Source organism: Nelusetta ayraudi, unplaced genomic scaffold, assembly GCF_046127955.1.
Source record: "Nelusetta ayraudi isolate G7.1 ecotype Tasmania unplaced genomic scaffold, CSIRO-AGI_Nayr_v1 ptg000190l, whole genome shotgun sequence".
NCBI lineage: Eukaryota > Metazoa > Chordata > Actinopteri > Tetraodontiformes > Monacanthidae > Nelusetta > Nelusetta ayraudi.
In genome coordinates, this window is record NW_027466239.1 from 318,318 (window position 1) to 385,000 (window position 66,683).

The 66,683-nt window shown below is 45.2% G+C and overlaps 5 protein-coding genes across 6 annotated transcripts; 1 reads left to right on the forward strand and 4 right to left on the reverse strand.

Moving 5' to 3' along the window:
* Window positions 1-277: 277 nt before the first annotated feature.
* LOC142881277 (ADAMTS-like protein 2) lies at window positions 278-20,392 on the reverse strand. Its single transcript, XM_076015432.1, has 21 exons — window positions 19,755-20,392; window positions 15,318-15,407; window positions 14,506-14,609; window positions 11,857-11,932; window positions 11,599-11,701; window positions 10,636-10,781; window positions 10,405-10,528; window positions 9,622-9,702; window positions 8,719-8,894; window positions 8,472-8,606; window positions 8,215-8,377; window positions 7,372-7,440; window positions 6,877-7,243; window positions 6,108-6,208; window positions 5,726-5,852; window positions 5,430-5,643; window positions 4,562-4,717; window positions 4,219-4,389; window positions 3,418-3,594; window positions 2,990-3,143; window positions 278-2,809 (listed from the first exon to the last, which is right to left on the reverse strand). Exons 1-21 carry the CDS (start codon window positions 19,863-19,865, stop codon window positions 2,661-2,663), a joined length of 2,994 nt encoding a protein of 997 aa, XP_075871547.1. The 5' UTR covers window positions 19,866-20,392; the 3' UTR covers window positions 278-2,660.
* Window positions 20,393-21,524: 1,132 nt separating this feature from the next.
* rnf2 (ring finger protein 2) lies at window positions 21,525-31,941 on the forward strand. 2 transcript variants are annotated; one of them, XM_076015434.1, is made up of 9 exons: window positions 21,525-21,609; window positions 23,806-23,902; window positions 24,817-24,977; window positions 25,835-25,917; window positions 26,709-26,841; window positions 27,384-27,483; window positions 28,080-28,252; window positions 29,309-29,498; window positions 30,439-31,941. In XM_076015434.1, the coding sequence occupies exons 2-9, from the start codon at window positions 23,816-23,818 to the stop codon at window positions 30,538-30,540; spliced, it is 1,029 nt and encodes a 342-aa protein (XP_075871549.1). In that variant the 5' UTR covers window positions 21,525-21,609; window positions 23,806-23,815; the 3' UTR covers window positions 30,541-31,941. The 2 variants fall into 2 exon arrangements, with proteins under 2 accessions (XP_075871549.1, XP_075871548.1); XM_076015433.1 differs by lacking the exon at window positions 21,525-21,609 and adding an exon at window positions 22,504-22,526.
* Window positions 31,942-32,424: 483 nt separating this feature from the next.
* On the reverse strand, window positions 32,425-35,687 carry LOC142881304 (actin-related protein 2/3 complex subunit 5-like). Its single transcript, XM_076015499.1, has 4 exons — window positions 35,427-35,687; window positions 34,533-34,605; window positions 33,671-33,847; window positions 32,425-33,031 (listed from the first exon to the last, which is right to left on the reverse strand). The coding sequence occupies exons 1-4, from the start codon at window positions 35,564-35,566 to the stop codon at window positions 32,969-32,971; spliced, it is 453 nt and encodes a 150-aa protein (XP_075871614.1). The 5' UTR covers window positions 35,567-35,687; the 3' UTR covers window positions 32,425-32,968.
* Window positions 35,688-38,765: 3,078 nt separating this feature from the next.
* On the reverse strand, window positions 38,766-44,835 carry LOC142881307 (uncharacterized). Its single transcript, XM_076015501.1, has 7 exons — window positions 44,678-44,835; window positions 42,766-42,910; window positions 42,570-42,665; window positions 41,945-42,089; window positions 41,556-41,701; window positions 40,154-40,293; window positions 38,766-39,068 (listed from the first exon to the last, which is right to left on the reverse strand). Exons 1-7 carry the CDS (start codon window positions 44,775-44,777, stop codon window positions 38,920-38,922), a joined length of 921 nt encoding a protein of 306 aa, XP_075871616.1. The 5' UTR covers window positions 44,778-44,835; the 3' UTR covers window positions 38,766-38,919.
* Window positions 44,836-49,083: 4,248 nt separating this feature from the next.
* cunh5orf22 (chromosome unknown C5orf22 homolog) lies at window positions 49,084-60,479 on the reverse strand. Its single transcript, XM_076015435.1, has 10 exons — window positions 60,386-60,479; window positions 60,094-60,239; window positions 59,104-59,253; window positions 57,204-57,325; window positions 53,781-54,073; window positions 51,714-51,776; window positions 50,849-50,970; window positions 50,381-50,447; window positions 49,648-49,787; window positions 49,084-49,452 (listed from the first exon to the last, which is right to left on the reverse strand). The coding sequence occupies exons 1-10, from the start codon at window positions 60,452-60,454 to the stop codon at window positions 49,278-49,280; spliced, it is 1,347 nt and encodes a 448-aa protein (XP_075871550.1). The 5' UTR covers window positions 60,455-60,479; the 3' UTR covers window positions 49,084-49,277.
* Window positions 60,480-66,683: the final 6,204 nt, after the last annotated feature.

Sequence of the window (66,683 nt, forward strand, 5' to 3'; positions counted from 1 at the left end):
GCAGCAGCAGCAGCAGAATCAACTCAGACACGGGTGCTTTGCAAAAACAGCTGATCTTTTATTTCCAAATGTGTGATACAGTGAGCCAAAAAAAAAAAAAAAAAAAATCTAAAACAACCCAAGGAAAGACACAGAAACAGCAGCTCTGAAGGCGGCTAACAAAGTGTAAAACAACAGTGTGACGACAGTCTGGCGTCCGCAGGGTATCAGGATCAGCACCATGCAGCAGGTGGAGGGGCGTGGCAGTCCTGCCACCTACTCACACTATTGAAGGGAAGCAGCGCAAACACGCAGGGAGCCACGGGTTGAGCCTCAGCATGTGGTCCAGGTCAGCTCTTCTACTGTCCTCCACGTTGCAAGCGTGTCAAGTGACGCGGCGACGACCGAACTTATGTGGATCTTGCTTAAGTTAGCGTGACGGGGAGGCCACCCAGTGGATTTGCTGACGCATGATAAAATTCCTGGATACAGAGGGAAATATTCATATTGCATGCGCTAAATATTTCCAATCCTGAAACGTTTCACTTTGGAACAAGCTCGACTGGCTCCAACTGGACTTGGCTCAGAAAACCACTGCGGGTCAGGTGTGAAATGACGAGTCAGCAGATGAATGAAGCCGATGGATTTTTCTTTGTAAAAAAAAAAAAAGGTTCGAGTGACGTGTCGGGTGTGCTGTTATGTACGTGGATTTTCACGACAAGAACGTTTTCAAGCCAAGTGTAGTTGAAACGATCATCTCAGCTTTGCAACACCGACTGGTTGAAACCAATTGGGGTACACACGTTTTTCATGGAGATTTTTACTTTAAAGAATCTGATTGCGAAAAAATGAAACTAAGTCAAGGAGTCCCAGTCTGAAGCCAAATGTTGACAATTACTGTTGGCACATGTGAGAACCTTGCATGAGGTCATTAGCATCTCCAGAGGGAGCAGCGTAATGAGGCTGCAGGTGATGTCAGTGGAGTCGGTGCCAGCTGCGGTCTGAGCACCACAACCTTTGACAGTGAGAGTAATACGTCACTGTGTGTGTGTGTGTGTGTGTGTGTGTGTGTGGGGGGGGGGTTCCAGACCCTCACACAAACACCTCAGAGGAAACTGGCAGCAGTTGCATTGTGGGTAACACAGGTGCCAAGTCACGTTTTTGTTGTGATTCTAGCTTTGCCAAAGCCAACTGACCTACTGTTGCTATTATTACTATGACTGGGTTATACATTTATTTGCCTCATCCATATCCATCATGGTATCTTAAGGCCATTCTTGGTCAGGGAGCTTTTGTTTTGCTGCACCAAAGTTCAGCTTGGCGTCGTCGTAGCATAATAGAGACACGGAGGCGTGAATCTGCTCGCCACACTGACACAGAAGTGGAGGGTTTGGGTTTCTTTTTGTCTTTGTTGGATGAGAGGTGCGTGACATCATGGGAGTTGGCCGCTGCTCTCTCACGTTAGTCACTTTAGGGCAGTGGGCTGCACTGCGTCTGCAGGGCAAATTCCTGTTGCATGGGAGGAAGAAGGAGCAGCGGTTGCACATGGACGTGGAAGCAGGAGTACGACTTGGCTGCAAACACTGTGCGGATGGAGCGGCTGCACCTCCACCAGTGGTCACTGCAGGGTCAAGTTGTCTCGGAGGCTTGAATTAATCTTGAGGTAACTCTTGAGTTAATCTGGAGTTAACTCTTGAATTAATCTTGAGTTAATGTTGAGTTAATCTGGAGTTAACTCTTGAATTAATCTCAAATTAACTCTTGAGTTAATCTCAAGTTAACTCTTGAATTAATTTTGAGTTAATTCTGAGTTAATGTTGAGTTAATCTCGAGTTAGCTCTTGAATTAATATCAAATTAAAGTCGAGTTAATCTCAAATTAACTCTTGAATTAATCCCGCGTTACCTCTGGAATTAATCTTGAGTTAACTCGAATTAAGTCTCGAGTTGCCGCTGTCAGAGACACAAAAGCTGTTTTCTTCTATCTTTAATGAGGGACTTTGCCCTGGGATGAGAGGGAATAAAGATAATTATTTAAACAGTTTTCTTTTCCAGGAAACGGACGGGGAGACAGAGTGAGCAGAGGGAGGATGTCGGCTCTCTTCTTGACTCCTCTTGCTGAGGTAAGCAGCCAAACTGATACTGAGCAGGTCTGCCTTCACATTGCTGGGTGGGAGGTGGTCACACGCTGGGGTCTCGCTCCACTGTGTCCCTCTCAGTGTCCGGAACGGTGTGTTTTCACTGCGTTCAGTCAAATTCAATGAAACCACTTCCAGATGTGGGACAATGGACGACTCGCTTTTCGTTTTTTTTTGTTGTTTTTTTTTTTACTGTTGAGTCTCTGAGCCGAGTGCTGAACCTTCAGTGGCGACAACCTGGGCCACGCTAGACAGGAAACAGCACCTCTGGCTGCGATTGAATGGATATTTTTCTTCATCAGAGAGTAAAGTCATTGACCACAGGTTGAACTCTGAGGGTAATGAGTGAGTGAAAAAGTTACACGGTAAAAAAAAAACCCAAACAAAATACATATATATCAATGTCAGAAGACCTTCCATCTCCAGCAGCAGGCTTCTGTTTAGCACCAACATGAGCGAAGGGCGACACTCGGTACCAGTGGTTCATGTCCGGGGGGGTGGGGTGGTGGTGGTTGGAGGGGGGGGGGGGGGTTCAGTATGGACTTCAGGGTCTTGGGGCCTTGCAGGACTGGCAGCAGGCCTTTCTGTAGTACCAGTGGGAGCACAGCTTCACCTTCAGGACCAGGGCGCAGTTCGCCGTGGGCTTGTCTCGACAGGAGTCCTCCAGCGAGACGGACGCCGCCGCGAGGGGCGCTGCCGGGCAAACACAGGCGACGCATAAACAAATTAAGCTCAAACAATTAGCATTCGACTTGCACGGCCCTGCCCGGCGAGCGCTGTCTCGCAGTGCCGCGTCTCCGGGGGGGGAGCGCGACCGCCAGTGCTCGCCGGGCAGGGCATGAGAAAGTGTTGCATCACGGATTGTTTGCGTACCCGGGGCCTCCGTCGCACAGCTTTGGATCTCGCAGCTCTGTCGGGCTTCAGGTTTGGAGGCAGAGTCGCAGCTGTGGCCCCTGGTTACAAGCTCCTCCCCCTGGTAGCACTTCACCTCTCGGACCTGGACGCCGCTCCCGCAGGTCTTGCTGCACTGGATGTCGCAGAGACCAGAGGCCTTGATTAATTGTTACAGACGGATTGCGGGGGGGCTTCCCCACCAGCACCGACTCACATCTACTTGGTTTTGAAGCTTTTCTGTTTAAAAGATCCGAAGATCATAAGCCGGAATTCTCGTAAAATCTCGAATTCCGGCTTATGATCTTCACACCATTCAATGGAAACGCCTGCACATCGCAATTGCACTTTATCGAAAAATAAAGCGATAAGTGCACCCTTTGTGACGTCACTGCGGGCTAGCGACCCACCTGAGACCAGGACGTGGTGAACCACTTGGAGCACGGCCTCTGAAAGCAGGACGAGCTCGTCTCGGGCTTGTTGCTCTGCTCGCAGCTGCTGTCTGGAAACTCCTTGAACACGCCGCCGTCCAGCCCGGCACACACCACCTGGCGCTGGCGCAAGCCCCGCCCACACGTGGCATTGCACTGGTTCACACACACACACGCAGAATTGGTGCATCACACGGACACCAAAAACAAAAGACAAATGAAAACCGTCTGGGACTGACTAGAAAAACCCCTGTCAGTGAGATTACAGTGAATGCAGTGAAATACTCTAGGCCAACAGCAGGGGTCACCAACCTCTTTGAACCCAAGAGCTACTTAATGGCCACTGTTTGAAAGAGAATCCGGGCCACAAGAAGAGAAAAACAATATTACAGGAAGGAGATTTTAATTTGAGTTCAAAATTTCGTGAATAAATTCAAAATTTCATGAAAAAGGCGACGTAAAAAAAAAAAACGCAATTCTGTGAATAAAGTCGACACAAATGAAGTGTAAATTGGTGACCAGACTGGATGGATGGTGGATGAACCCACAGTCATCAGGAAACTGGAGAAAAGAGAAGTTCTCCACTGTTGGTGACCCCTGCCCTTGACCTTTTAGCCCATGCGCGAGCCTGACCTTGGCATCCTTGGGAAAAAATAGATTGATTGATTGATTGATTGAGAATTGATCTACGTTGCATCCACCAGGTGAACCATCATAGTGTGAACAGGGAAAAGTCAAGATTATGTAGACTCGCATTACGTATTGACTGAAAATCTTTACCTGTTGCCATTCCTGTTCAACCCAGTGGGGGGCGCAATCTCTGTCCCCGCAGGGGTAGATGGCCAGAGGGCGTAACAACTGGTCACACTGCTCCTCTGACATCACTACCCCTCCTGAAGAACGACATGTCACTGCACGCACCATCCTTCCCTCGCCACACACACCTGAGCACTGGCGCGCACACACACAGCGTTTCAGCACACGTGTCTATGTGGAAGGTGTGCAAGTTTCAAATCACTTGAGTGTGTGTGTGTGTGTGTGTGTGTGTGTGTGTGTGTGTGTGTGTGTGTGTGTGTGTGTGTGTGTGTGTGTGTGTGTGTGTGTGAGAAAGAGAGACACTCACAGGTCCCCAGTCAGAAACGGTCCATCTCCGATCGCACGGCGGTCCTTCGCACTCCTGGTTCTCCACTGGTTTGGACGACTGGTTGCAGAGATTGACCTCCATGGAGCAGCGCACCTCCCGAGTGTGCACGCCCCGAGAGCCACAGCGGGCAGAACACTAGCGCACAGTCACATGCACGCACACGCACACACAGAGAAAAGTAGCCTATGACAATACATCTCATGTGCTGCTCATACAAGACATACAGGCTGTGTCTCAATCCAGGGTCTGCATCCTTGGAAGGAAGCGTCCTCCCAAGGACCCGGCCCAGAAGGACCCGGCCCAGAAGGACCGACCCAAACCCCGCCTCCCCGATAACCACACGGGACGGTCTAGCCTTCGGCGTATTTCCTGGTTGCGTCACCGCCGTTCCCTCCTGCTGGCCAACCCAGGAAGTGAGGTTTTCATAGCATCAAGCTAACCATTGGTTCTCCCTCTAACGATGGCGTTGGATGTTCCAATAAGTAAAAACCCTGCGTTAAAAACTGAATATTTGATGTGAAATTTCAATACTTAAATTTATACGTGGTGTCTTTGCCAGTAGATGGCGCTAATTTCATCCGACTTCCCAGGATCCCAGGATGCTTTGGAAGGATACACCAAGGAATCCAGCTAAAAGTAGGCCGCATTCCCAGTGCGCATTTGGAGTGTCCTTCAGACTTTCAGGAATTGGGAGGAGCCTTCACGCAGTGCTATGACGCAACTTCCTTTCAAATGCAGCCTTCCAAGATGCAGAGCCTGAGTTGAGACGCAGCCACAGTCCGTCATGTCATGGATCACACACTGGCACATCCCTCCATCAGATCAGGCACGCTGCACTGTGGCTTACCTCGGACCACTCAGACACCTCCCACTGGGGTCCACAGCTCTGGCCCTGACAAACCTTTCTATTGGCCGGTTTGTGCAGGTCGTGCGACAGACACAGCGAGTCGTAGACGGAGGAGTCGAGGCCGGGGGAGAGCATCTTCCAGCAGCGCACCGTGCGGTACTGGACGCCCTCGCCACACGTCCGAGAGCACTCGCTCCAACCGCTCGTCTCCCACCTGAGGACGCCATCAGAGTCACCACGGTGAGTTTTCATACACAGATCTTTTCTGGTAATTAGGAGATCTTTTTTGCTGACACCTTGGAGGACATTCCTTCCCGGTGCAGAACTCGTGTGTGGGCTCAGGTCTGCTCAGCGAGTCGCAGTAGCTGTCGTCTACCTCGGTTCCGTCGTAGCGCACACAAAGGGCGTAGCTAGTGGTGATACCTGGCAACACGCACACATCCAAACAGTAAGCACCCAACTTTTTGTTGTGTGCATCGCAGCGAGATAACGGAGAATAAAGAGCATCTCAAACTACGTGGTTCATTCAGGATGGACCCTCAATAAACCCCTTGTCCACCGTCTATCCACTGAGCTGCCATCTGTCTCACACACAACGTCTGAACAAGCTGCTGCAACATTGAGAAGTTTCAGTCACACTTTCTATGAAGGATGAGCTGCAATAAAAATACAATTTACCTGTTGTACAAGTCGAGCTGCATGGAGCATAAGCAGAAACTTTCCAGCGATATATGTCTGCAAGACCGATGTCTTGATCCAGACCAACATCAAAGTCATTACTGAGGAGACATGAGCAGACAGGCAGGGACACCTCATTAACTCGCCATTTCTAAACGCACGAAGCTAAGCTAAGTGCTAAGTGAGTAAAGTTTGGCGGTTGCGTCGAAGGCGAAACAATGGAGTCGATTGAATCCTCAAGTGATGGCGTCCTGGTGATGGTTGGATTAAAGATGAAAAAGAATCAAAGTCTATGTGTTCACCCAATATTGTCCCTGAGAGAGGAGATGTCAGATTTAAACACGACCATCCAGGAGCTCAGATTTTAGCCAGTGAAATTTATACAGTACTTTAGAATGTCTGTGGGACAATTTGAAGGACCGTTCTGTCAACTGGCTCCATGTTTGCTGAGGGAGAGAGCAAATTACCGAGAGCCGATTGATCCGGAACAGCCGCTAGCTACATGTCTGAGGTGAGGTCTGCACGTCATCGACATAGCAACATCATGTTGATGACGTGTCAGAGGTCCAGCCGTTTGCCTATTTGGCTCTGCAAAATTTGACACAAGTTCAACAAATTGCCCATTGGTCCGACCGTAACCCTAACCGTAATGGGAGGTCGGACCAATGAGCAATTTGTCGGACTAATAGGAGGTCGGGACAATGGGAAGTTCCCGATAAATGCGCTTTGCAACCAGTGTAGTGTCATCTGTGCAGCTTTTCCATCGTACCTCTCTGTGTTGGCTGTATGGACCGCCGACACCTGTTGCACTTGCACGAGGACAGCGGCGCTTTTGTCAGAGCTCGTTCCAGTCGCTGCTTCTCTCTGCGAGGAGTGCGTGCCAGCAATCGTGTCCCCGTCCACGTGGACTTCGGCCCGAGTGTCGCTATCCAGTCGAGCTTCTGTTGCAGACAGTATTTCTACACGCTTTTCTAGCGGCGAGCGTGAATCGCCCGCAGTCTGTTTGACCGGGTATGTGTTGGAGTGAGTGAGGGAGTGGTGGTTCCGTTGGCTCTGGTTGTGATGCGAGTCGTGATGAGGCAGAAGGGCGTCTTTGGGGCGAGATGCAGGATCTGCGGGAAGACCACTCTGACTACCTGCAAGCGGACAGATCTCATTCACAACCCATTCAACACTGCTCTGTTACGACACAGTAAGAAAATACAAGACGTATAGAGGTATTAAAGTGTAAACTAGAGAAACCTGTTACATGAAACCTCCTCACCTGGAAAGGGGCGTAGCACGAGGTCATCATCTGTTGTAGACGGATCATCGATGGAATTAGAGGAACTCCCTTATCAAACAGAAACATGGTAATTCATAATCCAGCTCTTTTCAAGTGGACTTGAACCTCCTCTAATATCATCTTCTCCCTAGTGCTGGCGTCACACTCGATAACTGTGCAGCCGATTTGAAAGTCGGGCATAACTGTTGAAGCATCGCAGAGGTTAAAGGTTCAAGTCCCACTAATTGTCACCCCAGAGGTTCCATTTGTCCTCCACATGTAGCCCCTGCACTGAGGGAGCGGGAATCTGCGTGATCTAAACCCCCCAAAGTCCACCCACTGATGGCAAGCAGGGAGGTCATAGAAGTGTTGTAGTCAAGACGGCACCACCCGAAAACCAAGACCTTATCAAGACTAGAGAGTATTGAGATGGAGACCAGACCAAGACTTTAAATATCAAGGGTGTCACTCTGGGTGTCACAAACAGAGAGTAAAACAGCAGCAGCTGGATTCTTTTCCTTTAATATTGTGTCATTACAGTGTTGGCTGAGTCTTGACCGGTCTGGATCAAAAATCCCCAGTCCGTCCAGTATGGGACAGAGACCAGACCCAGTAAACATGCCTCCGAGTCCAAGACGAAAGCCTTAAAAAGTGGTCTGGAGACCAGGACCAACCTCCAGGACTACAACACTAGGCAATAGGAACCATTTCTATAGTCTTCAGAATGAATGTCAATTCAACATTTAACTCTCAAGTCTTTCAAAGTCCAAACACCATCTAGTGGTCTGAAAGCAGGAAAAGTCAACTGGTCAGGATTTGAAAAAAAAACAATGATTGACTTACGATATCCTGATGGTACGAGTGGGCCCCTCTCCTCAACATCATTGTCATTGTGGCGGTACAAATGATCGGCGCCATCATCTGGTCTGTAGACCAAAATAGCCGCCGGTGGTGGAGGGCTGGGCGTCCTGATCTCCCACATGACCTTCTCCTCTTCCTCCTGCAACTGGACATTATTGGCGCTCGTTGAAAAGACACCTCAGCACCCCCTGGCTGTGGTTTGTGGCACTGCAAGGATCCCTGCCGACGTCCCCGTTTACCTCGTTGTACGTGAGGTTGCCGTAAGTGTGGGCAGAGCCTGTGGCCACGCCCTCGGCTGCTGCAGCGTCACGTGACGGCCGAGGGACGGTGTACTCGTAAGTGATGTGGGGCAGCTTCCCGTTCAGGTTGTAGTACTTCACGATCAGAGAGAACATCACAGCTTTGTGACTTCATTCAAGAATGAAGGTCATTCTTTCATCTACAAAAAGAATTGGAACACCAAAATGTGTGTGTTTGTGTTTTCACCATAACGTTGAGGCCTTGGAGGGTCGGGCCCTGAGCAATGATATACTCCAGTCCATCAGAGAACACGTTGCTTGGTCGTCGGTATTTGAAGACTGTTCCTGCCACGGGGTAGTTTTGAGGGTTGTCAAACACAGTGTTTCCATTGAAGAAGAAGTGACCCTCCTCATCCGACAGAGCTGAGTCAGAGGGCGACACATTGGGATTGGGATTAAGGCGGTGATACGTGTGAAGCCTCATGTCCACACTAGGATGTGATTGACGAAAGGTTTGGAAGGTGCAAGACATTAGACCTGACAGTGATTGTGGTGGCTGTTCTTGTGTTCAGCACGTTTGAAACACAGGTCCAGTGTGTGATATTTGGCTTGATTTATGATTTTTATATTAAATACATATTAAATACACTAACAAAAATGTATACTCACAGTACAGTACAAGTAAGTATAAAAGTAATTTGGTTTTCCTACCCTTAAAACGGTTTTCATGTATACCGTATATATAAGAATATACATATATCAAGGGTCTTGCCCCCATTTGTAGTTCACCGGCAAGCTTTGGAGAGGGAGGGTACTGCATCCCTAAGGGAACTTGAGTGAAAAAGTGCTGCAATCTAAAATACAACCACTTGATGTCTCTGTTTCCTCTTAAAAATCTCCAAATAGTACACACTTAACCTGCCGCCATATTTCTAAGGAAGCCTGCTGTGGACAATCCAGCTGCCTGACAGGACGTTACGTAATTAGGGAAAACGCTCGGGTCCTCAAATAAACCAACAAGGAAGTAGAAGGTGGGCGAGGTATCCAGGTTTGTGTGCGCAGGCCACCGTAGTTCACTGGCACGCTCAGGAGGGAGGGGGAGGGAGAGTGAAAGACGCTGCAACCTAAAATGTAACCACTTGGTTCTCACCCAAGATGTTCTCAGTCTTGTGCCTCTCTATGATCTGAATGTCTGAAGCTCCACTTGGGATGTTGGTGATGAACACATAGCCTATGGACAGAATCGTTCACTTTAGATCTCAGAATGACCACCGGTTGCAAATACTGCCACCAGCAGTGCAAGACAAGGAGAACTGCAAGAAATACTATTGATAAGGGAATAAGTTTGCATTGTAAATTGCGTTTTGTCCCTCTATTACAAATAGACATGTGTATCAAACATGTTTCAAGAATTGTACAATACAAATTACGAAAAGCAACCGTCTTTGATCCAGTGTAACTCTTATGTATTGCTGGAAGCTCACAATAACCAGACTGTAGACCGTAAAAGAAAAAAAAAAGTTCAATACCTAAATATGTAATGTTTTATATATTTTATATGAGGGGTTGCTGTTCTACATAATCTAAAATGTAATCTAAAATATAAAACTTGGACAGTATCTACAACTTGTTTATTTCAAACTTTTTGGTTTAATCTATATTCCATATGTGTTCATTCATAGTTCTGACGCCTTGAGTCCCAAACTACAATGTCAACATGAAAAAGACAGAAAACCCATTCAATCAGAAGCATGTGGCCCAACCTGTGACTGGTGGTCTGCATTTATTTTCAGACATTTTCAGACGTTTTGTTGGCTGAGCCGTCGGTGATGTTGCTTTGCCGTGATGGTAATCAATCATTCCCAGGTTGTTGTATCATCAACCGTACAACAGCATACAAATCTCTTTGGATGTGTGTTTGTGTGTGTGTTACCTAACTGTGCGAGTGCCTTCCGATATGATCCGGAGACGCGCTGGCATGACGTCCCATTGCCTCCACACGCTCCACATCTGTCCACAGTCAAAGTGCTATACAGCTCGCCATCGCAGCCCACAGGCTGGTAAGAACATACACCCAGAGACTTGAAGCCGTCGGCTCCTCCCACCAGTTCCCGTCCGCAACAAAACACCAGATTCGCCCACAAATCCCGAGAGCACGCCTCACCTGACACGCTCCCTCGATACACACTCCGTGGTGTTTGGTATCGCGGCAGAAGGTCCCATCGTGGGCGGGAACGAGCAGCTGTCGCTCGCCACTGACAGTCGTGCACTGCAGGTCACATGGCTTATTGGAGATGCTGATGTAATCAGCTACACAGGAGATTTTAGACACATTGAGATGAATGTGTTGGTTTTCTTCCCTTGGAGAACTGCAAAGAGTTAACTTGGACCGACAATACAATGTAACCAAAGAGCAGCAGACCATTTCAAGTGTGCCTAAACCATAGGTGTCAAACTCTGGCCCGCGGGCCAAATTTGGCCTGCAGTGTCATTATGTTTGGCCCACAAGGCCAATACAAAAATCACTACTGCAGCTGTTATACAGCACATGTACCACTAATACTACAAACCCCAGATTGCTCCATCAGGACTGGATGTTCATTGACGGATGTGATTGTGATTTAATTGGTTTATTGTTGTTATGCTATTTTTTAAATGTATTATCAGCCGGTGTTGAAATTGAAATCAGAAGGCTGCAAATAAAAAAGTGGCTTACGACTTTTATTTACATTTTATTTTTGGAAATTCAATTTCTCATTATTTATTGTATAATATTAAGCTTTTGTTTTGAATAAATATCAAGGTTGGACCTTTGGCGACTTTGTCCAAGTTTTAAATGTTGTTTATTTGACTTTGACACCTCTGGCCTAAACTCTACTCAGTTCATTTGTGGCATGAAGCAATGTAACTGGCTCGTTTCACATTTGTGAGTCAACAGCGACGCTGACGCAGTCGTACAGGATGAAGGACTGCATTACAGTTATGGCTTAAACTGCTGCGAGATAAACAACTAACGTTATTCTTACTATAATTCATTTTCAGGAGGACAATACGCAGTTGCAAGGCAGGCATAAACAAAGAACAAAGCACAACAGTGAGTGGTGCAGATGGTGAGCGGAGGTCCTACCCGGGTAGAGTGGAACCCACTGGTAGGATCTCCTTCCAAAGGCTTTCGAGTTGAACTGTGAACACTGGTGCTGTTTGAAGCTCACAATGGGGCTGGGACAAGGCTGCTCAGCAACACACACACACACACACACACACACACACACACACACACACACACACACACACACACACACACACACACACACACACGGTTGGCAAGTTTTACTCTGGTTTTGACTGAATCGCTGGTTTCTGCTTGTATCACTGTGACTGGTACCTGGTTCGGGCAGAGTTGGTACTGCTTGGGAGAACCATGGCAATATGAGCTATTTTCATTCTGTGTGGTGGACAGTCTGCATTGGAAAAAAAAACACACACAATATTACAAACAGAATAACAATCCATGAAGGCATATAGAGAGAAGGGTTGTTTTTATGCCAAACACTCAGAAACACCTTTTTGAAACATTCCACCTGCGAAGACGTTCATAGAAAATAGACAGAAAACATTTCCATCTACTGTTTTCACACATCCCAAAGAGATGCATTGCATTGAAAGTTTGCGACTAGTTCAATTTAATTGATTCAATTCTTCATCGGCAAATAATTGATGATCGATTAATTGTCGATTCAATTACCAATTGACGACGAATCAATATTCAATAAATTGCCAATTCAATTCTTAATTGACGGTTAATCAGTAATGGATTCACTGTTAACATCCCAAATAGAAACAAGATTCAAACCTGTTTCCCACCACTGAAGTGTGGAGACTTCTCCTTGTTTAACTGTGCAGTTTATGAGTTGATGAGTATTGCACAGGTCTGAGTGTGACCTCTGGCTGAGGAGTGAATGCATCTGTCTTTCATTACCACGCAACACCTCCCCAGCCCCTCTATCCGTGCCTTCCTTCTTCCTTCAGCACATCTCTCTCTCTCTCCACTGTTTACATGGTGGTGCAGGAGGAGGTGAAGCGGAGGCCGCTTTCTGACGGTGTCGCATGAACAGCAATAATCCGGCAGAAGGTGACGAAGGAAGAGAGAATACATTTTGTGAAAACAGCTAAAAAAGTCAAAGTGTTGGAGGAGGACGACGGGAGAAACGGAGGAGGAAGAGGAGGAGGAGGGAGAGAGCAGGCTTGAGATTGTGGGAAGAAGTGCTAAAGGCAATTAGAATGGGAAAACATGTGAAAGGGGGAACAAAGACAGGACAGGGAAGACGGAGGAGGGGAGCGCCGGGGAGAGGCAGAAGGCCAGCGGCGAGGGCAGCGTGGCGTTAATCTTGGTTGACAGAAACTTCCGCTGCTCTGACCGGGGGGGAGGTCAGAGGTCACAGGATGGCTACAAACACACACATTCTGTCAGCGCCTGAACTCACTCGCTCTCCTCCGGGGGCCACGTGTCATCGCTGCGTCCGCGGCGCGTCGAGGAGGCGTCCGCAGCAAAAGCGCCGCCTTCGATTTGCCGTTGCCATTTGTTTTTCCATTTGGCCGGTAAAATTATTTAGAAGCTGTGCAAAAAACTCAACTCATAGCCTCCCCCATCAGCTGCACTTCCACGGCAGTGTTCGCACAGTAACGCCGATATTTCTAAAGATTTCGACCAAGTGCTTTGCAGGTGTTTCCACTGAACGGTGTGAAGATCATCAGCCATAGTTCTCATCAAAGCTGGTGCAGTGAGACTCCACTGTGAGGAGGATGGAGGTCCAAAACATTTCTGCATTTTCACTGCTCAGTCAACTGGTCACATGATGACCCCGTCTGCTGACGTGTCAATGCCAAAAAAAAGTGTTTCCATGACACTTTTTTGATATTCCTCTATATGAACCGTTCAGCCATGTTCAGGTCCAGGTTCAGCTGTTTCCACCACCAGGTTTTATTATCGTCGTATTAAGGTTTTGGAGCAATTCTAGGGGTGATGAAGACGCAGCGACAGAGACAATGAACAGAAACATCGCACAACATTTCCAGGAAGTGGAGGTCTTCCCAAGCCCCTTTAAAGCTAAAGACCTGGGAGCCAGGAACTGGACTGCTATGGGTGCATGTCCTGAAAGACTATGGTGACCGGGTTGAGTCCAATTCTTATTCCTGGAGCAGATTCACATTATGATTATTAAGGAATGTACCAATCTGAAACGAAGACACTTTACTACTCTGGTCTGGGTCGGTGCCGTCTCGACTGCTATCACATGATTTACGTGCATCAGCGCGTCCGTGGCGACAAGCTCGCGCTGAATGATGGAGCGAGCGGTCTGAGGTCAAGGTTCAGAGTTCAGAGGTCAGCCCCGGCGATGATAGCAAAGTTAGCAAAGCTAATTCTAACGCTAATTCAAATATAAGAACAAAGAGGGGTTTTGTCGGATTGGTTGCTTGAGACGGCACCGCTAACGATGAACCATCCTCCACTGTGGAGGAATGTGGACGTGAAGTGGAGATGAACAGATTAGCCGCGCTGTGCAAGTGACACGAACGGAAAGCCTGCAATGAACGTCATGTTTGCTTGCGATATGAGAGGGAACTTTGTCAGACGCAGAGTTGTTGTTGGAACTTGCATGTGAATTTATTTGTAGCACTGAGCTGTGACATTGGTGCTGGTTTGGTGCTTGTGTATTGGTTCTTCCCAGTGTTTTAAAACTGGAATGCCTTTGTCCCAGTATGGTTGGTATGTTTCCAGGTCTTTTTGGTTGTGTGAAGACCTCTAATAAATTCATTCTTGAAATGTTCTTTCAATGTAAATTCAGATCTAGAGTGAGCCTCGTTTCCAGATCGCTGGGGTTTTAAAAAAACTACTGAATATTACATTACATATATAGACACCGATCATCTGAAAAGACGTGCTAAAGGTACTTGCACTGTCCCCTATAGCCAACGATTGTCAAAGTTTAAACACAATACTATCAGAAGAACCATTTGAAGACACATTAATTACCGCTGGATCAAACAGTGTCTCTCCTGACTCCTCACTCCTCCACCACAGCTCCTGGAGCAGGAAGACCAGCTGGACCACTCCCCCCACCACTGGAACACCTCCTCCTGGGAAAACACAGCAACAGACGATTCAGAGAACACATAAGAGCACATCGCTCAAGTTCTCAATCAAACACCGCTCATACAGGCTAAAGCAGGGGTGGCTAAACTGGTTGACTGCTGGGGCCACAATGGGTTGTAAAATGTGCCGGGGGGGGGGAGGGTAGCGGAGCAGCAGCAGATGGATGGAGTGTTTTGGCGAGTCACCTTCTTGGAGGAGACAATCTATCCTGGGATATGATGGAGAAAACATGTTGCTGTAACGTCAATGGAAAATGAAGCAAAGCAAAGTTGCAACCAAAGCAGTGTCTTTGAAGCCCCACCAGGGTGTTTTGCTCTTAGAACCACCCAGAACCATCTAGGACCATCTAGAACCATCCAGAACCATCCAGAACCACCAGGGTGTTTAGCTCTTTATTGACAGGACTCTGAAAACACTGGAAACATGGAGGAAATACAGCTATTTTATGACTCACTGACTATTAATATCATTTCTTGAAGGTCAGCAGGCCAGATTAAAAAATTTAATGGGCCGAATATGGCCCCCGGGCCGTAGTTTGCCCACCCCTGGGCTAAAGCAAAGAGATCAAACATCAAACTGATTTGTCATCCAAAGTAACCCGTTTTGTGTGTTCATGTGCATGCATGAGTCCGTGTGTGTTTGTCCCCGTGTGTGTGTGTGTGTGTGTGTGTGTGTGTGTGTTGCTGTCTTACCTTGTCGCTTGTGTGTTTGTCATGCTGACTTCCAGCGGCGGCTAACTGTGGCTGGATCTTCCGCTGCTCCACTCGACCTTCAGTTCTATCCTGGCAGACACACACATCAAACAGACCGACACAAACACATGAAACTAACTTTTGTATGATGTTCATACCAAAATGGTATGTATGACTTCCAAACAGTGCTGTGTCGTCTCGGTATCTGCAACGAGACCAGAGGCGCTCCGTCTCAAATGACCGTCCGGCTGATTCAACACATTAAGACAGTAAAGGGAGTCAAGATATTTATGCGATTTGAGTAGTAACAGTTTTGTACGAGCTACTTGTGATGATGATAGTGGGACAACATTAGGAAAGATGATGGTGCCATTTTAAAAGAATGGTCTGCACATCGGCTCTGCCACTGAGACACTCCAATGGCCTAAAATGTTTGAATTAAGACACAAATAAACCATTGTGACACACAAGTGATGTTGTTATCAAGTGATAATCAAGTAAAATGGTCATTTTGATTGTTTTGATTGGCTGTATCTTTTTAGATTGGAAGTGGGTTTCTTAGGAATACATTCAGAAGCACAACCATCATCTGTGTAGCTGTTTTTTTTAGTGCTGCAACAGCGTAGTTTCACAATTTGGGACCAATAACGTACATCTATCTATCTGTCTGTCTGTCTGTCTGTCTGTCCATCCATCAAAGGGAGGATGAAAGAGGTGAGAACATTTCCAATGCAGATTTAGTGCAACATGATGGGGTTCTTAAAGAACTAAAATGAGGACCCTCAGTAAAGTGAAGGTCAAACACCTCTGCAGACCAATCTGAGGCCCCACTGGACCAACCAGAGCAGATATAGTCAAGAATGTAGAAACAGTAACAGATCAGGCCTTGTTTGTCCTGTTAAGGAGAAAAACATCTTCTTCCCCCAGCCTGCGATCTAAGAAGATCCAGATGTCTGGTGGGCATTACAGCGGGGGCACTTAGAAGCCATCCTGCTCTACTTGGTGACTGGCTTCCTTAAAGGGCAGGATTAAGTTGGATTCCACGTGTGCATTTAGTAGTAAGTCTTTGGAGCACTGGGACTGGGGCCAGTGGGACAGATGACCTGCCGCTGCTCTTTTCAGCAGTTTTCTTTTTAAGAAGCTCCCAGGTGGAGCCACTCAAAGCACTCACATCCAGACAGTGGTGAGAAAAAATATCCCATTTGCTAATCAGGCAACCATTCAGAAAGTCAGGAGCTGTGTTTCCATGACGTTTTTTCACAAAATAAAAGCCATATTTCTAAAATTGCGATTTGCAGGTGTTTCCATTGAATGGTGTGAAGATCATCAGCCGTATTTCTGGTCAAACCTCGTCCAGCCAGACTCCACTGTGAGGAGGATGGAGGTACAAAACATTGAGCCATAAATCTGCATTTCCATGTTGTTTGCTGTCCAGGATGGTTGTTATTATTTTCTTATTTTTCTCTTTAATTGCTTGTGAAAAAAAAAAAAAAATCCATCTCTTTCTTTTCCAAACATAACGCGCCATCTTGACTTGAAGTGAACTGGTCATGTGACCAGTTTTTTTTCAATAAGATATGTAGGTTTTGCACAATTCTAGGGGTCATGGAAACACAGCTACCACAGACCCGGACGCGTATTTTCTCTCTTGCAGGTTTGCTTTTGTTCCGTCAAACAAAAACAAATGTAATTCTCGTTAAATCTTGTCCCGAAAGATTTCATGAGAATTACGGCTTATGCGCTTCACACCATTCAATGGAAACACCTGCAAATCGCAATTACACTTTGTCGAAATTTTAGAAATATCGCTTCCAATTTATTTTTTTCGAAAAACTGTTGCGGAATCGCAGCCACTGACTTTGTGAATGGTTGCCTGATTAGCAAACGGGATATTTCTTCTCCCCCACTGTTTGGACTGACATGGGGTGGGATGAAGGGACACCAGTCAAGGATTGCTTCTGCCAGACTTGAGAACCAACCAACAACCACTGACACCCTACCTCATGTGCATGTCTCTGGACGGCGGTGGGAAGCCAGCGTGCTGGACAGAACCCACGCAGACACCACCAGAGCAGAGAGGAGAGCAGGAAGTCTGGGGGATCAATCCCACCATCTTCTCACCATGAGGTGACGCGTCACCCCAGAGTGACTACATTATACTATATGCATTGCACCTGTGCCTACACACTTGAAACAGGCACAGGTTGACCATGCTAGCAGAATGATTGCATTACCGAAGGGGAAAGTTGTGCAATCTGCAGGCCGATGTCTGAGAGCCGTGCAGCGACACCATCGTAAAAGCCAAGGAAATAAAGTGAAACTATGACATCATCGTTCATGTTCACCATTCTTCTTCTGGTGAATGGTGCGAGTGAATAATGTGGGAGAACTGGTGGAAGGCTGTCGCTGCCAAAAAGCATTTTAGACATCGTGCCAAGCGTTGTTGCCATCAGTTCATGTGTAATACTCTTCATACAGGAAGCCCAGCTACAGCTCATTCAATGGTTGGGCTTTTATCATTTGTTGGGTTTAATTTGATATGTTTTTTGGAATGTTTCTCGTCTTTGCATATGTCTCACACTTGTCTCTTTTTGGCATTAGAATCTTATCTTGAAAAAAAAATCTTATCAATGCTTGCAGTGGTGCAATTTTCAACGAAAGCAAAACCTGTGATTTTGTATCTGCAATCTGTAAGGGTAAAACATATTTTAATATATAAATTGCAATAAAGACTTCTTGTATTTTAAAGGCAGCAGCGTATCGACTGGACGATCGAGGCAACACAAACAAACTCCATGTGTGGTGCTTCACCAGCCATTTGCAGGGCATAATTCTCAGTTCCTTTTTGTGGATAAACACAGCCGTGTTTATGGTTTGGAAGAACTCTTAAGTGCTGGTGGTGACCACAGCTGAGGGGGGAAAAATGTCTGCAAACAACTGTGTTGAAAAGCCCTTGGTTATTCATCTGTTTAGAGTTTCAACCATGACACCCAAAGAGAGAAGATAACCCAGACCAATGCTGCCTGCGGCCATTTCCCCTCATGTGAACACTAAATCTTGGTCCTTTGGGGAAAAAAAAAAAAAAAATTAAACTACCAAGTTAAATCAGTTTCCTAATCATTCAAGGCCATAAATGACATTTAGTCAATGTTAAAGCCTACACAGTTCATGGCCTTCATTTCAACCTTTGGGCTTTTTGTTTATAGACCTAATTCAAGATCGCTCGATGTTATTTTCCAGACATCACAAACTCATTTCATTCAGTTGAGAATGAAGCATTGTCAGTGACACTGCCGGTCAACAGTTTGGCCACGTATTTCTGATTGAATGGGTTTTCTTTCATTTTCATGACTGTTGACAGTGCAGATTGTCACTCAAGGCATCAAAATAAAACGATGAATGAACACAGGTGGGATATGTGCTCAACAACAAAGTGTGAAATAACAACAAGTTTTATATTTCAGATGATCCAGAATTGCCACCCTTCATATAAAACACGCAAAACATATTGTTTTTTTGTTTTTTTCCCCCCACATTAATCCACATATCCTGCTCATATATTTGATGTCTTCGGTGTGAATCTACAGTCAAGATAAAGCAGAAACAGGTGAACAGGTGTGTCCTTCTGACCGCCAGTGTACGTATAAACATACACAAATGATAATACTCAGTAGAGTTGTTTAGTTCCTTTACCTACAACTCACATTTTTTTCATTTTATGTTGCGCTGTTGAAAGGAGGGCAGCCTCTGCACCAGAAATGGCGGTGTGCACATCCGATTCCTGTTTTTCTTTGCTAACGATCATTTACAATTTACACATGCACGCACGCGTGCGTGCGTGTCCCTGCCGACTTGTTTACCGTGTAAAGTAAACACATGTTGGAGAGGGAGCCTCTTGTACAAGTCGCCCGGTCCCACCGCGGAGCAGCGGGCATGGAAAGCATCCCACCGGATCCAATGCATCAAGAGTATGCAACCCCCCCCACCCCCCCCCCCCCGCCCCCCACTCACCCCCCCGACAAACAAAAATAGTAGGAAGTCTGCTCGAAGGTAACCGTTAGCTTAGACACACACACACACACACACACACACACACACACACACACACACACACACACACACACACACACACACACTGAGGCTGAGCAGCTTCCGAGCTCCTTTACAACGCAGACCAACCACGTCGCAGTGATGATGAAGCCTAAAGCGAGTTGAAATAAAGGAGGGCAACCGCCGAGCTCGAGCCCCTGAAGACGTGCGACGTTCAAGTGACAGAGTTGCGAGCGAACTCCAACACAGAGACACAGAGACCCCCCCCCCCGCCCCCTCCATTAAAAAAAAAAAAAAAAAAAAAACTTCTCACCGCGGTCGGTGAAAATTAACCGATGCGAAGCGGACACCGGACACCGGGCAGCGACCCTCGGGGAGCCGAGTTACCTTCACGGACCAGCCGCTGCTGGGCGGGAGCCCTGGGAGGTGCAGCAGCAGAAGGGAGCAGCAGACCGGCAGAGCGAAGCCTCCGTGACCGAACATGGTTCGTTCATTCATGCCATGGACCGACAGGCGCTGACTTCCCCTCCCATTACCTCCGCTCCCCTCCTCGCTGCTCCCCTTGTGCCCTCCTTCCTCCTCCCACTTCGACCCCCTTTTGATGTAACTACGCCTCCTGCTCCCGCTGGCTGGCTGGCTGACTGGCTGGCTGGCTGGTTGCAGCCCTCTTCCCCGGTCTCCACACGGTCTCCAAGGCTGAAAACCATCGCTGCTTCTCGCGTTTCATGCCCCCCTGCACCGCCTACCTTCCGCCCGCCCTCCACACCCCGTAGTTGGCTCGATAGTAGCCTAGTTTCTCTCGGTAGTTTGCCATAAGAAAAACTGGTAAAGAAAAGAAAATTGGGAATTAAGACTGCTTCACCTTTGCACAAATACTTAAAGACTTTTTCTTATGACTTTTATTTTTTACTTTTCCTCCCTACATGCGTACGCACACATCTGTACTTTCTATTCCTTACACTGTTACAAAACACGCTTGTTACTTTTGGGTTTGAAATATACATATTCTGTTCAAAGTAATTCACTAATTATTATTTATAATAGTAGATAGATAGATAGATAGATAGATCAGTACTTTATTCATTCTTAGTCACTCTACATGAAAAAAACACAATCAAGTAGTAAAAAAGTAGATAAATAGTAAATGATGAAATAAATAAATGTTTTTTTTTAAAGTGCATTTCCTGTACTTTCTTACTTTCACTTGAGTAAAGGAGTTGAATCAGTACTTCTACTTTTACATAAGTATCCACACTTTTACCAGTACTTTTGCCTCCTCTGCCCTTTACCTTAATACCTGATGGTAGAGACTGCAGTTTTTTTTTTTTTTTTTAATATATCCAGACAACAAGGTTAGCGCTTGAAAATATACAACTCACAAACAATAAAACTGTATACGTTTGTACGCCAACACAACAGTAAAGTATAACAATAATATATAAAAATAAGTGTGTTTGTGTCTGTGTGTTTAAGTTTAATGAGGTCATAGTGTCACACTCTGGAACAAGTATTTCCCCATCCTGTCCATCACTCTGTCTCATTTTTTTATTTTATTCTATTTTATTTTTTCATTTTATGCAATCGTGAACAATACCCAGGTTTGTTCTTCCCTTTCAGCCCAACCTGGCAGAGTTTCCACCCACTGGGGACTTTTCACTCCATTGCTTGCTGACAGAATCAGCAAGAATCAGCAGAGTCTGTTAGTGTGTTGTTAAAAGTGCTTTAAAATGCCTGTGGATGTGATTTAGCCTGTGATCGATCGATTGATTGATAATCATATGAACCAAAATTCTCCTCAATTAAATCAATACAGAACTGACAGTTAGTTTCAACAATAAACAGAAGAGGAGTGGCCTTAGTAAACACCTTGCGTCACAAGTCTGGCTGTGCCGTCACTGTCTCTAGAAACAAGAAGAATATATTTGGAGTAGTCGCGTCAAATGATCCACAGTTTCATCTCCAACTGGCTGCTGCTGCTCATTCAAAGTGCTGCGAATCCGGTTTGGACCAGAACAAATTCACAGGCTTTAACCTGTTGAAATTATAGATTTCATGTCACCAAATACGATACTGCTTCTGAGAGGCTCGCGTACGGGAGGGGGCTTTGTGGACAACCCCCCCCCCTTTTTGGCACAACGCCTCGATTTCCCAGAAGACACCGCTTCTTCCATGTCCGCCATATTGCCTTCGCTAAGACCAACGCGCTGGCTCAAACCGTCTCGTTTCCACAACGGAAAAAAATGTAAGTACAATACGACATGATTTGGCAAAATATAAACTACACACTCCCGTCGTTACTTGTGTGGTACAAGTCACCCTTTTCGGGTTTGCAATTATTTGAAGGTATACAACAAGGGAACAGACGCTTGCTTGAGTGGAAGGATCCCACCGAGCTCCCTCTCCCTCTCGCTCTCTCGCTCTGTTGTTGTTTTCCTCCTCTCTGTCATACCGAAAAACTGCAGTCGGGAATCCCTCTAAGTTACGAAATATTATCTTGTGTCTCGGTAATTGTGGAACTTACAGTGAAACAGAGCTACAGAATTTTCTTTATTTGTTCCGTTTGGGCTCCACTACAGCGGTTTAGTCGGCTTGTTTTGCTTTCAACGTTAGCAATTTAGCAATAGCTGTGGCTAATTAGCATTAGCATGGCCCCCACGGATTTTTATTTTATTTTTTATTTACATGAAATTTTGTGATGCGGAAACAATCACGACTGTCCCAGTTAAAAACGGCTGGATCACAGTTTTAATGTCTTGTTGCTTTTCCGCTACTCGTTATGTGCTAATTGGTTAAAGCCAGTAGTCGATAGGAAAGGGAACGTCGGTAGCTAACGAAGAAGAAGAAGAAGAGAAGAAGAAGAAGCCTTTATTAATGCCACATTGGGGGAAATTAGCATAATTACAGCAACGATACAGTAGAAAAGAATGGAGATTATATTGATTAAAAAGAAATAAAATAAAAATACTTCTAGAGTCAGAAGGAACAAACAAAAATATTTACATTATTTTGACAGTTGGATCATTTTATAAGTTATGTGCACAATATTGACAAAGTTATTTTCACAATTTTGATTCAAGATGGTGCAGCGGTAGTGGCAGCGAGTTACTTCTTCTTAGCGAATGGATTTTGGGTCACTAATGATGTCCCCATCATGCTTTGGTGAGATTCTTGTGAAAAGAAGAAAGGCATTTACTTGTTGACGATACATTTTATAGGATATTTATTATTGGTTGCGGTTTTCTCTTTGGAGCCCATTTAAGCTCTGGCTACAACTAGATGTGTGTATCATATGTACCACAACCATTTCCCCTCGTCTGTCACTCGTTTGGTTTGTTTCTTGCGATGCAAGAGGACGACTGAAATGTTTGTGGTGTCGCAGTGTAAAAAGAAATATTGCTGTGCAGAACCTATAAAGTGTTTGGGTTCTTCTTGTTGATTTGGATTTCAAATGGGACAGAAACCATCCGATGGCAGTTATGTGTGCTGTCGTTAATAACCTAACTTGTGTACCTAACCACTGTCATTAAACACCTACCTGGATTTTTTTTTTTTTTTTTTTTTTTTTTTTTTTTTTATCAGATCCCTGTATAATCCATGGCAGGACTTGACGCCCACTTCCTGCTAGTTCCTTTCTTGTTTTAAACAATTTGATGGTCGAAATGATCCGCATTTTATAATCCAATCCGCAAGAACCCACCCCACCCACTGCCAAAGTCAAAGAAGTAACAGGAATTAGGTTTAAGGCTTGGCTTATACACACAACTGGAAATAATTACATTTTATTTTAACGTTTTTTTTTGCTCTGTTGATGCGTTCAGTGTAAATTCAGACCCCTGAGCCTGTTTGCAGAACACTCATGCACAGGTCAGTGGTTTCTGCTAGCTCGCTAATCAAAACAACCACCAGGCTGTCGATGTGAATGTCTGTGTTCATAGTAGAGTGCGTTGAAAGAAAAGCACACTTACATCGCAGTGAGTGAGTGTGTTACATTTTGAGGGTCTATTTTCTCAGCAGCAGCAGCGGCACCGGTGGATTATTTCTTTTCTTTCAAATTTGCTCTTGTTAGTGGTGTAACAAGCTGAGCTGCAGTGAGAGGAGCACTGCCTCCAGTTGGATCACATCAGTCCTCCACTGCTGCAGCAGCACAGTACAGGAAGTAGAACTACGTTACTGCGGAGACACTAATCGCTCAAAGTGCAGTACAATGCTGGAGTGGTTTGGTTCTTTCAACACATTCATGTGTTTGACTGGTTCACATTGCGTCTAACACGGAATGGAGGCTCCATGCATGAGTTGTTTTTATGCTGCGTCTGTGCATAATTCCTCTGCCAGCAGATGAATCATGGCTTGAATTTTTATTTTGTAGCCAGCTTCACTTCTTGTGATTGTTATTTTGTCCCACATTGCAACTGAACATCTTTCTGCTTCTGTGTTTCAGTGCTGCAGTGATGACTCAAACCGTTCAGACCAACGGGGTTCAACCCCTCAGCAAGACCTGGGAGTTGAGTTTGTATGAGCTACAGAGAACGCCACAGGTACCCACTGCTGTTAGCGCCGCTGTGCAGGAGGTCAATCTCAAATTATTTTTCAGACCAAAATAATTATTTACTAATTTTTAGTAACCAGTTTACCTTATTGTGTGCTTTCAAATTGGAGTCTGTTTATTGTACAACATAATAGAAAAGCTCTGATGGGTATTTTTGGACCCGGTCACCCAGTTAATCAATACTGATTAGAAAGTTACAAGCTGCTGGATTTTTATTCACCCTTTACACTTCTTTGTCCGATCATTTGTCTTTGTGTTAATGACTTTATTTTAATTATTACCGCTGTAGTTTTGTTGTTGCTCTTGACAAGTATGAATGATTTAATCAATCAATCAATTGATTTGATTAGATTTGATTTGATTTGATTTGTTTATTTCGAACATGTGAAAAAGGAAAGAGAAATAAAAAGGACACAAAACCAGGACACACAAAAAGAAAATTACAATAAAAAATAAATCATTTAAAAAAACAGCAAGGTAAGAATAAATAAGCAAACACCAGTGAAAAATACAAGAGAGTAATATTGATCATATTGGAAAAGGGGTAGGAAGAAGTATAAAGTTATATATACCAACCCCTATACTCACATAAAAATACAAACTTATGAACTAAATTAAGTTTATATAACAGAAAACAATCAATCAGTCATTTATCTTTATTTATAAAAACGTGAAACCAAATTCATAGGCATCTTGAAGCTCCACCCACAGTCAACAAGAGAAAACCAGAGGCTCTGGTAATAAACTATAAATATATCTATAATATATCCGATCGTCACGTCTCTCAGGACCCGCAGCTTCTCCTCCGCCTTTCACCTGTGCAGCCTTATGTTCAGCACTGAGAAGCATCAGTCGAGCCACTTCCATTCCTGACTGTCCCTCCACTCTGCTTTGAACGCACAGGAAGCCATCACGGACGGCCTGGAGATAGCCGTGTCCCCGCGCTCCCTGCACAGTGAGCTCATGTGCCCCATTTGTCTGGATATGCTGAAGAACACAATGACCACCAAAGAATGTCTGCACCGCTTCTGTGCTGATTGCATCATCACAGCGCTGAGATCCGGGTGAGTTCTCCCCCCCCCCCCACACACACACACACAGAGGATCACAGTCGCCTATAACTGCAGATCACACTGTGCATACCAGCGGCTTCCACAGGGGGGCGAGCTTTGGACTCTGCAGCTGCTTTTTTTAATCGTGTCTGGTTTGGTTTGGCACCTGGATGCTAGACAGGTTGCACAGTGGCTGTGTCTCAATCCAGGCTCTGCATCCTTGAAGGCTGCATTTGAAGGCCAGTTGCGTCACAGCACTGTGTGAAGGCTCCTCCCACCGCTACTATCCTTCACCTCCTTCTGGATCCCAGGATGCTTTGCGTGCTGCTGCTGCAAAGCATCCTGGGATCCTGGGAAGTCGGCTGAAATTAGCGCCATCTACTGGCAAAGACACCACGTATACATTGAAGCATTGAAATTTCACATCAAATATTCAGTTTTTAACGTAGGGTTTTTACTGATTTGAACATCCAACGCCATCGTTAGATGGCGAACCAATGGTTAGCTTGATGCTATGAAAACCTCACTTCCTGGGTTGGCCAGCAGGAGGGAACGGCGGTGACGCAACCAGGAAATGCCTTATATGGTTACGGGGGGGCGGGTTTGGGTTGGTCCTTCTGGGCAGGGTTCTGGGAGGACGCGTCCTTCAGACGGAGGACGCGTCCTCCCAGGACCCTGAATGGAGACACAGCCTTGTGGTCCAACTCCTGCACGCCAACGCCTGACCTCCTGCAGTGCAGGTCCTGGAGGTTGAAGGAGTTCCATACCACTGATTGGCCTCCGCGGTCACCTGACCCCGAGCCAATAGAACGCCTCCATGTCCATCAAGCCCCGCCAGCTGTGAAAGTGTTGTCTTCCTGTCTTCTCAGCAACAAAGAGTGTCCCACCTGTCGCAAGAAGCTGGTATCCAAGAGGTCTCTGCGCCCCGACCCCAACTTTGATGCTCTGATCAGTGAGTAGCCACACCTGACGCCCAACTGCTTCAGCCCAGACTCTCAGCAGCACATCCTCACCACCAAGTCACACTCAATGTGTCTCCGAGCGGCAGCGTCCGGCGCGGCGGCTCCATCGTTATCACAAAAAGAAGTCATAGTTTTACGTTTTAACGTGAAACCAAGAAGTTATTTTGTGCTAAGTGTGAAGTAAAAATGTTCACAGGTGAAATGTGATACTGAGCTGGGTTGTTTTTTTTTTACAGCAGCACATATTAAAAATAAAATGCAGCACATTGTACATTAGAATAATAATAATAATAATAATAATTAATAATAATAATAATAATAATCATACATTTTATATAAAAGCGGCTTTCGAAACACTCAAGGACAGTGCACAAACAGAGGCAATAAAACAACAGAGAAAAAAACACATACAAGCTCACACAATTAATGATACAGAAAAATACAATTAATAAATAAAGCGAGAAAGCGGACAGTGAAAGCCAGTGGGCTGACTTGAACAGATGAGTTCTGAGTCTGGATTTGAAGACTGGTAGAGAGTCTCTGTTGCAGATGGTTGTGAAGACAATAAACAGGAGCCACTGCGTTGTCCCATCGCCTGAAGCCTGAAAAATACAACAGCAGTGTGCTCCTGGGGCGCTTCTATAGCCCACCAGCGCCGCCCCCTGGTGGTGTGAACCCGCACCGCACGCTGGCTTTAATTGGCCGCTGACGCTCTGGGTGTGAATGGTGGGTCAGAATGGAGGCGCTGCAATGAGCCGCTGTCCACTCTGCTGCCTTCCAGGCAAGATTTATCCCAGCCGCGACGAGTACGAAGCTCACCAGGAGAGGGTGCTGGCGCGCATCAGCAAACACAACAACCAGCAGGCGCTGTCCCACAGCATAGAGGAGGGCCTGAAGATCCAGGCCATGACCAGGTAGGGGACCTCCCCGCCCACTGCTCTGCTCCTCCAGAGCCAGAGCCAGTGCTGCCTCCTCCTCCCCCTCCTCCTCCTCTGCTTCCTCCCCCTCCTCCTCCTCTGCCTCCTCTTCCTCCTGCTACTCCTCCTCCTCCTTCTTCTCCTCATCCTCCTCCTCTTCGTCCTCTTCGCCCTCCTCCTCCTCTGCCTCCTCTTCCTCCTGCTACTCCTCCTCCTCCTTCTTCTCCTCCTCCTCCTCCTCCTCCTCCTCTTTGTCCTCCTGCTACTCCTCCTCCTCTGCCTCCTCCCCCTCCTCTGCCTCCTCCACCTCTTCCTCCTCCTCCTCCGCCCCCTCCTCCTCTTCCTCCTGCTACTCCTCCTCCTCTGCCTCCTCCTCTTCTTCCTCTTCCTCCTGCTACTCCTCTTCCTCCTCCTCCTCGTCCTCCTCTTCGTCCTCTTCGCCCTCCTCCTCCTCTTTGTCCTCTTTGTCCTCTTCCTCCTCCTCTTTGTCCTCCTCCTCCTCCTCCTCCTCCACTGAGCTGGCTGCTGTGTGTTTTCAGACTGCAGCGCGGCAAGAGACACACGGTGGAGAATGGCAGTGGAGCAGAAGACAATGGAGACTCCTCCCACTGCAGCAACGCCTCCGTCCACAGCAATCAGGTTGGTGGTCGTCCTGGTTAGGGTTTGGTAAACGTTGTCGATGCCCAACACCTAAAGGCCAGCAGGAGGCGCTGTGTCAGCAGGTGCGGGAGCGATGCTTTGCTAATTTGTCCATTAATCATCAGCAAGGATGTAATTAGTGAGGTAAGCAAGTCGGGTTGAGCAGGAGTCCAGGTCAGGTGGTGAGAATAGAGAAGATGGATTGGATGATTTGATTAGATTGAACTTTATTGATCCCACATTGGGAAACTACACAAAGTTAATCGTGAGTGATTGATGAGAATAATGGTTGGCGTGCCGACAAGAGAAATGATGGTGAGTTGCTGCAGAGAGTTCCACACACACAGTAAAACTACATCACATTAGCTTGACCTTGGAGGACGGAGGGTCAGTTGCATCATCAGGGCCCACCTGGACCTGGACCTGCACCTGTGCTGGTGTCTCTGGCTCTCATCTGGAAGACCAGAACCTTTCGTATAGAGAGGTTCCTCAGGGTGCAGCTGCTTCCATCACAGCTGTTATTAGGGCCATGTTGAGGTGTGAAGCAGTTCCAGTGGTGTTTGTGTCTGAACGCCATGGTTTATCCCCCCCTGCAGGAGGCGGGGCCGAGCATCAAGCGCACCAAGACCAGTGACGACAGCGGGCTGGACATGGACAACGCTGCGGAGAACGGCGGCGGCGACTCGGTCAACGACGGCGGCGCCAGCGAGATCGAGCTGGTGTTCAGGCCGCACCCCACCCTGATGGAGAAGGACGACGGCCACAACAGGTGGAGGCTCCGCCCCCTCTCTCTGCTCTGTCCAGTCTGAGGAAGCCAGCGCAGTGTTCTTTTTTTTTTTTATCCATCTTGTGTTTGATAGCTGCTGCTGCTGCTGCTGCCGAACAATTATGGAAAATAATCGAAATTGCGATCCCCCCCCCTCAATATTGCGATTTAATTTGCGATCATTTTTTTTTAAATCATTCTCTCATGTGTTTTTCCACAAACAAACAAAAAAATGATATGTATTATAATAAACATCAGATTTATTATACACAAAATTGTTCATTTTTTACAGGCTAGGCTAATGTTAAGCTAAAAGCAAAATGAAGCAGGAGTTAACATGAAAGAGCCTTTATTTATCTGCTGGTGTTTTTGTTTTTTCTTAATCGGGCTCAGAAGGATTTTGTTTCAGTCCACACAAAGCACAAAACAGCAACAGCTTCATTCAACCCATGCTAACACGCTAGCAGCGTTAAACCGCTGTAAGGTGCGAACGTACGAGGCAGCGGTTCACTGCCAGCGAACACAACTCCCACTGTTGTGGTTCCTCGCTGCTTCGGTAGTTCGATCTGTGCTTTTTTTTTCTTTCTTTTTTTTTAACTCTCCCGACACTGTTTTGCTAAACTACGGCCACCAGGTGGTGGCAACCAGGAAGACCTTCTTTTCTGTCCGTCCAGCTCGTCGCAGCATCGACTCCTCTCACTTTCTGCTTTGCTTCGCTTCGTTCCGCTCGCAAAGTCACATGACCGGAACTCCCGCCAATCACATCGCAGTCTTTGCGGTTAGAAAATCTTCTTTTGTCTGATCGCCAGATTAGCGCTAATGCCATTTATGGTTCAGGCCGAACTGCTGCTGCTGCTGCTGCTGCTGCTATAGAAGAAAATAGTGTCACCTGGGTGGTGTCAAAAAATATTTCTATATAGAGGAGCAATGCCAGTGATGGAATCTATATTTAACAGTGAATCCTGTTCACTTCCTGCTGTTCTTCCATCATCAATTCACCATACAGGAGGGACCAACTGACCGCTGGGCTGTCTTTGTTGTGTGTGTGTGTGTGTGCAGTGTGGAGTTTGTCCCTCGCTACATCAAGACGTCGGGCAACGCCACAGTGGACCACCTGTCCAAGTACCTGGCGGTGCGCCTGGCCCTGGAGGAGCTGAGGAGAAATGCTGAGGCCTCTCCCGTCAACGTGGAGGCGGCTTCAGAGAAGCAGTACACCATCTACATCCCCACCGCTGGCAACCAGTTCACCGTACGCACACACACACACACACACACACACACACACACTGGGCTCTGCAGGTGGAGCTGATGCAGAAGGTCCATGTTGAGTCGACGGCTCTGTGGTTCAAGCAAAACTGAAAGGAAGAAAAAGCAAAAAGTGGATTTATTTCCCCTCACTGCCACTTACAAGTACACAGAATCACAATCAGAAATACTTTTATTTATCCCAAGGGAAATTCTTTCAGTACACAGTACACAGTAGCTTCGATGTCAATCCTATAATATCTCAGACATACAAAGCATTGAAAATTCCAGATTGAAAATGACTGAATAAATACCATTGCCTTGTTTATTTACATGTGTTTGCCGTCCAGAGTGGTTGTTCTATTTTTAAACAATATTGCGTCTCCTCCTCCGTCCAATCATAACGCACTGTTTTCACTGGTCAGTCAACTGGTCACGTGACCCCGTACGTCAATGCCAAGAAAGTGTTTCCATGACACTTTTGCAGCATTCCTCTACATGCATGGATACTTATGAAAAACCACCTGATGAGAGTCCAAACCTTTGAGCCATGTTGGAGAGGTTCTTCCAGGCCGAGGTGTTTCCATCACCAGCTTTTATTCTGGCCATATTGAGGTTTGGAGCGGTTCTGGAGGCGATGGAAACACAGCTCGGCTCCACCAAGGCCAGGGAGAGAGCTGGAGGGCTCTGTTTGTAGCTTAGCTGTAGCTTAGCATCGAGCCTGTCCAGTAAAACCACCCAGCACCATGAGAATGGACCTGGGATGAACTTTGACCTGGATAACGGCTGATGGTCTTCACACCACTCAATGCAAACACCTGCAAATCACAACTGTGCTTTGACAAAATGTTAGAAACATAGCTTTTATTTTGCAAAACAAAAACTGTCCCGGAGACGTGCAGTGTGCATGGGAAGGAGCCTCACTGCAGTTTGTGTGTCTGCAGGTCCTCAACGGTTCCTTCTCCCTGGAGCTGGTCAGCGAGAAGTACTGGAAGGTCAACAAACCCATGGAGCTCTACTTTGCCCCCACCAAAGAGCACAAGTAGTCACGCACATGATGTACAAACACACACACACACACACACACACACACACACACACACACACACACACACACACATGGACTCGTGTACCCACAGAGCAGAGGTGGAGGCAGTGAAGGAGGTGCAGGGTGGAAGAGACTTCTTGTACAGCGAAAAAGGAAAAAAAAAAAAAAAGTTTTATATTCTTTTGTTTGTTTGCGTGTGCGTTGCTTCCTCTCCCGCTGCTGTCGGCGCCACGGCCGACCGTCCCCCAGGCGGCGCTGCAGCGGCTCTCCAGAAAGTGTACAGCTCTGTCACCGCGTGGCACTCTCACCTCTGCTGCTGCGTTTGCTTGGCAGCAGCGTGCAAGCGTCACTTGACTGAGAGACAGGACGAGTGAGAGCGACAGTCTGCTAGCAGTGCAACGCTCTCTGGTCCACGCAGCCAAACTCCATCACACATGTAGAGAGAAACGTGACGGCGTCTCCGTGCTCCACTTCCCTCTTTAAAGTCTTGTTGTGTTTGTTTGTTTTTTTTTTGCATTAAAACTCCTCCTTCCTTCCGCAACAGTCGCAGCTTTTGTCGCTGCGCCTCAACTTTGTTGTTCTGGACTTTTTTCTTTTTTTCTCTCTCCATCTTTCGCGTTGCCGCTTCTGTCGGCCTTCACCCAGTCGGAGCGGCTCGCTGAGCCTCGCTGAGCCTCGCGGAGCCTCTGCTGAGCCTCAGGTCAACTGGCTGTCACAGTTTTCAGTCTTGGATTTTTCTCAACTTCTCCGTCAGTGAGACCTGAGACCCGAAGGTGAAGCAGTTTTCATCGACACGATGTAGCAACAGGAGGTGCAGTCTGAACCAAGGAGGTCCCCGCCCGACGGTCCACCTCTTCTCTGCCGTCTGATTGGCTGTGGCAAACGTGGCCGTGTTTGAAGGCGACGGACGCAGCGGCGCCACCTGCTGTTGTGTTCTGGGATGGCAGGCTGCTGTCGGATTCTCTGACTTCGGCGTGTTAAGAACACTTCAGTTGTGTTGTCGTGTCAGATTGTCGTCCCATGCATTGGATCCCCCAGTAGAAAGCATGTGGCTGAACCTCTTGGCTGCTGCTTTGCTGAGGATCCAAGAGACTCCACTGACTTTTTTATTTCTTCTTCACTCCACTCACAGTTGGAAGAAGCTCGATTCGGTTACGTTGCTTTTAATTGACCGCCTTTTTATTTTGCTCCTGTTTGGAGGAGGAGGAGGAGGAGGAGGAGACGACTCACTGCACCCATGGGTGGGGGTAGGGGTGTGGTTGGGGGTTGGGGTGGGTTGGTAAACAGAATGTGACTTGTTTCAAACGTTGTCTCATTGGATCTGTGTGTGTTTTTGTTTGGAATGAGTTCACTGCATCTTTCTGTTTGGCAAAATAAACGTGACTTTACTGTTGTTCAACATGGCTGAGTGTCCTCTGAATCACCTGCATCACCCCTCACCAAACTCTTCCCCACCTGTGCTGCCTTCAGACAGCTGTCACATTGTGCTGCTGTCTGCATCACAGGTGTTCCCTGGTGGTGTTTTTATATGAAACTGAATCCACGTTAGGATGAAATAAAGTTAAGAGTTGAACTCCAATGTGTAAATCATGGATTCATACAGAAGATTAAAAAAATTAAGCCTTCTTTTTAAATCAAGTTTCCATTATGAGAATAAAGTTGAAATTTTGTGAATTAAATTGAAATTTCCTGAGAATAGGGTTGAAAATTTGACATGAAAGTTTTTCCAAGTTGAGTTGTTTCCACCACCAGGTTTCATTGCCATATTTAGGTTTGGCATCACTCTAGGGATTTGGGAATCGCAGCAATAAATGAACCTCATCCTCATCCAAACCTGTTCAAAAAGGAAAACAAACCCTGGAGTCAAACACACGAGTGGCGATCAGGTTTCGCATTTTATTTTTCTTTCAGTTCATATATAAAAAACAATAGAGGCAGCGTAACCTGAGAGTTCAGGCTACACAACAACAACATGATGAGTAGAAAAACATAAGAGACTGAATGAACAATAGATGCTCATAAAGTTAAGAGTGAAAAAGAAGAAAGGAGGGAGGGAGAGAGGGAGGAGCTCCAATCCAGGCATGCACGAGGCACAAGGCAGAGCAGCTCACCACAGTGTGAGGAGGAGGAGGAGGAGCAGGAGGAGGAGGTGCTGAGTGAAAGCATCTTTTCTCTGCATGACTGATAGAGCCAGGCGGGAGTGCCAGCACTGCACTGCCTGCGCACCAGCACTTCTGAATCCAAGAGATGAGTTGTAAAAAAGAAAAGAAAAATGTAAATACAGAGGGAGGGGGGGGGGGGAGAAGTGAATGAGGAGGAAACTCAGCTTCAGTAGAAAAATAAAAGGGAACTGTGTCCAGAAGCAAAGAGAAGAGAGGAACTCGGCTCCGGAGGTCTCGCTGTCTGCAGCCGCTCGGTCAGCAGCATCACACCGTCTTCCTGGCGGTCAGCACCCGAACTATAGAACCCACACCTCCCACTGCCAGCACCTAGAGAGAGAGAGAGAGAGAGAGAGAGAGAGAGGAGGGGGAGAGAGAGAGGGGGGGGGGGGAGGAGGAGGAGAGAGAGAGAGACAGAGAGAGGGGGAGGGAGAGAGAGAGAGGGGGGGGAGAGAGAGAATGGGGAGAGACAGAGAGAGAGAGAGGGGGGAGAGAGAGGAGAGACAGCAAGAGAGAGAGAGACAGAGAGAGGCAGCCAGGGGTCATGGCAGTGCAGCAAGTACTAAATAAAACTAAACTTAAAGGTCCAGTGTGTCATATAGGAGATTTTGAAGCATTGAAACGGCGACATCAAGTGGTTACACTTGAGATTGCAGCGTCTTTCACTCTCCCTCCCTCTCCTGAGCTTGCCAGTGAACTACGGTGGCCAGCACAGCCAAACCTGGATAATTCGTTCACCAACTCCCTGTCAGGCAGCTGGATTGTCCACACCAGGCTTCCTTAGTAGGACGACAACTAACTGGGAGCACTGGCACCCTGACTGATCAGTGGAGCTTCTTACACATACAAACATCCTTCTGACGTGACCACCTGATGTCGCCGTTCCTCCTTTCAGAACCTCCAAGCACGACGCACCGGACCTTTCAGCGGTGATCATCAGAACCGATGTGCAGCTGTGTGGTGCTTCACCTTTTCGTGCCACTGCAGCAGCACGGCGCTGCTGTTGTCCGAGGGTCTCTCGAAGCCCCTGTAGATGTACTTCATCAGCAGGTCCACGCCAGCCTTGTCCAGGGAGCCCACCGCCTTCTCAATGTCGCTGCTCTTGAAGCTGCTCAGCACTTTGACCACCAGCAGCTCCGCTCGGTCCTACACACACACACACACACACACACACACACACACACACACACACACACACACACACACACACACACACACACACACACACACACACACACACACACACGTTACAGGAAGCTGCATTTCACACAAACCTCCCGGTGTTTGACTGGTCAGGTCACCAAGGCAGCCATGAAGTGCTGTTGCAAAGTTATTATTCTAGTCACATGACAACACTTCAGACGCATTTAGTCGCAAGTCATATTGAAGAACACGGACGTGCTCCCATCCTGGAGGTCAAAGCTTCCAGAAGATTCAGTGCTTCACTGTTGCTCACTAATCACATTTTACACAAACATATTTTGACACAATCATTTGCTGCTGACCTGCACATAAAGTTGAAAATAGTTTACACATATTTCACAGTGCAAGAGTTAATTTTCGCAGCGATTCTCATCTTAATAAGTATATATTTACCTTTACTACGTTGCCAAATTCACAACTATTCAATTCAAGTATGTCTTTGAATATTGACATAACCACTGCAAATGCAATAGGGGCATGTAAAACATTTGCTTTGCCACATCAAAGTATTTCATCATTTAGCTGATTGATTGATTTGGAGCTTCTTTTTCACCTCCACGGGCAGCACTGGAACCAACAGCCAGCAATGGACAATAATAAACAACATTCCAAAGAACGAGACTGGTACCTTGGTGTTCTGGTTCTTGGCAGAAATCGGAGGATTCTTGAGCACAGCGCCAAGAGCTGCGTTCAGGTTGCCCGTGCGAAACCACCGTCAAGGAAAGCACGGATCCAATACACACACATACACAAAAATTCAACAGAATTCTGACAGGAAATAAGAGTTGTTTTTTTCTTTTTGTAACTTTGCTTTGGTTCCATTTTCAATGGACAATTAAAGCAACGTGTTTTCTAAATGTCCCATGATAACGCCCCCATCCCCCACTCTATGGGGTCGCTTTGCCTTGCTGCTCATTCTCAGAGTGGAAGGAGCAGAAGAAGAGTGGAAGGAGGTTCCAGCAGCAGCAGCAACGCATTCTCAGAGAGACTGACGCTCAAGTTGCAACTTGTCTTTGCATTTTTTCTTGTCGGCGGACGGGAAACGGCGCACAGACGACAAATCTCACTTCGCAAGTGTATACAACCGCACCGAAGACTACGCAATCCAAGACACATTCAACTCAACCTACACTTGAACCAGGAGTCGGCCTATTTAAGTCATCGCCGGAAAAGTGAACACTCGGCGACCGCACCCTCGACTGAGGTGACACCCGGAAGTGCTGCTTTGACAGCTTCTTCAGGGACGGTTCCGCTGCAAACGCTCGAGCGATTTAACGGCAGCGAATATATCGCACTTCCGGGTATCTAAAAACCATCAACAACATTAACAACAGCAGCAGCAGCAGCAACTATATTAAATTGTAATATTCCCCGAACATTCCGACAAATCAAAACTCGTCCCTAGTCCGCTTAAGCTACCCAGAAATATTCCACTGATTGTGACATTAGCTTGCTGCTATCCTTCAAACCTGCATTGTGTAAACGTAAAAAGAAAAGAAAAAAGGAAGCCATATAAGGATATTGTCTGAGAAAGCCGTCCACTTCTGCTTCGTCCGGTCCACCCTGGTTCTCTCCTCCGTCGTCCTCGTCCACAAAGTTGTTCTCGTCGAACTCGTCAATGTTCGTCTTCCTAAAGTCGCTGGAGACATTGTTCTTGGACATTCTGGAAAAGTACACTTGAAATTGCTCGGACGAACCAGCCGCAGTTGGGGACGGTCCGGCGGCAGACGATCAGTTTTCACGACTAGCACGTCCTGACTTCCGCAGCAGCGTTTCCTCCTACATCTACGGAGTCATTGGTATGCGGCCAAGCAGTGGCTGTCTACTCCAGCGCCATCTACTGGGCTGGAGGACACAAGACAACACAACACCTTTCCACCAGACTTCGCTCAACATTTTTGTTCTAAAAAGAGAAAACTATTTAAAATAGAAAGCATTGATTACAAATGGAGATAGATAGATAGATAGATAGATAGATAGATAGATAGATAGATAGATAGAAATTACTTGTGCGTTTAACAACATGAGAGGTTCATTCATATCTATCTATCGATCTATCTATCTATCTATCTATCTATCTATCTATCTATGTTAATGTATGCATCAACGAAGAAATGGAAAACAAATGATCTTGAGCAGTTTCATGCGAGTCATCGGCGGCATTCATTCGGAGTCGGACATCAACATGAATTAGTCATGATGACCAGTAGGGGGCAGGCAAAGGACATCTAATGCCATGCAAGCGTCCCCTTCACTCGCGTTCCTCACTACAGCTTGCATAGTACATGAAACACACAGTTTGATCTTTAAGATTTCGACATGGACGACCACGAAGCTCGACTGTTAAACCTCCAACGTCATTGAACCACAGAGGGAGGGTGAATGGATGTTAATAGAAGGTCTTGGCTTGTTGCTAGGATTTAAAACATTAAGTCTACATGTATTGGAGTTGCTTTAAACAGGAGTTACTTGGACAGACCATGACTATACATGCTCAAATAAAAGATGGTATAAAGCACTTTCTGGAATGGCAGGCAACTGGTACCAATATATTCATCACATTCATGCCTAAACGTTGAAGTTGTGCTAACGCGGTGCTTCTTAGATTTCGATTCCACCTTTTAAAAAAAACAATTCCGCAATTTGACCGCTAGATGGCTGTGCTTAGCCCAACCCTTTTCAACATATAAATTTCAGCGAATCATTATGTCTATGTTGAGGTGGATTTTTTTCCCCTCCAAAATTAGACAGTAGAAATGGACATGTGAGTAATCATTGTAAAGCCCGGGAGCTCTACTATCACAATCAGTTGACATATTTCACGGGAAATAATTTTTGGACTTTTTTGGGGGGGACTACCGTGATGTCAATGGCAAAGTTGTCTGCTTTGGAGTCAAAGGTGAACTTTGTCCTAGAGAGGTGGGGCCACTTGCTTTGTCATCAGGATCCCTCAAGAAGCGCCTGCGCCAAATTTGGGGCTTCTAGTGCTTGAGGAACCTCGTAACCCTAGCCCTAATTTGGGGGACTCCAACGTTGCCATTGACATCAGGGTATTTTTCAGTTTTTCAGGTGGATTCTTTCCAAACTTATACAGTAGAAATGGACATGTGAGGTATCATTGTAAAGCATGGGAGCTAGGGTCAACGGCAAAGTTGTCAACTTTGGAGTCCCCCCAAAAATCATTTAAAAATTGATTAGATAAATGCACCTCAACACAGAGATAATGATTTGCTGAATTTTAAATGTTGAAAGGTGTTGGGCTAACTGCGGGATTTTTAAAAAAAAAGGTGGAATCCAAACCTAAGAAGCACCGCGGCGAATGTGGCGCCAACTTCAGCATCCTAAGTGTGCTGCTGTATGCCAGCTGCTAGCAGCTTGTTAGCAGCTTGTTAGCAGCTGGCCTCCTGAGCAGTGTTACTAGATCGCCAAGTGGTTGAGTTTCACCGGTTCTGACTGGACAAGTTGTCAACAGTGTCTTTGGATTTTACAGGGTAACATCTAAACAGAGTTCCATGGAGATTATTTTTACAATCTTCATTTCTCTAACTGTGTGATTAAAGTGAATCACGAGATTTTGTGAAGCCTTTTACAGCCTTTAACGCATTACGTCTGGAGCATAGTTCAAGTCAACCTTTGTGTCGATGGTATGCATTCTGCACACTGTCCTATTGACCCCGCCGCGTCGCATTCTGAAGCTGTATTGAGTGTTGCATCTGTTCAAGAAGGCTCATCTTAACCGGCTGTTCCTCTTGTCCACCCTGACTTCAATCACCGCTGTAACGAGTGCTCTTTTTTCAGCCAAACACCTCCATGCATTAATTATTAAGCACCAGCAAAGTGAAAGAGTGTAGATCATTTTGCTGCAAAACCAGTACAGGAGTTGAAAAGGGACGAAAGAGAAGTGAAGAGCAGTAACAATGAGGTGAAATACTGAAAAACTGTTCCATGTGTTCAGATCTTCAGGATGCAGTTGCCTCAACACAGAAAGCAGCGATGAATAGCAAGCGCTAAAGTGGGCAAACGTCTTTCTAAATTGAGGGTGATGAGAATGGCGGAGCAATTAGAGCAAAAAAGAAGAAAAGGTCATTGGTGCAGTGTTGTCAGCACTGCAATGTGTTTGCCATTGATGCCAGGTTGGTAATTTTCTCTGCAGAATGTAACACAGGGAGACCTGCTGTGACGGTAAACACAGCAAAAGGATCTAATGGCTCAGAAAGGTCACCATATTTTTCTATTTTCCAAGGTGGACAAAGGCTGAGGCCTTTTATAGTAGCAATGCACTGCATTCTAGATTGGATTGAATCATTGTTTAATAGCAGTAGACTGTGATTGATAAGCCATCAGTCAGAACTGGCTTGTTTTCGCTGCCTTGTTCTGGGTTTAATCTTCAGGTGTGCAACAGACACATTTCACACGACGCAGGCTGTATGTACAGTAACAAAAAACTCCATTCATCTGTGTGGCAATAACAACTTTAATCATTAAAACTTGGAGATGAATTCCAGTCTTACACGGGTGCCTTCATTTACCCCACACACACACACACACACCAACAGTGTGTCTCGCAGTCGTGCGGATGGATACAAAATAGAAAAGTCAGCAAATGCAATAGCAAAAGTGTTTTATACCTCAATACAAAATGTAACTTAACATGCAAAAGACTTTTATAGTGAAGTTGTATATGTAGGCAGTGTTAATGAAACCCAATGCCAGCAGTTGGTTCAGTGTTGTAAAGAAAGCTCTCAGATATAAAATATTAGCGTGGCAACATTTCCCCAGTGTCCCATCACATGCACTGCAACTTCCTTCCTTTTATATTTAGTACAAGCTGAAAATGCAAACCCCCCCCCCAGCCCCCCCCCCCCCCAAAAAAAACCGACTTGCGTAACATCTCAGCCATTGTGTCACTTTTTAAGTTGCAGTTTGTTCTTCGTGGTTTTGTAGTGCCTGCAGGATACCAAGGAGACACGCGCTGCATTCATTGGAACGGGAGGTAGAAGTGGGCTGGCCGTCCTTCAGATCAACATCCTGGAGCTCCTGCCGTCGAGGGGCGACACCATGAGCCGAGCCGAGCCAGGCGAGTGGAGGGGGCGCCAGTAGTTCCTCCAGATGACCGAGCAGATCCTGGACACCATCAAGATGCAGGCCACCACCAGCAGCACCACTGTCGGGGCAAACCACGTGGGCACGTTACAACTGGATGCAGCAGCAGCAACATACAAATACAAACAAAGCACATGTGATCTATCAGGCAAATACTGACTTTTGGGCCAGAGATGCCAGACTGTGCATGTAGAGAGGAGGACTGAATTTATATAGAAGGACGCTGAGGTTGGAACCCCAGAGGAAGACAAAACAAGGAGATTCATGCGTGTCGTTTAAAGGTCCCGTGTGGAATATTTGGTGAAAGCTTCACACACTGCCCATGAATACATTAATAAAAGTGTATAATCACAGTATAGTAAAGGCTATTTGGTTTTCCTACCCTTACAAAAAGCTCTTATTTATATCTTCACTATCAGTCAACAGTGTGCACACACCTGTTGCTTCTTTATCAAGGCTACTTTCTACACGCTGAAGACATCAAATGGTTCTTTTTGCAGCCAAAGAAAAAAATCAATATCTAAATATGTTATATTCTATGTAACCCTGTTAAAAATCTCCTTGAATAAATAATGGATAATCTATGGTTTAAAAATTGTTAAAACTGCTATTAGAGTAAGAATAAAACCATACAAATGTACATTGCTAATTATTTTATTTTGAAGAAACTCATGGGCAGGGAGGAGAGGCATTTATATCTAGATCATCTAAAGTATAACAGTGTCAGTCTCGTGCACACCCATTCAAGTAAAGTCTTCTGATTGGTCACAGTGTGCATGAGACTGACATGACGCCTATCATGACACTTGAACAAATACTTTTTCAAACAGCTCTGTTATTGAATCCAGCAGCTGACGTGGCAAAACAATTACACACAAGGAGTGTGAGGAGCGACACTACTGCACACTGAAAAGAAGCAACTCAGGTTCCTGTGAAAAAAGGATGAACGATGGAAAAGAATGAAGGATGAAGGATGAAGGAGAAGAGAAGTGGTTTCCTGTACCGGCGGTACAACAAGGAAGGAAGGGAGGAAATGGTATTTTGAGGAATGGCTTGGGGAAGGATGACGAGTTTCTGCGAGTCGCTCCTGTGACTGGGACTCTGTGGCGCTGTGCGTTTGTGACGTGGAACTCTCGACCAACGTACCCATGAACACCGCATTGGCGGTGGGATCCTCTGGGTTGAAATGCTTCCACACGTTCCCAACCAGGGCAACGATCACAACCGGGTAGACGGTCAGAATGTTGCGCACCCAGCGATCCAGCACCCAGTTCTCAAGGATGAACCTGCAGACAATTAAGATTAAAAAAATGAGGAAAGTTGTTTGTAGCAAGCTATGAAGTCACCTGCGATGAAGGTTGGAGCCAATAATAACCATTTGGGGAAGGTTCCACACACTGCGATCTCATCTCTTCAAAGTTCTCCGTGACTGCTTATGGGGTTTCCCACACATAGAACCAGTAGCTGGTAGCTGCGACAGTTTTTTGCAAAATAAAAGCCATATTTCTAGAACAACGTACAAGTGTGATTTTTAGAGGTGTTTCCATTGAATGGTGCGAAGATCAAACGCCGTAATCCTCGTCAAATCTCGTCCTCGAGACTCCACTGTGAGGAGGATGGAGGTCCAAAACATTTTGCCATAAATCTGCATTTCAACGTTGTTTTGCTGGCAGCCATTTTTTTATTGCGATGTTTAGGTTTTGCGCAATTCTAGGGAACGCAGCTGGCGAGCGTGACAGAGAGAGGAGAAGAGAGGACGGAGGGAGCACGACTCGGCAATCAGCTCAACTTTACGCAATCCTTTGGTATCTCAGTGGGCCAACACTGGCACCTTGCTCGTCAGTCATTGACCCGACCCGGCTGCAAAGCTGCAGATACAAGAGAGCTGTTGCCTTCTCTCGGTGGCCCACCTCCATTAATATCTCACACAGTGTTGGCATATTTAGGTGAAACCTGTGAGATCCACGACAGTCACTTTCATTTCCATCACCCCTAGAGTTGCTCCAAACCTAAATATGGCCATAAAACCTGGTGGTGGAAACAGCTAATGTTGGAAAAACCTCTCAAACATGGTTCAAAGGTTTTGACGCTCTCATCAGGTGGCTTTTCACACGGATCCATATGGAGGAATATCGCTAAAGTGTCGTGGAAACACTTTTTTGGCATCGACACGTCAGCGGACGAATCGTGTTTTTACGTGATAATTATCTGTCCGATCTCTGGTAAGAAATCCTACTAATACGCACTATGGGCTACAAACTAAGCCTTGAAATACAAAATAAGAGAATTTTACACATGCAATTCAAACCGCGATTAATCGCAGTTAACTATGAAGATTCTGCGATTAATCGCGATTAAAAAAATAATCGTTTGACAGCCCTACTTTACAACATAAACTCAATAAGACGCGACGGGTCAAACCAACTCTGAACTCATCAGGGATTGTTAGTTAGTGCCTTTTTTCCCCCCCATCATTTCATTCACTTCATTAACGTCTGATTTCTTGTTATGAATGGGCTCCAAAAACGTCTTTTTGCCAGCGACTCACCAGGTCATCACCTCTCCAAACAGGATGCACAGCGAGGCCGTAGCTGCAGTGTTCCTGGACACGCCCCACAGGTGGAGGACCAATGAGAAGTTGATGAGCGAGGCGATGGCGGTCCAGGTGGTGTAGACAGCCAGACCATTCTGCACCTGAGGATCGCAGTGTGTTGCAGACGCAGGACAACATATGAAGACAGAGCACACAGTGAAAGAACGTAGTTCACCGCCACTCTGAGGTAAATATCGATAGATTTAGATCAATAATTATAGCGATTCATCGATATAAAAAAAAAAAAAGTGCATAAAAATCGAATTGAATATCAAAATATTTTTTTAAATATCGTATCAAAGTATGAAATGCAGTGCGGTGACAACACGACTCTGAGGCATTACCAGTATTCTGAGACAGTACAAGTCCTTCCTGTGGAACGTCTGCAGCCACAGCCCATAATAATCTGTGGCGTAGCAGCAGTAGAACAGGGCAGCAAAGTTGGTCACCGCTATCAGGACCAAGACAACCAGCGCCGCCAGCATCAACCTGCGGGTCAGAACCAAGACAAGAGTCAAGAACACATGGATTCAGCAGCATCACCGGCAGAGTGAGGTCATTTCCTGACCACACATACCCGGTGTTGCCACTGTGTTGTTACAACAGAGGTTGTGCTGACTCACAAACCTCAAGATGTATTCCCTGTTGTTCACTTCTACGCTGACAACAAACCAAACAAACATAAAAAAAAAGAGACAGCAACCAGCAACCAGCAACTGGTCGTCCGGTCGGACCAACTTCCAGAAATAGAAATGTAAAAATATTTCCTTCGTGTAATTTCTGCTAAACTGCGCAGTGACAGTGAACTCAATGGAGAGTTTCAATACTTTGAGTGTGTTTTCTGTTCCTCGCAATTTATAGTCCGGCTTTTTACAGGCTTTTAAATGTTTAAACTGGCGCTCTTGTTTTCTGACTAATCACAGCCACAAAGGAATGGAAAAAACAAAACAAAAACAAAACAAAACATACTCTCTGTCCCACAACAGCAGCCAGACCATGTTCAGGATGAGGTTGGTCAGCCAGCAGAAATAGAAGCCGTAGGGAAGCAGACACTGAGCCCAGGATCTGCTCACAGGGGGACAAATAAAACATTTCCAGCGAGCGTTAGAATGCACAAGCGGCTGCTGACACTCTGACTCGAGGACGTCGTCTCCTGCTCTCTTACCCTCTGAACACGTAAGAGGTGAGATATATGACCATGAGCGAGAGCCACGTGTAGATAACGCCCCAGATGGAGAAGGTCCAGCCCGCTGGGGTGATGTCTGTCTCATAGCGAGCGGACACGTTACCTGTGGTGCGATGGAAGGGACCTGGGAGACAACAGACGGTGAGTCACAGGGCGTTCAGGGCTGTGGTGACTTGGCCAACAGCCAAGAGACACGGAGAGATTTCTACCCCGCATCAAGTTGTCACCGCCCGGGTCAAGAAGAAGATTTTCATTGACTGCAGTTCTGACAGTGGACGTATGGAATCACAGGAGTGCCAAAAAAAATTAAAAATAAATAAATGAATGTAGAAATAGATACAAGGGTTTGTTTTGTCATTGCTTTTTCCCTTTTGGCTTTGATAAACACAGATGGAAAAAACAATGAAAAGTCCAAATGTACTGGGTTGTCAATCAAATGCCGTTGGGCGGGGTTTCCAGACCAGGATTAGTAGTCAATACCTGATCGTTGCGAGCTTGGCTGAAGGAAAGTGACGTTAACTTAGCGACAAAAGGAAGTACACACTACATGCGTTTTTCACCATCCCAGCTTTTGTTAAAAGTCGTTTCTGAACACCTCCCCTCAATTCCTCCACGGAGTCCATTCTTATTTTTCCGCCTTTTGCCAGTCAAAATACACGTAGTGTGTACTTCCTATTAGTTTACGTGACTTTCCTTCAGCCAAGCTCGGAACGATCAGGTATTGACTACTAATCCTAGTCTGAAAACCCCGCCCAACATTTTTTCCAGTTGTGTTTTACAAAGCCAAAAGGGAAAAAGCAATGACAAAATAAACCCTTGTACTTCTATTTCTACATTCATTTATTTATTTTAATTTTGGCACTCCTGTGATTCCATATGAACGCAGCATGCAGACAGTATCACAGGCGTGGGCAAACTACGGCCCTGGGACCATATGCAGCCCGCTGAGCTTTTGAGTGTGGCCCGACCAAACTTGAAGAAATGATATTAATAGTCAGTCAGTCAAAAATTCTCTGTATTTTATCATAGTTTCCAGAGTCATTTCAATAAAGAGCTCAACACCCTGGTGGGTGGGGCTTCAAAGACATTGACTTGGTCGTAATTTTACCACTGCCATTAAAGCAACAGGTTTTCTCCATGATATCCCAGGATGGATTGCTTCCTCCAAAACACTCCATCCATCTGCTGCTGCTTCGCTACCCCTCTGTTCAAATGTTAGAACCTATTGTTGCCCACCAGTCAAACCAGTACGTCCACACAGTACCAGGGGTAGTAACAGTGAAGTTGAGGCTCCGTGTGGAGCTGCTTAGTCACTCATGGGCTGCGTTCAGACTGCAGGCATATCTGATTCCAATCAGATTCCTTCTCAAATCCGATTTCTTTTTTGGGGTTGACTGTCCACACTGTTTTTTAGCATGTGTCCAAATGCGACCTCAATCCGTCTTGCAAAAATCGGATTCCATGTGGTTTGTGACTATTCACACTACAAAAGAGACATCCAGTTTCAATCTGGATGGAGTAGGAAAATAAAAATTAAAAAAAAGAAAAAGAAAAAGAAAAAAAGAAATCGGATTTTGGCTGCCAGTCTGAACAAGGCCCATGGAAACAGTGGCTCACACACTCGCCGTGTGTCAGTGCTGTAATGAGCTTCCAGCTCTGCATCGTTAACTGGGAGTCTCCCTCCCTCCCACTAAACTCAGTTTCATAACCAGTGAGGAAGCTGTTGTATAAGCTCAGCGCTGGAGACAAAGCGCACCCGTGGCTCCATACGTCTCGGACGGGGAGGGAAAAAAAATAATAAAATAAAATAAAATTGAAGAGTCAACCGGTGTTTAGCTGTAACACAAAACTTTCTGTCGCACTGGAGGGAAGGTCTTTGAACTCAACTCACCTCTGCCCGCTCCGGCCAAAGCGTTCACCACCAACACCGCCACGTAAACGGCGGTACACAGAATAATAACGACAATTCGTGGCAGGCTGTTCTCCTTCATGTTTATGTTTTTATCCCCGTCTATGTGTGTGGAAGTGTGTGTGTGTGTGTGCGCGTGTTCGGTCGGTGGCTACTAGCGAGCTACTGCTGCTGCTTTGCTGTCAGCAGGGCGTTTCACTTGAAAACAACGTTCTCCAAATGATGCATTCACGTGTTGCACGGAAACGCCCCCTTCCTCTTTTGGAAGGAATGGCGGAAGACGAAGAGCGACGATTTCGCCAGAAAGGTTTGGGTGTGGGCAAACTACGGCCCCGGGACCATATGCGGTCCGGTAAACTTTTTAATCCGGCCCGCCCGAACATAAAGGAATTATATTGTCATAAAATAGCTGTATTTAATCTATTTTGTTCATATCCGGCATACCCTCTAATGTTACATTAAAGCAGTGGCTGATACCTACGGAGCCTCTGAGTGGCCATTCGATAAAATAAAAATAATAACAAAACAATTGCTTATTGTTCCCACGAATAAGTATTTCGTGGCTACGATTTAGCAACTGTTTTAATGTTTTTTCTCGAATGGCCACTCAGGGGCTCCGTAGATACCCTCAAAGAGATCTGAACAGAAAACATCCTTTTAATCACATTATTAAACGGGGAAGTGAACATTGAGTTAAAAAAAAAAAAAAAAAGTGTATCTTTGAGCAAGTTTTTAATGTTTCGGGACCTTTTCGAGTGCTTATACAACATATCGCTGTGTACCACGTAGAGAGAGACTCCACACCACTGCTCCACCAAGACAATCTTCCAAGATTTAAGAAAAGGTCAAGTGAAAAATATTTATGATATTTTTAAGGAGCATGCAGCCAAGAAGAACAAGAAATAGAAGTGACCTTTCCGCTAAACCTTTGCTTTACATTGCTGTGCTTCAGTAGGTGTGTTAACATACACAGGCCCTTGCACATAAAGGTATATTAAATGTACTTATCACTACCTCATGTGCAATATTTATTGAACCACACCAAGTCAAACCCATTTTCTAGCTCTTCATCAATGCCTTTTATCCTAATATTTTTGTCATTTATTTAATGTAAAACAAACAAACAAACAAACAAAAAAAAACTATGTTATATGACTGGATGTGTTCAGGCGTTAATCATTCTTCTTGTTGGCTTCACCTTGGAATATTTAACTTGCATTACAATAAAAATGTCTCAACTAAAAGCAAACAAACAACACAATTTGTTACGAGTCATTGCTGAAAGCCTCTGCCTTTTGGTGCAGGTGATTTATTTAAAAAAAAAAAAAAAAACAAAGAAAAAGAAGCAGCAAAAAGTGACCTTAATGCACCACAAACTGCAGGGAGCTGAAAGCCACCAGTGGAGTGACGGGAGCAGTGGAGAGAGTGGAGACACTGGGAGCTTCCTTCCTTTGGTCTCTGCTCTGATGTTATATTAATGATGGCTGCATCAAAGCCGTTCCCCTGACACCAGCGTCCACTGTTCCATGACCACCAGGACTGAGCAAAACCTAAACATGGCCATAATAAAAGCTGGTGATGGAAACAGCTCCGCTTGGAAAAACCCTCTCAAATATGGCCGAAAGGTTTTGATGCTCTTTTTTTTTCACACGCATCCATATAGAGAAACATCACCAAAGTGTAATGGAAACACTTTTCCACATTAAGACGTCAGTGGACGTGACGTACGGGGGTCAGGTGACCGGTGAAAATGCTGCGTTACGATTGGACGGAGGAGGAGACGGAATCTTTTTCCTTGATTTGACCAGAAATTACGGCTGATGCGCTTCACACCATTCAGTGGAAACACCTGCAAATCGCAATTGTGCTTTGTCGAACGTTTAGAAATGGCGCTTTTATTTTGCAAAAACCTGTCATGGAAACGCAGCAGCTTCACACTGCTCTCTTATAATAGAATGCATCTTTAAAAACACACACACACACACACACACACACACACACACACACACACACACACACACACACACAGCTGTTACCTTTAACTTTCTTCTCACTTGAGCGATGAGGTGATCACAACCTTCTTCTTCTTCTTCTCCTCCTCCTTGAAAACACATTGAGCGAACACGACGATGCTGTTGACAGGAGCCACTTTAATTTGTGCTATAAAATCCTGAACACAGTGGTGAGTGGTGTTGGGCTGCCTTCTGCCCTGAACTGACCATCACACATACAGCCTGGGCATAATTTAATATAAAACCTGAGAGAATGTTCTGTCTTCATAGTTTGTGATCGGGCCGCTGTCCGCCACGCCGCAGCGCTGTGACTACAGTTTACCTGAGGCTGTCTTGGTTAATGGCTCTACATGTAGCATAATTGGTTCAGACACTGCGATAATGAATTTGGTCTGAAACATTATTAAACTCCACTGAGAAATGGGCTTTAACGTTCATGGCAACTTTTAGAGGGACGAGTTCGTCTATATTCTTCTGATTAGAGGAGTGATTAGTCTCGCTATTTTCAGTCTTCATATTAGGAAAATTGGTATTTCATTAAATATCACTGCCATCTTTCAAATGCAATTATATATATATTACAAAAAAAAGTAAAAAAAAAAAAAAAATCCGGCACTGAAATACATGATACCTAAACTTCCACTGGGTTCTTGGCTTACGTAGGTTGTTGTTGATTACACTCGTCAAACAGAACTCTGTTGAAGACCAATCATATGTCTTTTGTTATAGCTCATGCCCACGTCAAATGCCTTGTCTAATGTAGAGTATTAGAACAGGGCTGAGACAGAACTCTGTTGAAGACCAATCATATGTCTTTTGTTATAGCTAATGCCCACGTCAAATGCCTTGTCTAATGTAGAGTATTAGAACAGGGCTGAGCGGTTCTGGGTTGGTTCTAAGATGTGATGGGCGGAAGGGGGGAGGAGGCAGATGTAGGGAAACAATCTATCATGGGATATTTATTGTCAATTGAAAATGAGCCAAAGCAAAGTAACAACCCAATCAGTGTCTTTGAAGCCCCACCAGGGTGTTTAGCTCTTAGAACCACCCAGAACCCTCCAGAACCACCAGGGTGTTTAACTCTTAGAACCACCCAGAACCCTCTAGAACCACCAGGGTGTTTAGCTCTTAGAACCACCCAGAAGCCTCCAGAACCACCAGGGCGTTTAGCTCTTAGAACCACCAGGGTGTTTAGCTCTTAGAACCACCCAGAACCCTCCAGAACCACCAGGGTGTTTAGCTCTTAGAACCACCCAGAAGCCTCCAGAACCACCAGGGCGTTTAGCTCTTAGAACCACCAGGGTGTTTAGCTCTTAGAACCCTCCAGAACCACCAGGGTGTTTAGCTCTTAGAACCACCCAGAACCCTCCAGAACCACCAGGGTGTTTAGCTCTTTACTGAAATGACTCTTAAACACTGACAACATGGAGGAAGTCCAGCTGTTTGATAACTGACTGACTATTAATATCATTTCTTCAAGCTCTGGGGGGGCGGATTAAAAAAGCTGAACGGGCCGCATGCGGCCCCTGGACCATGGTTTGCACCACCTGCTAAAGTGCCACTTGTTAATTAGTTGACTTGAATATTTAGAGCATCCTGAGAATATTTGTACTCAATATAATAACTGATCCTTCAATCCCTAGGCAGCGACGGTGATGAAACACTGCACTGCCCCCTGCTGGTTGGCTGGTGTATTAGACGCAGCTGAGGAATGAGGATCTGTATGTGAAACAGCTCCAAGTGTTCTCCATCTGTTGTCCATTTAGAACAGGTTGCATGTGGCTCAGCTGCAGCAACTCGTCTCCACCACAGTTCTTCATCACACTAGCAAATAATCAGAATCAAAGTAAATCTTTCTAGATTGATTTTTCATTTGAAAATGATTGACCTCAACCCATGGGAGAGGATGAGGGCCAGAAGAGGAAGAAAAATATTACATGAAGGAGATTTTTTTGTTCCTTTTGCAGTTTTTGAGTTGAAATTTCCAGAGTAAAGTCAGAGTAAAGAGGAAACTGACGGAAATGGAAGCGGAGCCTTTCAATTTTATCCTCCACATTTCCACTTTAATCTCAAAATTTTGACTTTCATCGCAACTTCATTCACGAAATTTCCACTTTAATCATGAAAATTTGGCTGAATTCTCAAAAATTCTTGGATTTTCGACTTTAATCACAACATTTCAACTTCAATCTCAAGATGTCAACTCTATTTCACATTATTCTTGAAATTTCAACTCTACTCTTGGTTTTATTTGCAAAGCTTTAGAACTTCATTCTTGAAATGGAAACTTGGAAAAAGATTCTTCCTTAATATATATTTTTTTCTCCTCTTGTGGCACTAATTCTCTTCCATAACAACCAGATTATAAATCAGTAATCACGATCATTTATTTCTTGTTTACAGATGTAAACAGTTCTTCTTTTTTTTTTTTTTTTTTTTTACCTAAACAGAGGACAAAGCATCACTACGGCAAAAAACAAATCATAAATTAGATCCAACAGTGAAGCTCAGGCTGTCTAAATTCCCTGACGTCGTGATGTTTTCAGGTGGGAGTCTGGTGCTGATCTTCCTCAAACACCACACGATGTGCTACCAGCCACGGCCTGGCAGTCCTGAGTGTCAGCACCGCTGCTGTCATAGTCTTTGTGCAGGTCCAGGGGCCCATATAGGATCTGCAGTGCAGCCAGAACTCTGTTCTGGATGAGATCCACCTGCTCCACCGGGCAGTACTCGTCCAGGCTGGACCTGAAAAACACCAGACATCCGTGTGAGCGGCCAGCTGAGCCGATTGTGTTGGGCAGGAGGTGACAAACAGCAGGGGTCCTGGCAGGAAAATCAGTTTTCAAAGCTACAAAAAGTTCCTGAGAGTCTTGCTTTGAGCTCAGGAGTGCTTTGACAATGCTTCCAATGCTTCCAATGCTTCCAATATCTGGGGTCTACCTGGACATCGTGACCAGGGTTGGCTTTGGCAGCGCTCTCAGGAAGAGCTGAACGGCTGAGATGAGCGTCTCGATCTCCCGGTCGGTGCTGATGTGGTGAGGCAGCTCGGCAGAGTCGCAGGTCAACCCGGCCTGATGCACCTGGACCAGAGGAGATGAAGAAGAGCAGAGGATGGAGCAGCAGCAGCAGGAGGGGGGGAAGGGAGGGGGGCAATGTTGTGATGCTGCCACTTCACACATCTTGCTGTGGATTGTTGCAGAAAGGTGTTTCAGATGGTAGGAAAAATAATCTAATTTGTTTTGCCAGATATGTGAAAGTATCGCTATTGGCTATTATACGGAAGTGCATTGCTGCCATTCTAGAAGAAAAAAAAACAGGGCTCAGTTTCACGTCATAACGTGAAAAGTCAACTCTATTCTCAATTTCATTGACAACATTTCGACTTTATTCTTGAAATTCCAACTCTACTCTCGATTTTATTCACGAAACTTCAACTTCATTCTTAAAAGTGTCCACGAAAATCACACATTTTCAACTTTAATCTCAAAAGTTCGATTTTATTCATGAAATTTCAAATTTATTCTTGAAATGGAAACTTGAAAAAAAAATCATCCTTAATTTTAGTTTTTTTTCTAGGTAGAGTATTGTTTTGAAATTTTCCATTTTCAAACGATGTTTTTTTTTTGTTTATTTTTTTTTAATTGTCAGTTGACTCAGAGAACAATGTTCTTACCATTTCGTAGTCAGGCTGCGGGTTCCTGGCCTTGAGCATGGACACCAGCGGGGCTACAGGAGCCATGCTGGAGACACAGGTGGGGCACAAAGACAAAGACAGCGACGACTCAGCGACAATCAAAACACTGAGTGCAGCTGTGGACGCACCGGGACACCGGCGCACATCCAGGAATGTGTTGTGTCTGGGAGAAAAGCCGCCGCTGTCACAGCGCTGCAGGGGTGTTGTTCACCCGGTGTGTGTGTGTGTGTGTGTGTGTGTGTGTGTGTGTGTTCACACTCCAGCATTGTGTTGTGAAACGACAACGGTGACAGAGAACATCTGGAGCTCCGGTGGCTTTACATAAGTCCTGGTGTGTGTAGAGGAGCTCAGCTGACTCCATTCACCAGTGGTTTTTGAGTGTTCAATCTACCCGACATGTTTAATAAAGTGTTGTCAGCTGAGTGGGCGGCGGCTGCAGCAGCTCACCCCGGGTTGCGGGCCCAGCGCGTCACCGTCTCGGCTCCGTCGTCCTCCAGCAGGTCAGCGAAAGCTGCTTCCAGGTCCTCCAGCTGATGGGTTCTCCGGTCCACACAGTCGAGCAGCTCTTCCTGGACGCACACACACACACACACACACACACACACACACACACACACACACACACACACACACACACACACACGCAACAACAACCATTTGAAACGTCACACTTTGAAATGACTCAGAGCTTCTGGATGATTGAGGAGCCACGGTAGAGTTTGGAATGACAGCAATGCATAACGCAACCATTTAGAGCTAAAGTACAACAATAGCACAATAAGACTGTGTGATAACAGATAATAGCTGCGCTTCCATCGCCCCTACAGTTGTGCAAAACCTAAATATGGCAATAAAACCTGGTGATGGAACTCTGCAAACCGCAGTTGTACTTTGTGGAATTTTTTTTTAGAAACATTGCTTTTATTTTGCTTTTAAAACTGTGATGGAAACGCACGCAGCTGACGTTGGGGTATAAACCTACTCGTAGGCTCTGCCTGGCAAAAAGCACGCAGAGTGAATCAAATGAAAGTGCAATTGAGGAGAATATAATTGCATTGTGTTTTCTTCATATGATATTTGAATGAGTGCAATTGAAGCAAAGCAGTAGAAATGCTGCCATTAGAATGGAGGGAATGAGAACTAATAGCAGGGTCTACTGCTGAAAGCATTATCCTGGGTTCAGATTCAGATTCTCTGGAGACTCTGTGATAACTTGCAGCACATAAATCATTGTTTTGTGCAGCCCGACTCTTCACTCTTTAGATTCCTCTCAGTTTGCACGTGCAGCAAGGCGGTGGATGACGGCTCTGACCTCACTGGCGCCGGGTCCGGGTCCTCTGAAGCCGTACAGCTCTTTCAGGAGGCTGTATTCTTCCTGCACGTACACCACACACACAAAATATTGAGCAGCAGGGGTCAATACAAAAGGGCACCGAAATGTTTCTGCTCCTTCAAGGATTTCGATGATGAAAAACTGACCTTTGCAACTCTTTATTTATTTATTTATTTATTTATTTTTTGGCGTTACTTGCATCAGGCCAAACTAACACACCAAGCAGGGAAAATGACAACCGACAGAGTTCTGGATGGGCTGGATCCTTCCTTGTTATGGTGCTGATAGGATATAGAACTTAACACTAACATAACCCTAACTTAGCCCTAACTTAGCTCTAACTTAGCTCTAACTTAGCCCTAACTTAGCTCTAACTTAGCCCTAACTTAGCCCTAAATTTAGCCCTAACTTAGCTCTAATTTAGCTCTAACTTAGCACTAACTTAGCACTAACTTAACCCTAACCCTATCATGGGGCTGACAGGAGCAGCTAACCCTAACTTAACCCTAAGTTAACCCTAAGTTAACCCTAAGTTAACCCTGAGTTAACCCTAACCCTAACCCTATCATGGCGCTGACAGGAGCAGCTAACCCTAACTTAACCATAACTTAACCCTAAGTTAACCATAACTTAACCCTAAGTTAACCCTGAGTTAACCCTAACCCTAACCCTATCATGGGGCTGACAGGAGCAGCTAACCCTAACTTAACCATAACTTAACCCTAACTTTGCCCTAACTTAACCCTAAGTTAACCATAACTTAACCCTAAGTTAACCCTAAGTTAACCCTAACCCTAACCCCTATCATGGCGCTGACCTCAACGTTCTCCATCAGAGCAGCTGGTTGACTCAGTCCTGCCTCGGCAGACTCTTCATTTGAAAAGTGTGCAAGGTGTCACTGCCTGACAGCACCTAGCAACAGCAATAACAGGGTTGCAATTAAAAAGAGCTGCTTCCTGACTCGCAGGTGTTTGATGCTGTGATCTTACAATGGAAGCCACACGTCACGCAGATCAGATCACATCTAATAATAATTCAACCCAAATTACAGCGGTGAGCTGTGGTCACCGTGCGTTTAGACCAGCGGGGCGTGAACAGATGAGTGAGTCATCAGACGACTCACTCAACAGCCCACCCGAGTCACGACCACGACCAAAAAGCTCTGCAGTGATCAAACCAGGAGCCAAACTCCTGGTTTCTCACCAGGTTTTTAAGGTCCAGCTGTGGTTCTGATGATTCACAACCACTGTCAGCAATAACTGTGGAAGGGACTCTTGTGTCGTCACAGCCCCAACACACCATCCACTGTATTAATTCCAGAGTCCATCCTGCTGTGAGCAGTATTCACTATGACTGCAGCTGAGCTCTGACTGAGCAGCTTTTTACTCTTTCATTTTCCCTCCCTTCCTCCTTGCCTGTTCTTCTACTCTCTCTCTCTCTCTCTCTCTCCCTCTCTCTCTCTCTCTCTCTCTCTCTCTCTCTCTCTCCTTTCCTTTGCTTGTTTTGATGATTGTGTACTGCCATTGTGCTGTGTTATGATACTAGTTGACCTCCTTTTAAAGGCACAGTGCCTCTAACAACTGGCAGGGGCACCAGCAGTGTCAACCATTGGCTACAATCACATCCCTGCAATGCAATGCGCTGCTGTACACTGCACACTGTCCTCTTGCAGAATAAATACATTGAATTGAATGCTGCATCAGCTTCCATCTGCCTGCTGGGTGCCTGTGACCACAGGCTTTCATTCCCGCTTCCATTTCTGGACGGGGATTTTCCTTCAAAGCCTCCGACAGACTGAGAACATTGTGGATGTGAATCACTTCCTGTTAAAGTGGCAGTGAGGACACACTCCTAACTCTTCCTGTTTGTCCTGACCATCGAGTCTCTCATTGTTAGAAAGCAGCTGCACATCAAACATTATGAGTCAGAAAATAACATCTGATTCCAAACATTTAGTTTTTTTTAAAAATCATTTTCTACTTCTTCTTGTGGTGCACATTTAAAAAGAGAGAACCCGTGTCCAATGTGGACTGGACCAGGACGTACCGGTGAGTAGAGCTCCTTGAAGGGGTTCTTACAGGAGAAGAAGTCCAGGTCGATGTCCAGCACGTACGGCTCCGTCTCACACAGCAGCGCAGACACCTTCCTCACCACGTAACTGGTGGATCCTTCCTCTTCATCACTCACCGCGCTGCTCGTCAGACTGCCAACCCCTGCTGGCTGCAGCCTGTCAGTGCAGGCGGAGCAACTGGCATCGCCAGCGCCAGTGTCCCGTGCTGTGCACGGCCTCTTGGAGCAGCGCGGCTGCGTGTCGTCATCCTCCTCTTCTTCCTGCTCTCCTGAGATGAAACAAGAGAAGAGGAGAGAAGAGGAGAGGAGAGGAGGAGTGGAGAGGAGAGCAGAGGAGGAGAAGAAAGGAGAGGAGAGGAGAGAGCAGAGGAGGAGAAGAAAGGAGAGGAGAGGAGAGAGGAGAGAAGAGGAGAGGAGGAAAAGAGAGGAGAGGAGAGATGAGAAGAGGTGAGGAGATGAGAGGAGGAAAGGAGAGGAGAGGAGAGGAGAGGAGAGGAGAGGAGAGGAGAGGAGAGGAGAGAAGAGAGGAGCAGAGGAGGAGAGGAGAGGAGAGGAGAGGAGAGGAGAGGAGAGAAGAGAGGAGCAGAGGAGGAGAGAAGAGAGGAGCAGAGGAGGAGAGGAGAGGAGCAGAGGAGGAGAGGAGAGGAGAGGAGAGGAGAGAAGAGAAGAGAGGAGCAGAGGAGGAGAGAAGAGAAGAGAAGAGAAGAGAAGAGAAGAGGAGAGGAGACACACCAGCAGTCAACAGTTTTGACACACGAGCTTCTTGTTTATCTTGACTGCTTTCTACACTGTAGATACACTGTAGACATCAAACATATGAGCAAGGTATGTGGATTCATGTTCCAAAAGAAAAAAAAAAACAATGTTAAATAAATGTTAAATATAAAATATAAAATTTGTTGGAGTTATTTCACACATTTTAGTTGAATCCAGATGTGTTCATTCCAAGTGTTGATGCCTTGAGTGACAACCTGCAATGTCAACAGTCATGACAATGGAAGAAAAACTCGGGGCTGTAATTTGCCCAGGCTTGTACCACACACTGGACATTTAAAGTCCCCACCAGCACTTGACTCCGGCCTTTTCTATCCTCAAACTCTCCTCCTCTCCTCTTGGGTTTTTGACATGCAAGATTTGATGGAAACTGTTGCGAGGCTACAAGCAGCTCAGGGTGTTTGCTGGAGAACTGGAAGAACCTGGAAGTCGCAGCAGAGATGTAATCAAGTGCAATAAAGCAAAGCCCTCTAACTGCTGTTTGCATGCTGCCTGGAATGAAAGGGGGGAGGAGCAACCCACCCAACTCTTTGGTGTGAAGTGAGCTTTTTCCAACGGATGCCTAATTAAGCACGAAAAACACTCAACGCGTGCATCTGGCTTTTCAAATGCTGCGAGACAAAAACTAGCACGTCAATATTTTGCAGCTCCAAGCCGGCGTCTGTCACACGGAGGCCTGCATTTGCCAGCTAATTTCTCCCGGTGATCACAGTGAGCGCCTTGAAAGCAGCTGCACCACAATTTAGCCACTCCAGTCCCAATGACACTGTCACATTTGGTACCCAGAGACGAATCAATCACTTAAGTGTTGCTGCTGCTGCTGCTGATGATGATGCTGCTGGCAGTAAACAGCGCTGCCTCTGCCTGCAGGAAGGTCCTGATGGCCACCACCTCCACAGGAGAACCAGCAGGTTCCTCCGGACGTGGCTGGGTCTGACCTGGAAGCCTGAGCAGCATCGCCCTCTACAGGAACGACAACGTGCATAGTTCCCCGGCAAGCTCAGGAGGGGGGGAGGGAGATGTTGCTGTTTCCTCTTCAACATCTCCAGTTCTACTCCACCAGGAGTGGTCGGACTCTCTGACTGGTGGTGAGCCACCTTGAAGGAGGAGCCAGTCTACCATGGGATATGGAGAAGCTTCAATGTGTGTGTGTGTGTGTGTGTGTGCTGCATGTGCTACTGTAGCCACCAGCCTTCGCTGGTCTTCCTGCCTCTACACTCTCCCTCTGGGTCCTGGTTCTGCCAGATGACCTTGCAACCCTCTTTTGAGAGTCGAAATCCCTTCAAATTTTCCAGCTTTTAAAAATGCAGTTTTTCTCTGGCCAGTGTTGCTCAGTGCTGAGTGGCGCAAAAAAGGTTTTAAGACTCCCTTCAAATTTTACTCAATTATTGTCATTAAATATTTGCCAGAGATGTTTTTTTTTGTGTTTCAGAAGGTTTGCCAGCACCAGAGGGCACACAAACCAACTGAAATGACTCTGTTGTTTGTTGTTTATAAGACAAAACAAGGGAGCTCAGTAGTTGTCGTGCTCTGGCTGCTGCTGAAGTGGACGGAGCAGCGTGGGTGTTGGTGACTTGGAGACGACACACTGATTCTTAGGACAACACCATACATCATCTCAGATGCATGAGGTGTCCGGAAACTTTTTTCCACCACTTTAACGCTGTTAAATAAAGGCAAATTGTACTGAAATCAACTGAAACTGAGACCATTGTGCAACTGTATAATTCCAACAGGTCTCACCTGTGCAGACCTGTGGCAATATGTATTATCATCCCATACTTGCACTTTACAACAGCAACATTCATTTGCACTGTGTACTGTATGTACTAGTATTTCTAAGTAAGTGGCTGCTATTAGAGCCACCAGATTAGAAACACTACAAACATATTTTGAGAATATTTAATAGAGTTATTATCATTATAATTATCATACTGACAATTTTGACGAAACAACTGGGAATGAATTCACGCAGCTTCAAAAGTTCATTGGATCAGTTTGACAATATTCTTCCACGTGTGATTAAAACTATATCTATATATATTTTTTTTTAATAATGAAGTCCATTTTCAATATATTTATATTTCAGCAGCTGGACACACAAACTGCTGCTCGTCAGCTCGTCTGCCGTGACAATCAAGATTCACAATGGCAGGTGTGTGTTGGGAGAACAGTTGTGTTATTTAATTGGGAACCAAATCCAAGCAGCGTCAATGTCTCAGCAATCGCAGTACTGTGCAGGAGGAGAATTTAGGGGAAAAAAAAAAAAGCAAACAAACTTTGGTAATTTCAGCGCTTTACCAGCAAACTCCCTCCATCACCCTGCTGCGCTTCCTTTGCTGAAATGTCTGCTTTTAATGACAACTTACTTTGAGGTGTTTTTCTTCTGCTAATCCAGCTGTTTGAAGATTTCTATTAGGCTGAGTTAATTTACAAATGGGACTTTTCATCATTTCCTTCCACTCGGCTCAATCAGCAGACAGCGTGAGGCCGTCAGTGGGGAAGCGTAGCGTGCACACGACCGGCCAAGTGGGAAAAACATCCCTCCAGCAGAGCTCAATCATCCAGGGCAAGAAACAGTTGAGGTCGGACATCAAAGTGATTCAACCCCCCCACCCAACACACCTGCTGGAGGTCCCACAGCGTTGACCTTGACCACGCTCAGCCGCAGAGGCTTGCAGTTTTCTAGCTGCTCCTCCGACACATACAGGCCGTCACTGAGGAAGTAGTTGTCTGAGCTGGTGACCCTGCAGAGAACCACCCACAGACACAAACAAGTCAAATTCTCCATCGGCCCAAAAGAGACCAGACAGAAAAATGAAAAACAAAAACAAAAAAACTCTTGTACCACCGACTGTTTTTAATTACTGGAGTTTATAGGACTTCTAGCCAGTTGAAAAAGCTTCAGAAAGTCAGATTTTCTACACTAGCAGTCAGACAGTGTGGACTCAGCCAATGAACTGAATGTCTTTTCTTTCATTTTCGTGACTGTTGACACTGCAGTGTCCCACTGAAGGCATCAAAACTACGTATGAACGCACAGGGAATCATGGAGGAAACAATGACAGAGTCAAATAACTCAAACACCTTTTATATTGAAATTCTTCCACATAGCCACCTTTCATAAAAAGCATGTTTAGGGTTATTGAAGGTGTTTTTCTTTACTGCATAATTCCATATATATTGCTCATATATTTGATGTCTTCAGTGTCTATCTGCAGTGGAGAAAGTTGGAAATATATAAAAAAAAAAAAAGATTTCCTGAGGTGAGTCCAAACTTCTGACTGCGAGTGTCACTGGAGGAGTGATAACAGCAGGTAGGTAACAGCTGACAAAGAGAAGTTCCTGCCTGGCAAGTCGCTGTCTGTGACAGTACGAGAGTCTGTGTCCTGATAGTGGACGGTTACCTCACACCAAGTCTTAGAAATACTCTGAGGACGTTTCTTCTGCTGGAAGCTGATCTGAACAAACTACAGACATTGTTTGACAGTATTGTCTCTGCACCTACTGCCCCTGGATGCTCCTGGATGCTTCCTCTCTTCTGTTTAGCATTAGCAAGGTGACACCGTCAGTGTGTGCACAGATCCAGAGACGGTGGCACAACTTTGTACTTCTGGAGGAGTGTGTTGTTTTTGACACGGTTTACAATTAAACACTTGTGGGTGAAATCAGAATACTAATAAAACACAAAATAACACATTTGCAATTCCTCCTACTCACCATGAAAAAGGTCTCTACTACTTCCAGATGGAATAAATTCATTTTGCTGGTTTGCGTCCAAAAAACCCAAAGTTTATTTGATCAAAAATAACAATAATAAAACTTACAGAATTTACAAAATAAGAGTTTCTCTCTCTCAGCCTGCCGAGGCTGTTGTGTGTCTCTTCCCGCCTCCCCAACCTGCTCCATCCTCGGAACCACTTGCACCCCATAATCTAAAACTACAGCTTCAGCACAGCAATGTGAAAAAACAGGAACAAAAGCTGTCCATGTAAAAATGCGTTGCCATTTTTCGTAATTTGTGCATTAGTTGGCATGCCGGCAATGCAAAAAGACATGTGAAAGAATTAAAAAGGTCAGTTTTTTTCACTAAAGGACCCATTTTAAAGTTTGTTTTTAGTTCTGTGGTTTCAGGGGACAATTCCACTTTTTATAATAAAACAATAAAATAATAATTAATTTTATTTATATTGCACTTTACACAAAGAAATCTCAAAGTGCTACAAGATGATAGAATATAGACTCAGAACAAAGAGGCATAAAAGATGTAAAACCTGCTGTAAGGCATAATTATTAAAAAAAAACAACAACAACAACACACAACCCGAGCAATGAGACATGAAACTGTAATAATGTAAAGCATATTTAGTAAAAAAAACAAAAAAATAAAACATAACACAATGGCAATTATTATATATTTTATTATTCTAAATGTGAATTTACATGATGTTGTCAACAGCTCGGTGTCAGCTGCTGAAGTGCAGAAGAACCAAAGGCAAAGTGTGGTGAGATCTGAACATCCTACCTGATGGTTGTCGTGGAGGCGTCTCTCCCCACCACCATCTTGTGCTCCCCCTCGGTGATTTGCTGGGCCCAGTGCGGGTGCAGCCACGCTACACAGGACACGTGACCAGCATACACCATGGGCATGATCCAGTTCTCTATACTCAACTCACTGGAAACAAACATACAGACACGGTCAGGACTCGGATACAGGGACTTTCTCTCATCTACTGCTTCCTGTGGTTTCACGCCATTCACAATACGGCTTTAATCACAGATGTGAGTGAAGCAGGATACTGCTGGAGTGACAATTTTCTTTTCTTTTCTTTTTTTTTTAAAAATGATTTTAATTTGACCTCAATGTACTCTCTTTTTTATTATCTACACCCAACAAAAAATATGTGTTTTTTTTCAAGATATACAAGAGAGAGTGAAAGTGCTTGACTGGATCAAGAATTTCACAGAACGTAAACTGAAAAGTATTGTTTTATTTTCTTGTTTTATTAATTTGTAATTGCAACACATGTTAACATTGGGACAGGACTGGAGAAGTTCTGCTTATTTCTAATGCATTTTGTATATATGTATATATATATGTATATATGTATATATATATATATATATATATATATATATATATATATATGTATATATATATATATAAAATTATTTATTTTTTTTAAAGGAGGGAAAGAAATGTTAATTTATATTGTCACTATTTGTTTTAATAACGTGTTTATTTGTATCTGACATTGTCTAAAATAAAGTTTCCAAAAAGAAAAACCCAAAAACAAACAAACAAAAACCTTATAATTAACAAAGGCATCTTTTCAAGGTGTTTTATTCTTTCAGACGTTCAGGGTTTGGACTCTCTGATATAACCTACATACAGTTTGTCACAATGTTTTTTTTTTTTTTTTAATTCGCAATGTCATTGGTTTCAGAAATTGACCAATTTACAAAGACTTTATTTGACAATAGTCGACTATCTGACGAAACAAACAAAAATTACCCGAGTAGTTTTTCTTTATCGAAGACGGTGTCGGCACACATGTTGACCGGGATGAGCAGATCCGGATGCGAGTCCAAATGAACCATCTTAATGTTTTTCATCGGAAGATGTCTCGTCGCAATGGCTCGATAGATGTGAGACACCACCTGGAGAAAGTTTTCACACACATGAAATCAAACAAAACCTCACGTTGTTGTTGTTGTTGTTGTTGTTGTTGTTTTTATTCGGCGAAGACCATCAAGGCGCAACAACACTCATTTCCATCTCACAGGTTTTAATGAGGAAGACTTACATCGTGGTGGTCTTCTACTATCCACACCGGCAGCTCCTTGTACAACCTTTTTAACGGCGCGGAACTCATTGTGAGGAGGAATGAATTAATTCGCTCACTCTTCGTCGATTAAAGCTGCGTCATTCTGAAATCACGAGCACCGAGCAACGGAGCAACACAATGGCAAGTATTTAACACGCATTTGTTCTGTGCTAAATAAAGTCACGGCTGTCAGTCAAAAAGAGTATTTGTACTGCCATACACGATGCCGCTTCCAACCGGAAATGACGTTTATTTTGATTTGTTTTTTTTAATGTCCGGGCGAAACACGGGAAGGGTAAAAGGTCCGTTGAATACACAGGACGGAAAATAATGCGACAAAAAAAGGGAGAAAAATATGAAACCATTTGATTTTAAAAGTTATCAGATACGGGAAAAAAAACCCCGCTTTATTAAAGATAAGCCGGATATTGAGGAACTGGAATTAAACCCAGGGTGGTGTTCCGGGTAAGAGGTTCAACAAACTCCGATTCTGATCGCAGATAAACTCTGGATTTACTGATCCTAAACAACAGCTGATTTGAACTAGTTAAGCGCATGCACCGCGACGGCACAACGCATATATTATTGAAACGCCGACGCCACAAAATCACCATGGCAACAGTCAACAAGTGGAAGTGAATACCTCGACCCCCTGGAACGAGACGGGTTCATCTCATATGGTGGCTTTGAACGCATTGTTAGATGATGGTAGAAAGTTACAGATGATTAAACATGCCATTTCTTTTCAACATTGTTATTTATTTAGACACGTACTTCAGTGAAAACCTTCGGAATCGCACTGAACACCAAACTCATTTATTTTGACACAACTCCACAGGCGAAAGCAGCTTTTGGAAACAGCTTCAAACAGAACGCAGGAGCGTAATCCAATCTTGCAACGCTTGTTCTGCAGAAAATATTCAGGATTGATCAAGATCAAGAGTTGGATATATTATCTAATGGGAATAAACAGTGAATTTTTCATGAAGTAGCAATTTGTGAATAAATGATTTCATTCACAAATTCAGAGGGTTTTCTGTGGCAGGTGCTGTTGAACGGAGTGGCAGCAGGAACATTTTCCATAGGGGAGCTAAAACTCGTAAAAAAAATCAAGCAAATGTGGAATTAGGTATCACACCAGTGTATTTACTTAAATGAAACTACAACAATGAACATTATAATGTAATCTACGGCAGTGTTTAAAGTGTGTATTTTGCCCTTCTATCCTTGAGACGCACATTTCTTAATGACTCTGTGGTTAAAGTCAGGGGTGTTTTTTAAAGATTCTGCTCCATAGAGTCCATAGACTATTGTGTTCTTGAGGACGGTTTGGATTCTCTTCTCTACCCAAAGCCGATCCACAGTCTCCGAGGAGGTGGTCAGCAGATGGTGTGCTGGGTTCCTTCTGAAGGTGCTGGTGCAGAGCCACTGTGCCATTGCTGCTCTGCTGTCGCTGAGAGACAGTTCTGTTTTCAGCCTGTTCCTGTTCAGCAGTGGGCAAGCCTCCATGTTGGTGTCCAGTGCTCCTTCTGCTGCGACTGGCTGCGGCACTGTTGGAATCTGTCTCCGTGCAACGGTGCAGCACTGATCACATGATGAGTGAATCTTTCTTTTGGGATCTTTTTTGCATGGCCCAAGATAGTGTCGCAATCTTTTTTTAAAAAACATCAAATTAATGCAATATGGGGATGGCTGTGCGTCAGCTTCCCATGTGTGACTCATTATGCAACTTTGTATAGCACCTCCATTAAAGTACACTACTGTAGGGCCTATTCTAGTCGCTGGAGGTGTGTTTCACACTTTCTCACAAACTAGCACAATTAAAAACATGCAAAAGACCTGTAAACGTAGCTTCCATCTCACTTCTGTAGCTTTTCAGTGTGCTGCCTGTGATGTACTGCCACTGTGTTCTCCACAGAGAGTCGGGAAGAAATCACTGGACAGAAACAGGAGAGAAAAATTAAGCTTTAGCTGGCAGGTCAAATATCAGGAAATCTTAAGTTGTTCAAGTATCAGAGATTAACACAATATCAGTAATTGTGTGGTGGTATAGGATGGTGTGTTGTCTGTGAACTGCTGAGTGATTCAGAGAACAAAAACTGCACTGGTGATGGCAGGATATTTTTTATTAGTGTAGTTAAGTGTTACGCAAACCAGATGTTTCTGGTATTAAAGAAAATAAATAAATAAAAACTAACCAAAAGCAGAGCCACAAAATAAAAAGCCAGCCTTAATATCTGGGTAGACTGGGCCACACACAGCCATGATGATCATATGGACTGGCCAAAAATCAACCAACTATGGTTTTGTCTCCTGTAGGCTACCAACAATTCAGAAGGTGCTGCTTAAATAAAAGCAGAAAGTGAATCTGAGTGAGTTCCAGTTCTTCCTGACGGTCCAGTCGGCTATGCGACACATTGTCTCATTCGATTAACTCCTTTGCAATAAAAATAAATAAATAAAAATATTTTATGTCATTTTGAGAACCTTAATTGTTCACTGGATGACGTTTCTTTACTGCTCTGTAGAGGTCGAGGGCCTCAAAGCAGTGGCTGGTGGGCTGGCAGACCACCCACACCAGAGGTCCTATTGAGGTCCTCACTACGTTTACGTTTACATGACACTGGAGGAAACCGAGTTATTAGTCCAACTATGACTGGACAACTGAAGTGCATGTGAACACGTTAGTCCGATTAAAATGAATCAGAGTTGGAGGAGTCCGTTTAAGACACCCAGATCATGCCATTGGAATTCGAAGAAGAGTAGAGTCTATATTACCAGAGTGTATGTGCTGTGGTAGATGTGGGCAGCGACTTAAAATCTCTTAAAATCGGTAGTAATAAGTTGTGTATCTATGAATTTGTGACCAATCTGCTAGCAGCAAGGAAACGCGTTAAATTGAAGACCAGCACGGGCGTAACACCGGTGTTTTATCGCGTTCCAGTTGCTTTGTTACTATACGACAAAAAAGGTTAGCCACAAATCAACACGTTGAAAAGACTCATATTGCCCCCTAGTGTTGGGGAGGAGGACACGTTCCCGTCAATAATGTGATTTTCTCAGTTGCATGTTTACTGGGACAAAGAGAGACGGCCGATTAGACGAGAAAACAGAATTTTGGGGCACAGCTCATCGTCATTGAGGACCACTGGTGTAGGTGGTTGCTTTAACCATCACCATGGTGTCAATCGAACAACATAAACACAGCCAGCGATGGCAGGATGTCGTGTCAAAACACAGCGTGACCGTGACGGCTTGAGGACCTGACTACGGGTGAATGGAAGGGACAAAAGACTTGCGATTAAAAATGAGCTCATTATGCCTTGTATTGAATCTTGTAGCGATTAACATGTCAATTCAATTCAATTCAATTCAATTCAATTCAAATCACAACCCTAGAAACCAGACAGACCTGACCACCTGTTCAATCAGCAACCTGACAAAAAGACATGCATACAAAAATTGAAATTTAGCTGCAATGGTTTTCTTTTGCCATCACAGATCAAATCCCTCCCATACAGCACCGGTTCTGTATAGATGTCTGATAGGATTTCCTTTTATTCCAGTCTCTATGCATTGTGCATCCACGTGTGAGAGGGAGACTGCAGATATATCCAGTCTTTGATCTCGCTGGCCTCTGAGAGCAATGAGAGTCTTTGATGTGCCTCGCTCTGGGTTTGGACTGCAGCCCATAGGAGATGACAGCAGGAAGATGAGTGGCGGCAGCAACACAAGCAGAGCGTGTATAAGGCAAATGAGCAAGAAGGAGTCAGGAAAGATCACCGTATGGCAGAGTGCGGCAGCTCACGTCGGCCAGTTGACAGGGGCAGAAGTGGAGGATGAGGCAAGGATGAAGAAAAACGCAGTGGAAGACGCAGTGGGGATGAGAGCAGGAGGAATTGGAACAAATGTCATATTTTAAAGAGAGCAAGGAAAAAAAAAAGGCACACAGGGAAACTACTTGAGTTAGTTTGTTGTTCACCGGGGTTGCTCAGTCTCCTATTTCCAACCTTCACTTGACTGCCAGGTTTTCCCAATTTGCCCGTTTCACTTCTGATTCTATTAGCCAAGTCACAGCTACTACCAGCGGTGGAGTCGCTCCACGTGATACACAGCTATGGGCCGTAAAACCGCTAGAAAAGGTTCTGAATTGGTGTAAAAACCACTAAAAATACACAAAAATACAAATAATTTTTTTTTTTTGACACATGTTCAACATTCCCATTTTAAAAGAAGAAACAGGAGTCATACTTAAATGTTTAAATTATTGCAAATTGGTGTATCGCCCCATTGAGCTGTTTGGTGTTGCGCTTTGAATAAACTGTGTGAAATAAAAGAAAAGAAAATCAAAAACAAATTTAGAGCCTTTTTTTTATGTTGGCGGTTTGATGAATAGCAAGAAGAAAAAAAAAATTCAGATGAAGGTTAGCGTAACGTAAAAAGAGCAGGAGCAATTCCCCAGCATCTGATGGAGGTTTGATGCTCATGTTTAATCTGGAGCTTAATTCAATTCCACTTGAAAAGCCACTAAGTTATCAGCTTTTAAGAGCTGTGGAGTGTTTCTCCTCTGAGGCATCTAATTCTGCCTCTGTGTGTGTGTGTGTGTGTGTGTGTGTGTGTGTGTGTGTGTGTGTGTGTGCGCGTGCGCGCCCGCCTGCATGCGGCACATTTGTGATGGATCGGTTTAATGAAATGTGCTCAGAGCTTTTCATCCTTTCACTTACACCCCGCCGTTCCCCGTTTCTCTGTCTTCTGCCCTTTCCTCAGCAACTCCTTTATCCCGCGCTCATTTCACACTGCCTCCCAAATGAAAAGGTGTAAATTGTTTTTCCCTCTGATCAAAGGGATGAAAGCCGGGATATGCTTGGCTTTGCTGATTGCATTAGATTGAAAGTGAATAGAGTGACACATATTTGGAAATTCCTGAATCGTATTCCTCCGCAAAATAACATCAGCCTGCTGGATTTCAAAGGGGGGGGGGGGGGCTCTTTCAGTCGAGTCCTTGGCTGATTCCCATTCACTTCTCTGGAATGCCACGCCACGTCTCTGCTGTCACCCTCATTTCCCTGTGATTTATCCGAGTTTGCTGTCTTTAGAATAAAAATCAGACGTGGTCCGGTGGAGAGTCCCTGATTTTAGACAGCATAGCGCCCCCCACTGGACCCCAGTATTTCTATTCTATAAACATCTATGAATGTTTATGTATCGATGAAACACGTGAAGAATGTGCCACGCGGAGGTTGACTGTAAAACAAAATGGATCTGATCTTTTGCAATGTGACTTCAGTCTGTGGGACTCCGATTTCTGCGTCACTGGAACGTGACAGACAGACAGACAGACAGACAGACAGGCAGGTAGGCAGGCAGGCAGACAGACAGCACAGCTGTGTGCTGCAGGAGGTGCCAGACAGCAGTGATGGAGCCGCTAAACAGGCAGAAATTGGATTTATTTTATTATCACCCCGGTCACAATTTTGTCTGCTCAGTTTGCATAACAAATTAAACACGGACAGCTACACGCTAACACGTGTCGGTGGCTGTGCTACGCACGATGTCACGTCTGAGGGTGCTGACATTTAAAATATAATGTGAACAGACTAATTGATCTTTTTTTTTTTTCTCTCTCCAGCACAAAATACAGAAATAAAAGTGTACAGCAGCAGATGGATGGAGGAGTGCTCTGGTGAGCCACCTCACAGCTCGAGGAAACAATCTATCATGGGAGATGGAGAACACATGTTGCTGTAATGTCATATTGAACATGAACCAAAGCAAAGTTGCAAGAAAATCAGTGTCTTTGAAGCCCCACCGTGGTGTTTGGTGTTTATGGTGGCCTTCAAATAAAGCAACAAAGAGGAAGGTGGATGAGGTATCCAGCCTTGTGTTCCCAGGCCACAGTAGTTCACTGCCAAGCTAGGGAGAGGGTATGGAGTTCCTAAGGGGAGCTAATTAAACCACTGGATTTTGCTGTTTCTTTTCTTTTCTTTTTTTTTTTTTAAATCTCCAAATATTAACACACTGGACGTTGAATGAATGCAAAGAATGAAAATCTCACAAGTTAGAAACAGAGTGAAACTGTTTCTCCTTAGCGCCACCTGCGCTAACCCTCCCAGTTGTTGGCTCTTTGGCGGCGACTCTGGCTGATGAGTGTTGCGAGCGGCGCCGCAGTCAGAGAGGTTTGCACCCGAGGACGCACGCAGAGCTGCAGGCTGCGCTGCCCACGCAGGGCTTGGCACAACACACGCACCAGGCCGTGTGGGTTGCTGTGAATATTTTG

Coding starts and splice junctions, on each gene's coding strand:
- LOC142881307 (XM_076015501.1), bottom strand. CDS start 44,777: ATGAAGGAGAACAGCCTGCCACGAATTGTCGTTATTATTCTGTGTACC. Junction 42,666..42,765: donor ACCTCTTACGTGTTCAGAGG/GTAAGAGAGCAG, acceptor CCCTGTGAGCAG/ATCCTGGGCTCAGTGTCTGC. Junction 41,702..41,944: donor TGTACTGTCTCAGAATACTG/GTAATGCCTCAG, acceptor TGCGATCCTCAG/GTGCAGAATGGTCTGGCTGT.
- LOC142881304 (XM_076015499.1), bottom strand. CDS start 35,566: ATGTCCAAGAACAATGTCTCCAGCGACTTTAGGAAGACGAACATTGAC. Junction 34,606..35,426: donor GTGGACGGCTTTCTCAGACA/ATATCCTTATAT, acceptor GTGGTTTCGCAC/GGGCAACCTGAACGCAGCTC. Junction 33,032..33,670: donor TGCTGCAGTGGCACGAAAAG/GTGAAGCACCAC, acceptor CTCTCTCTCTAG/GTGCTGGCAGTGGGAGGTGT.
- cunh5orf22 (XM_076015435.1), bottom strand. CDS start 60,454: ATGAGTTCCGCGCCGTTAAAAAGGTTGTACAAGGAGCTGCCGGTGTGG. Junction 57,326..59,103: donor GCCTCCACGACAACCATCAG/GTAGGATGTTCA, acceptor GGTTCTCTGCAG/GGTCACCAGCTCAGACAACT. Junction 51,777..53,780: donor TCAAGGAGCTCTACTCACCG/GTACGTCCTGGT, acceptor GTGTACGTGCAG/GAAGAATACAGCCTCCTGAA.
- LOC142881277 (XM_076015432.1), bottom strand. CDS start 19,865: ATGAATGAACGAACCATGTTCGGTCACGGAGGCTTCGCTCTGCCGGTC. Junction 3,144..3,417: donor TCACCACGTCCTGGTCTCAG/GTGGGTCGCTAG, acceptor TGCGACATCCAG/TGCAGCAAGACCTGCGGGAG. Junction 2,810..2,989: donor CTGTGCGACGGAGGCCCCGG/GTACGCAAACAA, acceptor TTTGCCCGGCAG/CGCCCCTCGCGGCGGCGTCC.
- rnf2 (XM_076015433.1), top strand. Junction 25,918..26,708: donor CAACTTTGATGCTCTGATCA/GTGAGTAGCCAC, acceptor GCTGCCTTCCAG/GCAAGATTTATCCCAGCCGC. Junction 29,499..30,438: donor CCGCTGGCAACCAGTTCACC/GTACGCACACAC, acceptor GTGTGTCTGCAG/GTCCTCAACGGTTCCTTCTC.